Source organism: Vulpes lagopus, chromosome 7 (genome assembly GCF_018345385.1).
Source record: "Vulpes lagopus strain Blue_001 chromosome 7, ASM1834538v1, whole genome shotgun sequence".
Lineage (NCBI taxonomy): Eukaryota > Metazoa > Chordata > Mammalia > Carnivora > Canidae > Vulpes > Vulpes lagopus.
In genome coordinates this window covers 129679893-129750904 of record NC_054830.1, presented here as the reverse complement: position 1 = coordinate 129750904, position 71012 = coordinate 129679893, and the positions used below count along the sequence as shown (strand labels likewise).

General features: G+C 48.8%; 1 protein-coding gene across 4 annotated transcripts; it reads left to right on the top strand.

Annotated features, from left to right (window-relative positions):
• The first annotated feature begins 29242 nt into the window (after positions 1 to 29242).
• On the top strand, positions 29243 to 68974 carry TBC1D9B (TBC1 domain family member 9B). Of its 4 annotated transcripts, none has more exons than XM_041762177.1 (22): positions 29243 to 29453; positions 33029 to 33139; positions 36829 to 36947; positions 41268 to 41496; positions 42439 to 42697; positions 43823 to 44030; positions 46777 to 46989; positions 53623 to 53784; positions 54098 to 54248; positions 54730 to 54944; positions 56541 to 56658; positions 57522 to 57807; positions 58975 to 59104; positions 59242 to 59340; positions 60032 to 60100; positions 61247 to 61487; positions 61795 to 61860; positions 63409 to 63480; positions 63696 to 63746; positions 65375 to 65434; positions 65852 to 65958; positions 66719 to 68974. In XM_041762177.1, exons 1-22 carry the CDS (start codon positions 29336 to 29338, stop codon positions 67403 to 67405), a joined length of 3771 nt encoding a protein of 1256 aa, XP_041618111.1. In that variant the 5' UTR covers positions 29243 to 29335; the 3' UTR covers positions 67406 to 68974. The 4 variants fall into 4 exon arrangements, with proteins under 4 accessions (XP_041618111.1, XP_041618110.1, XP_041618114.1 ...); XM_041762176.1 differs by having other exon boundaries at positions 65372 to 65434; XM_041762180.1 differs by lacking the exon at positions 63696 to 63746.
• The last annotated feature ends 2038 nt before the right edge of the window (positions 68975 to 71012 follow it).

The following is a 71012-nucleotide window of genomic DNA, read 5'->3' as shown; positions in this document are numbered from 1 at the left end:
ATAATGTGAAAAGACAGAGATAAAATATATCTGAGTTGTACCCATAAATTTATGGTCTAATTGAGGGAAGAAAGACATAAAAGAGCACATATAATCAAGTACTTATATTTTTCAGAGAATTACAAAGTCCCTATTTTTTTTTCATTGCATTCATCAATTTCAGGATTCTGAAGTCTAGAAAAACTTTAAGCCATATGAAGGGGAGCTCTAAGCCACTGATAAGTTAATCACATTTCTGTTTCTCGTAGTGTCATCCTAATTTGTTATAGTTCAAACATCATACCATGCACAACCAGAGAATATGGAAAAAGCATTTTTTTGTTGTTCTATCTTAAGGCATTGAAGAGCTATCAATGTGATGAGGACCTGAGAAGCCAAGAGTCCAGAGGAAAGGGAAGTGAAGTGATATGAACCCCATGTTCAACACTGCCTTTCTTTTAGAGGCATTTGCCAATTCACAGACAGTGGCTAAGAAGTGGCCAGAATATGGGGGCTTGAATGACTGATGAGGAGAGCTCAGGCAGCCTTCCTGAACTTGTGAGACACACCCTGGAGTCCAGAGCTCACCCAGAACAATGAGCCCTCATATGCTGGGATCCTCAAAGGGCTATACCCTGGAACTAGATAGAGGCTGAACCAGAATTTGACTAACCCTCTCAGAGTGAAGCCTAACTCTGAATCTGCGTTAATTTCTAACTGGATTGAAGGATATGTCCATAGCCTAAAAGTAACATGTGGAAATCCTCCAGAGGGAGATACCACCAGCAGCAGCTTCAGATGATCTCTATAGTTTTCATATGTACTGTCTAAAAAACCGTCAAAAATACCAGGCGTACAAGAAGACCAAACAACTTAAAAAGAGGGGGGGAAAATAGATCCACAGAAAAACAAATATCAGAATTATGAAGCATAGAGTTTAAAATAACTTTAAGTATGTTCAAGAAACTGATAACAAGATGGATAATTTCAGAAATAAATGGAAACAGCAAAAAAAGTAAATGGAATGTGAGGACTGAAACCCATAGAAGGTTTAACTTAAATATCACTGAAGAAAGGATTTGTGAACTGGAATACAGGTCAGGAGAAAGTATTCAACCTGAAGCACAAAAGGACAAAGGGAAGGAAAATAACAAAAAAAAATGGTCACAAGAGAATTTAGATCATAATGAACAAGATCTAACATACATGTAATTCAGGTTGGGTAGTAGAAGGAAAGAAGATCAGTTAAAGCAGAAGCAGTATTTGAAGAGAAAATGTTTTTAATTTTCCCAAACTGACAAAAGACATCAAATCACAGAGTCAAGAAAAATACACCAAGATACATCATAGTAGAACTTTAAAAGAGGGGAAGGGAGCAAAGAGAAACTTTAAAGCAATTAGAGAAAAAAGATACACCACATCTTTTTAATTGAGAAGAAATTCACATAACATAAAATTAACCACTTTAAAGTGCTAAATGGTTTTATCAAAATGTTCACAGTATTGTATGACCACCACCTCTATCCAGTTCTAAGTTTTTATCACCCCAGAAAGCAAACTCCTCCGCATGAAGTAAGTTGCTTCTCATTCCACCCTCCCCTCCAGCCCTTGGAAGATCTCTGTGTTCTGTCTGTGGATATCCCTATTCTAGATATTTCATATAAATGGAATCATATAAGTTATGTGATCTTTTGGCCTGTGTTCTCTCACTTAGCATAATGCTTGCAGGGATGATCCATATTGTAACATGTATCAATACTTCATCCCTTTTTATGGCTAATAGTCCAGTGTGTGTGTGTGTGTGTGTGTGTGTGTGTGTGTATACACCACAATTTGTTCATCCATTCATTCATTGATGGACATTTGAGCTGCTTCCACCTTTTGGCTATTGTGAATAACACTGCTATGAATTGCTGTACAAGAATCTTTGCATCTCTCTTTTCATTTCTTTTAGGTATATAACTAGGTATGGAATTGCTGGGTCCTATGGTAACTTTGTGTTTAAAACTTTTGGAGGAACCTCCCAAATGCTACTCACAGTGACTTAACCATCTTACATTCCTGCCAGCAGTGTACAAGGGTCCCAGTTTCTCTATATGCTCACCAACACTTACTATTTTCCTTTTTTAAAAAAAATTATAGCCATTTTTAGTGAATGTGAAATGATACCTCATGTGGTTTTAATTTGTATTTCCCTAGTGACTAATGATTTCAAGCAGCTTTTCATGTACTTACTGACCACTTATATGCCTTCTTTAGAGAAATATCCAAGTTTTTTGTCTATTTTTTAATTAGCAACTTGTTTGGTTTTTTTTATTGAGTTGTAAGAACTCTTTATATATTCCAGATACTAGGCACTTATCAGATATATGATTTGCAAATATTTTCTACCATTTTCTATGTTATCTATTCACTTTCTTGATAGTATCCTTCAAAGGACAAGTTTTTAATTTTGATGGAGTCCAGTTTGTGTTTTCTTTGGTAGTTTGTGCTTTAGGTGTCATATCTAAGAAACTGTTACCTAATTCAAGGTCACAAAAACTTCTAAGAGTTTTGTAGTTCTAGTTCCTATACTTAGGTCTTTGATCCATTTTTAGTTAATATTTGTGTATTAGTGTGAGATATGGGTCCAACTTCATCCTTTTGCATGTAGATGTCCCACTTGTCCCAGTACAATTTGTTGAAGAGATTGAATTGAATGGTCTTGGCACCCTTGTTGAAAATCAGTTAAACATAATATATAAATTTATTTGTACGCTCTCGATTATATTTCATTGATCTATCCATCTTTATGCTAATACCACCCTATATTTATTATCATACTTTTGTAGTAGCTTTGTGATCAGGAAATATGAGTCACCAGCTTTGTTTTTCCTTCTTCAATATGAGATGTGTTACTTTTAAATAATAATAGAAGACTGACAGTTGATATCTTGAACAAAACAATGAAAACCAGAAAATAGTAAAGTGTTGGGTAAGTGGGGAACCTGCCAACTTAAATAGCCTAGGAAAAAATTCATCCAAAATAAATATGTATAAAATAATTCACAGGGATGAAAAATACAACAAAGGAATATAGTCAATAATATTGTAATAACTGTGTTAACGAATGGTAACTACACTTATTTTGGTGAGCATAGCATAATGTATAGAATTGCTGATTGTATACATGTTGAATCACGTGTTATACACCTGAAACTAGGATAACATTGTATGTCAGCTATACTTCAATAAAAAGTAAAATAAACGAAAAGCCTCATTCCAGAAATAACAAATAAGACATTTTCCAATGAACAGAAATACTGAGAGGGAAATCTTCAAGCAGAAGGACAGTTATCCCAGACAGGAACATGGAGATGCAGGAAGACTAAAGAGCCACAAAAAGGGAAGATATGCAGGTTAACCGAAATGGCAGTTGATGTATAAAACTTTAATAGTAATGTCCTATGGAGATTACCTGACATCAATTGCACAAAAGGAGGAAGAGGATAAAAGTGCTTTTGAGATATTTGCATTGCCCAAGAATAAGTAAAAATACTGATTTGTATTAGAATTTAATAAATCAAAGATGCAGCTCCAGGGTCACTCAATTTGTTGAGCATCTGACTCTTGATTTCTGCTGAGGTCATGATCTTAGGGTCATAAAACCTGAGCCCCATGTGGGGATCCACAATCAGCAGGAAGTCTGCTTGAGATTCTCTCTCTCTCTCTCCCTCTCCCTCCGTCCCTCCCCCACCCCTCTCTCTTTCAAAATAAAATCTTTTGGGGACAGCTGGTGGCTCAGCGGTTAAGCACCTGCCTTCAGCCCAGGGTGTGATCCTGGAGTCCCAGGATCAAGTCCTACATTGGGCTCCCTGCATGGAGCCTGCTTCTCTCCCTGCCTGTGTCTCTGCCTCTTTCTGTATATGTGTCTAATGAAAAAATAAATAAAATCTTTTTAAAAAATCTTTAAAAAAATAAAATAGGGGCACCTGGGTGGCTCAGTTGGTTAAGCATCTGCCTTCAGCTCAGGTCATGATCCCAGGGTCCTGGGATTGAGCCCCACATAGGGCTCCCTGCTCATCAGGGAGTCTGCTTCTCCGTCTCCCTCTGCCCCTCCCCCTAGCTCATGCTCTCTCCGTCTCTCAAATAAATAAGTAAATCTTTTAAAAAATAATTAATTAAATAGATCAAAGATACATGATGTGATCAAGGTAACAACTAAAAAGTGGTAAAATAGTCTCTAGGCTAGCATAGCCATTAAAAGAACAGAAAAAAATAAACTTATAGAAGAAAAAATAGACTAATAAAGTGATTCAAAAGAAGAAATGTTTTTTTTAAAAAGAGGAAAGGAACATAGGAAAGGACAGACAAATAGAAACATTAAATATCATAAATTTAAGTCCCTGTATATCAGTAATGAATATAAAATTATTAAATATTCAAATATAAAGATAGATGATTTAAAATTTATAAATACACATATACATCTATGTATATGTGACACTTCTTTAATATAAGGAGACAGAGGGCACCTGGGTGGCTCAGTTGGTTAAGTGTCTTTCTTTGGCTCAGGTTATGATCCAGAGTCCAGGGAGCAAACCCTGCATTGGGCTCCTTGTTCACTGGGGAGTCTGCTTTTCCCTCTGCCCCTCACCCTGTTCATCTCTCTCTCACACTTGCTCTCTCTCCCTCTCAAATAAATAAATCTTTAAATATATGTATGATATATATATCATATATATATACCACATAAACACTAACCAAAAGAAAATCATTGTTGTATAAATATCAGGCAAAATATGCTTTAAGACAAAGAGGGACATTTCATTTGATGAAAAAGTTAATCCATCATGAAGAAAACAATTCTAAATTCTGTGTACCTAATATATTCTCAAAACATATGAAGCAAAAATTAACAGATCTAAAAGGACAAATAATTCCAACATCGTAGTGGGAAATTTAAACACACCTCTTTTTACAAGTGCACAAATACTCATCAAGGATCTAGATTTGGACAACATGATTAACAAAGATGTGATTGACACATAAATATAGCATTCATTGACTACAGGTTATATATTATTTTCAAGTACGTACAAATCACTTACTAAAATAGACCATATGTTGGGTGATAAAGCAAATTTCAACAAATATATAAGGATTAAAGTTATACAGAGTATGTTTTCTTACCAGTGGAATTAAGTTAGAAATCAATAGTGAAAAGGTTATTAAAATGATCTCTAAATGTTTGGAGTCAATAATATACTTATTTTTTATTTTTAAGATTTATTTTTTTAAGTAATCTCTGCACCAAAACCCTGAGATCAAGAGTCACATTCTCCACTGACTGAGCCAGCCAGGCACTCCTGAGATAATATATTTTAAAAAGCTTATAAGACAGGGGCAACTGGATGGTTCATTTGGTAGAGCATCCAATCTTGATCTCAACGTCGTGAATTCAAGCCCCACATTGGGCATAGAATCTACTTTAAGAAAAAAAGAAAGAAAAAACTTATTTTAAGGGGGAACAAAGCTCATAAGACAGAGAAGAAATTGCAGTGGAAATTATTAAAACTTGTGTGATGCAGGTAATGCCATTTAGAGGAAAGTCTGTGACCTCAAATATATATATTAGAACAGAAAAAAAGGCTAGAAGTCAATCTTCTAAGCATTCCTCCCAAATAAAGACCAAACTAAATCAAATGAAGGAAATAATAAAAGATCATAAATGAATTCAGTGGAAACAAACATACAATAGAAAAAACATCCAAAAAAAGAAAAAGAAAAGAAAAGAAATCCAACCAAGCACAAAGTGGTTTCTTGAAAAAGACTATTACTGGGCAGCCCGGGTGGCTCAGCGGTTTAGTGCCTGCCTTTGACCCAGGGCCTGATCCTGGACACCTGGGATTGAGTCCCACATCAGGCTCCCTGCATAGAGCCTGCTTCTCCCTCTGCCTGTGTCTCCGCCTCTCTCTCTCTCTCTCTCTCTGTGTGTGTGTGTGTGTGTCTCTCATAAATAAATAAAATTAAAAAAAAAAAACAATTTAAAAAAAAGAAAAAAGAAAAAGACTATTACTAAAGGTAACAAATTTCTGCTATCAAGGAAAAAGACCCAAATGACCAATATTAGGGATGAAAAGGGGGCATCACTATAGCACCTACACACATTAAAAGAAATAATAATAAAGTTTATAAAAATAGAAAGTAGAATGATCATTACCAGGGGCTGGTGAAAGGGGGGAGAAGGAAGTTGCTCAGTAGGTATAGAGTTTCAGATTTGCAAGATTAAAAAGACCTGGAAATGTATTTCACAACAGCGTGAATATACTTAAAAATGGTAAAGATGGGGAGGGATGCCTTGGTGGCTCAGGGGTTGAGTGTCTGCCTTTGGCTCAGGAGGTGATCCCGGGATCTGGGATCAAGTCCCACATCGGGCTTCTTGCATGGAACCTGCTTCTCCCTCTGCCTGTGTCTCTGCCTGTGTGTGTGTGTGTGTGTGTGTGTGTGTGTGTGTGTGTGTGTCTCATGAATAAATAAATATTTTTAAAAATTGGTTAAGATGGCAACTTTCATGTTCTGTGTTTTTTACAACTATAAAAATTATAAAAGGATATTATGACAACTTTGTTAGTAAATTCTGATATTTAAATGAAATAGACAAATCCCTTGAAAAATGCAAAGTACCAAAATTGGCACAAGAAGAAATAGGAACTAGGAATTTTACATCTAGGCAATAAATTAAATCAAAAGCTTAAAATCTTCTCTCGGGGCTCAGTGGAGCGTCTGCTTGAAGATTTGCTCCCTCTACATCTCCTACTTGCGCTCACTCTCGTTCTCTCTAACATTAATAAGTAAATATTTTTTTAAAATAAAAATATAGGGATCCCTGGGTGGCGCAGCGGTTTGGCGCCTGCCTTTGACCCAGGGCGTGATCCTGGAGACCCGGGATCGAATCCCACATCAGGCTCCCGGTGCATGGAGCCTGCTTCTCCCTCTGCCTATGTCTCTGCCTCTCTCTCTCTCTCTCTGCGTGACTATCATAAATAAATAAAAATTAAAAAAAATAAAATAAAATAAAATAAAATAAAATAAAAATATAGGGCAGCCCAGGTGGCTCGGCGGTTTAGCGCCACCTTTGGCCCAGAGCATGATCCTGGAGACCTGGGATTGACTTGTCGGGCTCCCTGCACGGAGCCTGCTTCTCCTACTGCCTGTGTCTCTGCCTCTCTATCTGTGTCTCTAATGAATAAATAAATAAAATCTTTTTTAAAAAAATAAAATAAAATAATAAAATAAAATAAAATCTTCCCTCAGAAAAAAGCCCTAGGCTTAGATGATTTCATAACATTTAAGGAAGAAATGACACCAATCTTATACAAATTTATTCAGAGAACAGAAAAAGAGGAAAACTTCCCAATTCTTTGAATGAGACTAGCATTATAACAAAGGTATTACAAAAAAATGAAAATTATAGGTTAATTTCTTTTATGATCACGGGTGTATATACAGTAAATATTAGCTCAATGAATCTGACAATATATAAATAGGAAAAAATTACAATCCAGTTGGATTTATTAAAAACTGTGAGGTTGAAAATCAGTGTGATTCAACACATTAACAGAATAAAAGTGGAAAATCATGTTTAATGGGTACAGAAAAAGCACTTGTTAAAATTCAACATCCATTCCTGATTTTAAAAAACATTCAGGGCTGGCTCAGTCAGAACAGCATGTGACTCTTGATCTCAGGGTTGTGAGTTCAAGCCTCACATTGGGTGTGGAGATTACTTAAAGTCACAAATCTAAGGAAGGGAGGGGGGAGGGGGAGAAGAACATTCAGCAAACTAGAAAAAGAAGAACACTTCCTTAACCTAATAATGGGTGTTTTCAAATATCATACTTAATAATGAAATATTAAAAATTTTCCCTAAGGTTAGAAATCAGGATACCTGTTGTGACTCTTTCAAGATTGTATTGGCAGTCTTAGCCATTATGATAAGGCAAGAAAAAGAAATAAAAGATCTGAGCAGCCCAGCTGGCTCAGCGGTTTAGCACCACCTTCAGCTCAGGACCTGATCCTGGAGACCTGAGATCGAGTCCCACGTCAGGCTCCCTGCATGGAGTCTCTCTCTCTCTCTCATAAATAAATAAAATCTTTTAAAAGAAATAAAATATCTAAGGATTGGAGGGACGCCTGGATGGCTCAGTAGTTGGGTGTCTTCCCTTGGCTTAGGGCATGATCCCTCAGTCCCAGGATCAAGTCCCACATCGGGCTCCCTGCATGGAGCCTGCTTCCCTCTGCCTCTATCTCTGCCTCTCTCTCTGTCTCTGTCTCTCATGAATAAATAAATAAAATCTAAAAAAAAAAAAAAGTAAGGATTGGAAAGGAAGAAATAAAACTGTCACTAACAAAGACAACACAGTGGTATATATAGATAATCCAAAAGATTCTAAAAATAAGCTCTTAAAATCAATAAGTAATTTAGCAGGGTTAATTTTATCAACAATAAGAAATTAAAATGAAATTTTCAAAAAGATAGCATGTACCAAAGCATCAAGTAAACATCAAATATTGATGAGTAAGTCTAAAAGAAAATATGCAAGGCTTCTACACAGAAAGATATTAAGCACTATAGAGAGAAATTAAAAATGACTTAAATAAATGAATATACCAGGTTCATAGTTTGTAAGACCTCATATTGTAAAAGTGTTACTTCTCCCCAAATTGATCTATAGATTTACTGCAATTTCAGTCAAATCCCAGGAGTGGGGTGTGTGTGTGTGTGTAGCTTGACAAGTTGATGTATAAAATTTATGTGGAAATGAAAGAACCAACAGTAACAAGACAATCTTAAAAAATAATAAAGTGGGAGAATTTATAGAACTGTATTGACTTTTATAAAGGTACCATAGTTAAGATTGAGTTATTGACCGCAAGGATGGACATGTAACTTAGTAGAACAGAATATAGTCCCAGACAACCATGCATTTATGGATGTTTAATTCATGTCAAAGGTAGCATTGTATAGTAGTGGAGGTAAGAATGGTCTTTTCAATAAATGCTGCTGGATCAGCTGAATAGCTATAAAGAAAAATCTTGATTCCTACTTAACACAACATTCAAAATTAATTTGAAATGGAGCATACATCTCAATGTGAAAGGTAAAACAATGAAGCTTCTAAAAGATAAAATAAAATCTCTTCAAAACCTTAGGATAGGCAGGTTTTCTTAAACAGGACTCAAAAAGCCATAAAATAAAAGGTAGATAAATTGGTCCGCACTAAAATTAAGACATTCTGTGGGGCACCTGGGTGGCTCAGGGGTGAGCATCTGCCTTCGGCTCAGGTCATGATCCCAGGGTCCTGGGATTGAGTCCTGTATCAGGTTCCCTGCATGGAGCCTGCTTCTCCCTCTGCCTGTGTCTCTGCCTCTCTCTGTGTCTCTCACAAATAAATTCATAAAATAATTTTTTTTATTTATTTATGATAGTCACACAGAGAGAGAGAGAGAGAGAGAGAGGCAGAGACACAGGCAGAGGGAGAAGCAGGCTCCATGCACCGGGAGCCTGACTTGGGATTCAATCCCGGGTCTCCAGGATCGCGCCCTGGGCCAAAGGCAGGCGCTAAACCGCTGCGCCACCCAGGGATCCCCATAAAATAATTTTTTAAAAAAAGAAATTCTGGGAACTAATTCTGTGAGAACTAGTTCTGACACTCCATCTACCTTGCTAGCACTACTCACCCTACCAAGTTTCCACCTGGGGACCTGCACCTTCCTCCTCTCTTGCCCCAGCAGGGGCCACTCCAAAGCAGATCTCACCCTGCCACACCTGGCAGGCAGCATCTGTTTGGACCATGGTCCTCCCAAGGTGACCACCACCACACCACATCTAGCAAGAACTAGTGCCCCCCACCAAAGCAACTCCTGTTCCAAGAAGGGAAAAAGCCAGCTCTACCCACCACTTTCACAGCAGTTGTGGCTGGGCCTGTCAGCCAACTGCACTGGGAGCTAACCACACCCACTAGCACAGCCACAGCACCTACCATTGGTCTTTCAGCCAGCTACCCTGGGAGCCAGTCCTGTCCAGCAGTGTGCCCTCAGTAGTTGCAGACTACTGGACTGAGGGCCAGCCCTGCCCACCAGTGCACTTGCAGCAACTGCAGCAAGCTCACCCATCAGCCCACCCACACAAGCTACCCTGTTGTGCACACAGCTAGCACAGAATATACCGCTGGAGTGCCTGGTTTTGTTGACCAGGGGAGATTGTACTACTGGGCACAACAGGATGCCTTCAACATGAGACTACTTCCAAGACCAGGAGACTTTGGCTGGCCTACCTAATACATAGAAATAAACAATTAAAAAAAATGAGATAGGGAATATGCTCCCCCAAAAAAGACAAAATCTCAGAAAAAGAACTAAATGAAATAGAGCTAAGCAATCTACCTGAAAAAAGTTCGCAGAAATGGTCATAAAGGAATATACCAAATTTGAGAGATGAGTTGATGAACTCAATGAGAACTTCAAAGATATAGCATACTAAGGTCCACATTACAAGGATCCCAGAAGGAGAGGGTAGTGGCAAAAAACTTATTTAAAGAAATAATAGCTGGAAACCTTCTTAACTTAGGGAAGGAAACAGACATCCAGGTCCAGAAATCAGAGAACCCCCAATAAACTGAAGCAATGGAGGTCCATGCCAAGACATACAATAATTGAAATCTCAAAGATTAAGGATAGAGGATTTTTTATTTTTTTATAAATTTATTTTTTATTGGTGTTCAAATTGCCAACATATAGAATAACACCCAGTGCTCATCCCGTCAAGTGCCCCCCTCAGTGCCCGTCACCCAGTCACCCCCACCCCCACCCACCTCCCCTTCCACCACACCTAGTTTGTTTCCCAGAGTTAGGAGTCTTTCATGTTCTGTCTGGATAGAGGATTTTTTTTAATTTTTTTAAAAATTTATTTATGATAGTCAGAGAGAAAGAGGCAGAGACATAGGCAGAGGGAGAAGCAGGCTCCATGCACCGGGAGCCCGACATGGGATTCGATCCCGGGTCTCCAGGATCGCACCCTGGGCCAAAGGCAGGTGCTAAACCGCTGCGCCACCCAGGGATCCCATGGATAGAGGATTTTTTAAATGGCAAGAGAAAAACAAAAGTTATGTACACAGGAAACCCCATACAACTATCAGCTGATTTTTCAGCAGATAAATCTTTGCAGGCCAGAAGGAATGGCATGATATATTCAAAGTTCTGAAAGAAAAAAACCTACAACTAAGAGTACCCTACTCAGCAAAGTTATCATTAAGACTTGGAGGAGAGGGGATCCCTGGGTGGCGCAGCGGTTTGGCGCCTGCCTTTGGCCCAGGGCGCGATCCTGGAGACCCGGGATCGAATCCCACATCGGGCTCCTGGTGCATAGAGCCTGCTTCTCCCTCTGCCTATGTCTCTGCCTCTCTCTCTCTCTCTGTGACTATCATAAAAAAAAAAAAAAAAAAAAAAAAAAAAGACTTGGAGGAGATATGAAAACTTTCCCAAAGAAACAAAAGTGAAAGTTTATTACTACAATGCTGGCCTTACAAGAAATGTTACATGTTAAAAATGTAAATGGACAGGGTACCTGGTTGGCTCAGTGGGTTAAACATCTGCCTTTGGCTCAGTTCATGATCCTGGGGGCCTGGGATCAAGCCCCATGTCAGGCTTCCTGCTTAGTGGGGAGTCTGAAAAAAAAAAAAAAGTGGGGAGTCTGCTTCTGCCTCTGCCCCTTCCCTCCACTCATGCTGTCTTTCTCTGGTGCGCTCTCTCTCTCTCTCTCTCTCTCTCAAATAAATAAATACTTAAAACATAATAATGAATGCAAATGGACTAAATAACCCACTCAAAAGATGTAGGGTGACTAAATGGATAAAAAAACAAGACTCTCTATATGCTGCCTATAAGAGACTCACTTTAGATCTAAAAAGACATATAATTATACCAATGGATAGATCATCCAAACAGAAAATCAATAAGGAAAAAGTGGCTTTGAATGATACATTACAAGAAAAAACCACTGGAAGAAATACAAACATGTGAAGCCTAAACATACTAAGAAGCTATAGTAAGCAAGACAGTATGGTCTTGGCATTAAAATAGATCAATGGAACAGAATAGAGCCCAGAAGTAAGTCCATGTTTATATGATTAATTAATCTATGACAAGGGAAGCAAGAATATACAATGGGGAAAAAATAGTTCTTCAATAAATAGGGTTGGGAAAACTAGACAGCTCCCTGCAAAAGAATGAAACTGGGCCAATTTCTTAAACCACACACAAAAATAAACCCAAAATGGATTAAAGACCTAAATCTAAGACATGACACCATAAAACTAAAAAATCCTAGTAATCTCTTAGATCTTAGCCTTATTAGCAACATTTTTCTAGATATGTCTTCTCAGGCAAGGGAAACAAAAGCAAAAGTAAACAATTGGGACTTCATCAAACTGAAAAGCTTTTGCCCAGTGAAGGAAACCATCAACAAAACAAAAAGGCAACCTCTTGAATGGGAAAAGATAGTTGCAAATCATATATCTGATAAGAGGTTAACATTCAAAATATATAAACAGCTCATACAACTTAATATCAAGAAAATAATCCAATTTAAAATGAGCAGAGGAAGTGAATAAACATTTTCCCAAAGAAGACATACAGATGGCTAAAAGACATGAAAAAATGCTCAACATCACTCATCATCAGGGAAATACAAATCAAACCCCAATGAGATATCACCTCCTACTAGTCGGAATGGCTGAAATCAACAACACAAGAAATAACAGGTTTTGGTGAGGGTGTAAAGAAAGGGGAAACTTAAAAAAAAAAGATTTTATTTATGTATTTGAGAAAGAGAGAGCATGAGTGGGGAGAGGGGCAGAGCAAGAGGGTGAAGCAGATTCCCCACTGAGCAGGGAGCCCAACATGGGGCTTAATCCCAGGATCCCAAGATCATGACCTGAGCTGAAGCAGATGCTTAATTGAGCCACCCAGGTGCCCCAAATGGGGAACCTTCTTATACTGTTGGTGGGATACAAGCTGGTACAGCCACCATGGAAAACAGTTTGGAATTTCCTCAAAAACTTAAAACTAGAGCTACCATAAGACGCAGCAATTCCATTCCTGGTTACTTATCTGAGAAAAACAAAAGCCCTAACTCTAAAAGAACATGTACCCCTATGTTCATCACAGCATTATTTACAATAGCCAAGATATGGAAACAACCTAAGTGTCCACTGATGGATGAATGGATAAAGAAGATGTGGTGTGCATATGTGTGTGTGTGCTCACACGTGTGCACGTGTGTTATTCAGACATAAACAAGGAAGAAAATCCTGCTGTTTGCAACAATGTGGATGGATCTTGAGGGCATTATAGTAAGTGAAATAAGTCAGAAAAAGACAAATACCATATGATCTCACTTACATGTGGAATTTAAAAACAAAAACCAACACCAAGTTCACAGATACAGAGAACAGATTGGTGATTGCCTGAGGTGGGGTGCTTAGGGGTGGGTGATATGAGTAGAAGGGGTCAAAACATACAAACTTCTTTTAAAGATTTTATTTATGTATTCATGAGAGACACACAGAGAGAGGCAGAGACATAAACAGAGGGAGAAGCAGGCTCCCTGCGGGGAACCCATGCAGACTCAATCCCAGGCGGGAAGAATCACAACCTGAGCCGAAGCCAGACGCTCAACCACTGAGCCACCCAGGTGTCCCAAATAAATAAAATCTTGAAAGAAGAAAGGAAAGAGAAAGAAAGAAAGAAAGAAAGAAAGAAAGAAAGAAAGAAAGAAAGAAAGAAAGAAAGAAAGAAAGAAAGAAAGAAAGAAAGAGAAAGAAAGAAAGAAAGAAAGAAAGAAAGAAAGAAAGAAAGGAAAGAAAGAAAAGAAAGAAAGGAAGAAAGGAAGAAAGAAAGAAAAAGTTGCTAAGAGAGTAGATACTAAAAGTTCTCATCACAAGAAAAAGAATTTTGGGGATCCCTGGGTGACTCAGTGGTTTAGCCCCTGCCTTTGGCCCAGGGCGTGATCCTGGAGATGCAGGATCGAGTCCCACATCAGGCTCCCTGCATGGAGCCTCTCTCTCTCTCTCTCTCTCTCTCTCTCTCTCTCTAATAAAATATTTTAAAAGAAATAAAAGATCTAAGGATTGGAGGGACACCTGGGTGGCTCAGTGGTTGGGTGTCTGCCCTTGGTTTAGGGCATGATCCCTTGGTCCCAGGATCGAGTCCCACATCGGGCTCCCTGCATGGAGACTGCTTCTTTCTCTGCCTCTCTCTCCCTCTCTCTCTCTCTCTCTCTCTCTCTTTCTCTCTCATGAATAAACAAATAAAATCTTCTTAAATAAAAAGAATTTTGTAACTACGTGTGATGATGGATGTTAACTGGGCTTACTGTGATCATTTCATGATATACAAAAATATCGAACCATTATGTTGTACACCTAAAACTAATATAACATTATATGTTATACCACAACTTTTTTTTCACAACTTTTAAATAAATAAATAAACAGACTTTTCAGGATGAACAGGGTGTACAAATAGCCTAAAAACATATGAAAAAGTGCTCATTGTTTTTTGGCATCAGATGAATGAAAATTAAAACCACTATGAAATACCGTTATATACCCACCAGAAGTGCTAAAATGAAAAATACAGAAAATATCAAGTATCAGCACAGATATAAGCAACTGGAATTCTCATCTACTGGTGGAGGTAAAAATTGGGCCATCCACTTTGAAAAACTGCCAGTATGAGCAGCAACTGGACATATACAGACCCCAAGATCCAACAAATCCAAGACAACTGCATGTGCATGTGTACAAAAGATACACAAAAGACTGTTTTTTTAAAGATTTTTATTTATTTATTTATTCATGAGAGACACAGAGAGAGAGACAGAGATACAGGCAGAGAAAGAAGCAGGCTCCATGCAGGAAACCCGATGTGGGACTCGATCCCAGGACTCTAGGATCATGCCCTGGGCCGAAGGCAGATGCTCAACCGCTGAGCCACCTGGGCTTCCCCACAAGACTGTTTCTAATAGCAATATTCATAGGAGCTCCAAAATGGAAACAATTCAAATGTGCAATCAGGAGAAGATCAGATATATAAATGGTGAGGTAGTCATACAATGGAATGTCATGGCACAGTGAAAACAAACCAGTCCCTGATCTATTTCATGACATGGATAAATGTCACAACATAATATTGTCTGAAAGAATCAAGATACAAAAGAATAGTGTTTCCATTAAAGGGACACAACTGAATCATGATGTGGGAAGTCTGGATTGTGGTTTCCTTTGGGAGAGAAGAGAGGGTCTGGTGATAGGGATTGATAGAGGGACTTATAGGGTGCTAGGGGTTGTATTTCTTGATCCAATGATGATTTCAGGGGTAGGTCCTGTCTGTGAAGAGTCATTGACCTATATACTTAGGATTTATGCACATACCTGTTTACAGGTTAAACCTCAATTAAGAGCTTATGTAATAATATTATGTGGCTAATAATATTATGTGGCTAATAATGAAAACAATCATCATCATCATTTGATCAGTAAATAGGGTGTGTTTTCAGGTGTCAAAAAATGTGCTCCGCTTCCTTGACAAAGCCAGCATCATGTCTTTCTCTGAAATTCAGCTGCTGTGGATTCTTCTCTTAATGCTATATTTTTTTCAGGTACACTAGTTAACAGGTGGGTAGACTACTGATGACATTTCTGAGCCATGTTTTATTGGCAAGGGTTTGGTCTGAGCTGATCATTTCCTCTTTTGTTGGCTTCAGTTCTATCCACAGGGCAGAACACCTCATTTCTTCCTCTTTTGTTTGGTTTTTAAATCTTTAGCCCTTGAGCCCTGTTGAAGTATGCAAATTCCTGTGGTGGCTGAGACACAGCTGTCAGTTCAAACATCCCATGTTTCACCTGACACCTCTCTCAGAGGGCTGCTTTGTACAGATAGCAAGCATCTTTGACTTTGTCCTCTTTTTTAATGCAAAAGGTTTTTAATATAGGAAAGTCAAACAAGAAAATGGAAGTGGCCCTACCATGCATACCAGTGCATGAAATGTTTTCATTTAATACTTGTCTGTCCTCTTTGCAACAGCCTTTCTCTCCCCCTGCCCCATCATACCACTCAAAAAATAAGAACAAAGTTGCAGAATCCAATATACCTGACGGGGACCTCTAAAGCTGTGAGTAATCCAGAGAGTGTAGTATTAGTGTGAAGACAGATGGATTGCTGGAACAGAATCGTGCCCAGAAAAAGACCAGGTATGCACAATTAACAGATTTTCAACCAAGTTGCCACATCAATGCAGTGGGAAAGGTAATCTATTAAACAACTATGCTGAGAAAATCAGATATCCATACGAAAAAAAAAAAGAGCTTTAACCTTTATTTCCCACCATATGCAAAAATTTACTTGAAGTCATCATCTAAATGTAAGCACTAACTATAAAGCTTCTGGCTAAATACATAGGAAAAAACCTTAATGACCTTGGGTTGGGCAAAGATTTCTTTATTCTGACACAAAAAGCACAAACCTATATAAAGGAAAATCAATAAATTGGATTCTATCAAAATGTTTTTAAACTTTTGCTCTTCAAAGGACCTTGTTGTGAAAATAAAAAGGCAAGTCATCGGGATCCCTGGGTGGCGCAGCTGTTTGGTGCCTGCCTTTGGCCCAGGGCCTGATCCTGGAGACCCGGGATCGAGCCCCACGTCGGGCTCCCGGTGCATGGAGCCTGCTTCTCCCTCTGCCTATGTCTCTGCCTCTCTCTGTGTGTGTGACTATCATAAGTAAATTAATTAATTAATTTTTAAAAAAGGCAAGTCATCTGGGTGAAAATATTTGCAAACCATGTCTGACAGAGGAGTTGTTTCTAGAATATATATTAAATATATATACATATATATATATATATATTTAAATTCTTACAGCTCAATGATATGAAGACAACCCAATTTTTTAAATGAGCAAGAGATTTTACCAAAACACTTCATAAAAGAAGATAGACAGTTGGCTAATAGGCACTTGAGAGGATGCCCAAGTTCAGGGAAATATAAATTTGAAGTACAATGAGATATTCCTATGCTGGTACTTGAACATCCAAAGTGTCAAAGATTGGCCATCTAAGTACTGGTGAGGATGTGGAGGAACCAGGTCTCCCATATGCTGACTGGGGAACATTTGATGGGTCAAATATTCTAGAAAAGTAAACATATTCACACAGGCACTCAGGTCCTAGGTATCTACCCAAAAAAAAAAAGGAAGCACATGTCCTCACTCAGATTTGTACACAGATTTTCATAGCAGTTCTATTTACAAGAGCAATAGATAATTATATGAGTCTACTTATATAAAATTCTAGAAAGATGCAGCCTCACCTGTGTTTACCTGAGGGTAGAAGTAGTGCAAGAAAAAGAAAAGAACTCCCAGAGAAACCAGGAAACTTTCTGGGGGGCAATGGAGATGTTCACCATCTTGAATCTGGTCATGGTTTGAAATACATGCATCTTGAAATACATGTGTTTTGTTGTATGTCAGTTATATGTCAGGAAATCTGTGCAAACAAAGCAGTTGTTCAGAAAAGGAAATGTAAGCACGGCTTTGCTTAGGAGAGCAGAAATAGTCAAATAATGTCAATGCTGAAATTTTTATCAAAATATAATTAGAGTGGGGAATGGAAAGTAGGGGTAGATGTGGCACAGAAGAGTAGGGGAAAGTCTTCATCTTCCGTAGTATTAACTCAGCAGATAAAGTCTAACACTAAAAAAAAAAAAAAAAAAAAAAAATTAGGAAGGACCAGCTCAGGCATAGAGGTATGGAGGTAGGTACCACAAGAATCAGGTTAAAGTGGCTGTCTTGGGGGAGGGCCACTGGAGGTTACTGGTCTCAGTTACACGTGTGGAATTAACTATCTAAACCATGTGAGGGGCACCTGGATATCTCAGTCTGTTAAATAACTGACTCTTGGTTTCAGCTTAGGTTATGATCTCGAGGTCCTGGGATCGAGCCCCACATCAGGCTCCTTGATCAGTACAGAGTCTGCAGGAGATTATCTCCATCTCTCTCTACCCCTGCTTGCATGCACTTTCTTTCTCTCAAATAAAGAGATAAAATATTTTTTAAAAATTAAAAAAAAAATTTTTTTAAAAACCATGTGAAGGTATAACTCTAAGTAAAAACATTTTAATGCATTATCAGAGCCTCAAAGCCACAACCCCCAATCTGCCCAACGTGCACGCACACGGTCCGCCCACAGCAGGTATTCAGGAGGGAGGTGGGCAAGGAGGCTCCACAGATTGTGCAGCCCTTAGCAAAAACCTTCACATTTATAAGTGCAGTCTTTTCAAGGGCACCAGGCAGCTTTTCCTTTGAAAAGCTCCAGTGGTTAGTCTCTTGGGAACACAAACATTGAGATTTACAAGTTTATACTATGCTTAAATTGAGGGGTGCCTCCATTCTTTCCATTTGTCTCGTGATAAGAGCCTAAAATGGAGATATTTGAGAAAATGTGATGCCTTGAAGATAACCCGTGTTCTTTCCTCCAAGCTGTGTGGGAAGTGGAGGCCTGAGGACCTATTAATTCTGTTTTTTTTTTTTCCTTTCCCCTTTTCCAGGTGGTCACTTCTTTCATCGAAACTCCTTGTCTCCTCGGAGCCTGGTGTATGAAAGTGAATTCTCCACAATCGAACCTTCTTTGGACATGTATGATGAGAACAAAACCTGATTTTTTTCTAAATGGGCTCTGGGGGGTCACCTCTTTTGTGATTTGATTTACAATCACCTTTCTTATTTTGTATTCTTCTGTCAGCGTCCATTTTGGAAGAATGGCAGGGCTTTCCAAGCACGAGTTGGGGCTCAGGGTTAAATTGCAAGGTTCCCCCAAGGTGAGGCTCTGAGGACAGTGTTATTGCCCAGGCAGCCTCGTAGTACTGCAAACCCTCCCAACACTGACACAAGAACATGGGGCCCCAACGAGCCTGGCTGTTCCCAGAGCCGAGCAGGGGCCCCAGGGGTTACTGTTGTGTTGCAAACGTGTCTCTGAATATTTACATGCTATTCTGTATCAGGGTGATGTTGGGGTTTTTAAAATACCTTTGTGCTCCCCACTCACAATGCATACTAAAGCTTACAGGTGCCGCTTCTTACTAATGTGAGGCACAAGCTGCTGCAACACGGCCAGCTCTGTGTTTTTCTGTCTCTTATTCTACTTTCTGTTAAAGAGGATCTTTCTAAAGGTTCCAGAGAGAAAGGTTTGCCTTTTGTCCCTCCTCTGAGACTGACCACCCAGAGCACCGCAGTGGGGCCACAGGCTACACAGGACGGGTGGTCCTCCCCATTGCCACTTCCAGCCTCCCTCCTAGAGCATGATACAGGGGGTGCCGAGTGCTCATGTGACCACAGAAACACTGAAGGCCCCAATCCTGAGGCCTGTAGACTCGTCTGCATGGCATCTGCTGAGGGGTGTGGAGAAGCAGTCCCCAGGAGGCCAGCCTGCTGGTCTTCTCTGGGTCCAGCAATCTCGGGATGATGGCCAGTGGGTGTCAAAATCAGAATGATTCTGAGTACTTTCTTGAGAAGATCAAACCACAGCGTGACTGTTAGAGACCAGATGAGCACCCCTCTGCAGGCTTCCTGATCCAACCCAGTCCCCTCCTACCAGCCTCAGCTTTGGCACAAGGAAGGCATGGGAGCTTCCAGAAAAACACATGGTAGCCTGCATGGTGGGCATCAGGGACACACACACTCTTCCCACACACCTGGGATGACATCACGTTAATATCACGAGAAAACGTGTACCTGAAGAGTGTAATCCCGACACAGAACCACGATGCGCAAATTCATAAACAAATGGGCTCACCCTTCTTGCTCAAGGACACACCATAGTTCAGCCTGTTCCTCCTGGCCATAGAAGCTATGCAGAAATGTAGATGCATTCAGGTCCTCAGATCCTAGTTATGAGGATGGAAATGCCGGCCTCCATATTCTAGAGTCAGATCTGGCAGCAAACATGTGGACCTGTGGCCCCCGCCCCCCACCCTGTGGTTTTTATTGACTCTGTAAAACAGAAGTTGGAGGCTAACACTTACCATATTCCCGTGTGGCTGGCTTCTTGTCTTTAAGTGTCCATTCTCCTTATGTGTTGCTAAGATGCCTCAAACACACTTGTGCCCCTGAGCAAAACTCCTCAGAGAACCATGGTGGTGACAGCCACCAGGAATGTCGCCTCAGAGTGACCAGCAGCGTTGAATCTATGATCACAGAGGCTGGAGCAGTGCAGAACTTGTAAAGTCTTAGCAGCTTTTTCTCTTTACCTTTAACCAAGGGCTTCTGTTTGGTTCCCCCCCCCCCTTTTTATTGTCGTTATACTATAAAAATATTTTTGATAAATAGTTTCAAGAGAGCAGTGTCCAGAAAGACAGATTTGCCCTGCTTGCTTTGTGATGAGGGGAAAGCATCTCAAGGAGATTAGAACTCCGTGTGCCAGATGTTCCAGACACACACCCAAGCTTTGTTTGGTTTGGCTCATCCAACAGAGAAGACGGCTCAGCTCTGACCACGTTGTCCGTACCATGAGCTTGTTTTCCCACACCAGGGCTGAGATCTCGCTTAGAACATTTTCTCCTAAAAAAAAAAAAAAAAAAAAAGAACATTTTCTCCTGATTTGTACACTCTCGGAAGAGCATATGCATTACATTTCATTCAAGGCAGTCCTTTACTGAAGAGAAATGAAATTGCATGAGAAGAAATTATAGATTCAGGCCCTTAAAAATCCACCTATTAAATAAGATCTGGATTTCTGGGTAATCTAGGGCACACCTTCACTGTCAAATAACCAAGGAGGCATTTCTTATAAGGAAATTCACTCAGAATTAACGCCCCAGGTCCCAAACTCAACACCTTTTTCCCTAAAAATTGAGGCCACTTTCCTGCTCAGCTGCTTTGTCAGAAGGGACAGTAACTTCTGTGTGGAGGTCATATTCTCCGGGAGTAGCAATATTTGCCCCAAATAACCACCTCTTTGCTGGCAGTGGTGCTGGAGACTGCTCTGGGGAGCTTCACCAAGGGCCCTGGATAGTGGGGAAGCTGAGTGAGATCAAAGTTCTCATTCAGTACCCCTGCCTCTGAGAGAAGTTCAGGGTTTGGGAGCAGTTCATTGGTCTGGTTGGGATTATGGAGAGACACTTCTTCTCCACCATATGAGCATCTCAGTTGTTGCAAGTCTTAACAGTCAGGAAGTATAGATAAGTTCTGATATGGGAGGGGGGGTTGGGGGTCAGGTTACTATTTGAAGGACAGAAGGGGCAGAGAAACAAGCTGCTTATACCATAAACCCTCCATCCCTCTTGTGGACTGCCCGAGCTGGGCCTGGCTCTAGCCTCTTCCTCCTGCCATGGCCTCCACTCTGTTCTCAGCCAAGCTGGGTACAGATCTCTCAGCATGCACCACAGAATACCTGTGGATGAGGTCTGGAGCCAAAATAACCATCACCCAATCCACTTGAAAGTGGGTTAAATTGGGTTAAAATGGGTTAAAGTTTGGTTATTTTTAACTTCCTACATGAAGAACTGCCCATCACCCTCCTTTGCTGATCTGTCAGGAAGAGGGAAGAAGCTCCTGGCCAGTAAAACAATAGGAAGGCCAGGCACGGAGTAACCTGGTGGTGGTGGTGGTGGTAGTGGTGGTGGTGGTAGGTGCACTAGGCAGCTTGTCTGTTTAGAGCTGCCTGCCCCTGCCCCCCACCACAGGGCAAGACAAGCTCTAGACACCTCAGCAAGTCTCATGAGCTGAGCCTTGCTTTTGAAGGAAGGCTCCATCTTCCTGGCCCCTCCTGAGGCCTGGATCAGAGGAACTTCCAAGAGGCACTGCCCTGAGCACCCATTTGTACCCACAGCTGAGCCTGCACTGCCGGCCACCCTGATGCACCCAGCAACCCAGCTTCTAAAACCTGCAGCTGCAGAGGGTTTAAACAAAATAAGATTACTGATTTTGACTGGCCTAATTTTTCCTATGGGCCTTAGGAACTCTTCTTGTATTTTTGTGACCCCTCACACCCAGAGCTTTCCATAAGCGAAATGGGCTTTCATTGAGGGAAAACCAAAATGCTGTCTCACTGTTAACCTTTATTACTTAGGCTCTGGTTTGGCTACAGGAAAATAAGGTGGTGTTACTGTCAGGTCACCTTGTCAAGCCGTGGCTATTCATAAATGCCACGCCACAAAAAACACCGATTTCCAGGAAGTTGAATTTAGAAGGAAAAAGGTAGGATTGTGAGGCTAAAGAACCTTCATTAAGTTCTTGCTATGTGCTAGACACGTTTGCTCCAGGTTAAGGCGACCCCCACAATCTTAAAACTTGGGCTGTGATAGAAAGCTGGCACATTAACAGCCAACTGCATTGGAAGACCTGCGGCCATACGGGTGAGTGATGAAGGTGGAGGCTTGGGGGGCAGGGTGTGAGAGGACGGGCACAGTGCAGCCTGGAGAGCGCCCCTCCCTCAGAAAGGAAAGGCAGTGAGGGGAGCATGAGACTGGCAAGGGTCTCACTGCCCAGGGTTTAGGGGAAGAGTAGGAGCAAGAACGAGCAGGGGCAGGGGTGGCTGTGGACCAGAGAGGCTGCCCAGGGCAGAGGGAGGACTTCAGTTAGGCCTAACCCTGACACGGGGGTCCCACTGGAAGCAGAAAAGGAGGGTGCCACGAGATGAAGCGAAGCCCAGGCTGGCGGTCTTAGTGACCCAGGGTGGGGGCGGTGTTGGTGGAACCCAGAGACAGCCCCTGTGGGGAGGCAGAGAGAGGCCTGGAAGTCCAGCTCTGGGTCTCAGGCAGAGGTTTGGTGGGGACAGGGTGGTCAGCGGAGGGGCCCTCCCTCTGCATCAGAATCCCTGGGAAGCTGTGTTTTAAATGAGCTTGTCACCCAGACCTACCAAAGTAGGCCCCATGTAATCCCAGTCCCTCCGATGCCCCAAACCTTCTGTTTCCCGCTGCCTCCCTCCCTATACCCCTATACACACCTACACACACACACACAGTTGTGTACACAAGGCACATGCGCTCTTATGGGCACACACGCTCACAGGAGCTAGAACCCCAAGAGTGGGTATCCACCTGGGCCTGGTATTCCCTTAACTTCAGATGATGGTAGAAGCCAGAATGGGGCCCAGATTGCTCATTGCCAGGAGAACCAGGCTTAGGGAAAAGCCCTGGGGACACCAACACTTAGGGTCTGAGCAGAGGGAGCTCCTAACAGCAACCGTTTAGAAAAACCACTGAGTGTCACTTCCCTCTTGAAGAAAAAGACATTGACCTGGCTGCGGTGCTAGAGGCACAGGGGCCAGCCCTCACTTGCATCCAGACAGAGTTTGGGATGATTCAACTGAGCATTCACTCCCAACCCTGCACCCAAGTCAGGGATCATCATCCCAGGAGACCCTTGTGACACCCGCAGCTTAAAAGAAGTGTCTTCCCTGCTAAGGGCAATTGTGCCTTTTCTGTGGTCACATCAGTAAATCATTCCAGAGCCCACTGAGAAGAGGACAAAACGAGTCCGTATGTTCACATAACATCCAAGGAGATTTCAGCAGGACTGGGAAACATGTGTATAATACATCATCATGACATCAGAGAACATACGAAGGAAGGATACAGAGGGAAGTCGCCAGCGTTGGCTGCATGGGTTTGTGCTTTCCTTACTGTCAGGAAAACAGCAGGAAGCGCCAGACGTGGCAAAGGGGGAAAGGTTTCTCCCCCGGGGGGTTCCTCTGGGATGCAGGTCAAGTCAGGAGGTTTGCCATCTTTCTTAGGGGTGCCCTGCAAGAGCCCAACAAACTGAGGCTTAAAGAAGAGAGGCTGGCGGGTCCCTTGCAGGAAGGAAATGACAGTAGCCACCTGTGTTCCCCACTGGCCCCCAGTGACTGTGGGAGGTCGGAGCTCCAGGGGCCACATGCCTATCTCCAGGACTTGGCTCCTAAGCTCTAACAAGGCTCTGTGGGGGCCCCAAGTCCAAGGCCGAGGACTTGTCTGGGCTTTTACCTCTTGCAGGTCACTCTAGTTGAAGCCATTTGTTGTTTTCTTCACTCTGACGTGAGACTTTAAGACAAAAAAGAAAACAAAACTTTTTAAACTTTGGATTATATGCAAACTTGAGTATTAAACTTTCAGAAGGATTCAGTGCTGCTGGAATCACCCAGACCTCCATACTGGGCCTTCCTACTTCCTCCCTTTGAATCTTCTACATGGATGTACCACAAAAGACAGAGGTTCCAGGGCGGCATGGACCTGGCTTGGCATCACAAAATAAATGACTTTCTCTGGAACAGCAGGCCTAGGGAGTGTGGCTGGGGGCCCAGACACAGCTGCCAGAGCTCTAGTGCACCAGCCCAGGGTGGTAGTCAAAATCAGGGTAAGCACCATTTACAAACCACACACATCCTCCTTAGGTGGAAAAGCTGAGCACTGGAGGATGTCATTAGCACCCTTTCCTCTGCTGCAGTGGATCTTTAATCCTCTGGGACACAGCCTCAAGGGTTCCTTCCCAGCGGAATGCTGGCCTGAAATGGTTCATCTCCCACCAGTATGCTGTCATCTACTTGGGTGGGCATGGGTGCTGGGAAGATCCCTGTAGGTTGCTCATCTGCAAGCCTGGCTGGCCTTCAGCAGCAGCCTACCCCTCCTCGGATGATCGCCTTCTCTGTCCAGCTCTCTGTAGAGCCACTGGCAACTGTCAAAAGCTACAGATGATGGTTCTGAGCTCTATTTTTACAAATGTAACTCAACACAAAGTGAATCCTAATTTGTTTTCAGAATTATCATTCATCCACAACTAAGCCCCAGTGTATTTACACTGTGTGCTATTAAAGGACTATTATAGTGATGGGTAGATATTGAGCAGAGATGTCTGTAAAAACAAAAGGTGGGGTTGGGGTAGGTAGACTCTAATACCGAGGCCATTTCTTTCCCTTCACTCAAGTAAGCTGTTCCTAAGCAGGTTAACTGCCTACGGACTGCCAGCATGCTCTGTGGACTAAGTCACCAGCTGTGGCCAGTGCCAGCATCCCAGCACCTATAATGGGTGCCCCACCTGAAATGACACATGCCATCCTCTGTCCTTCATCCCCCTGGCTTGCTGGCCTAGGTGGAAGAGGGGCTTCCTTGGCAGGTGCTTGGGGCCAGAATCGAAAGCTGAGTCTCAAAGTGAGAATAAGAAGCAAGGTTGGCTCCCAAGTGGCCATGGCTCTGTCTAAGAAACTTGACCAGTGTGATCACAGAAACAGGAAAAGACTCCAAGCTAGGAAATGCTATTTGGGGTACAGGGAATGGCCTCACCTGCTAGAACAGTCCTGTTACTGCACAAGAAAAGGAGTTGGTCCAGACTGTAGGCTACATATGTCACAGTTGCTTTTTACCCTCAGTAGCTTTTATACTCATAGAAAATATTAAAGTTACCCCTTTCATATTTGGATCATTCACAGAGCTCCTCTTATCCTGAGTTCCTGATAACTATGCACAACATCTCAGAGGATGGCATACAAAACTATTTTTCTAACTAGCACAGGTAATCTGGGGAGGGGGAGGCTTGGGATATACTTAAATGTGGCAAACGACTTCCCTTCCACCTCGAGGAATGAAAGGGAGACTATGCACTTGAATTTTAATTCACCAATGGATAGCTTCTGCCAGAAATAACACACATCAAATAGCCAAAAAGTAAAATCAATCATTTGCTTAATTTGGGGGCTCACTGTAGGGGGATTTACCTTGTCTAGAACATAGATACCTGCAAGTAGAATGTGAGCTGATTTCTTGGCAATCAGATCTTATAAGCCCTTTGAAATCTCCTGGGCAGCACAGTGCCTAGGTCTGTATGGTTAATGTAAGTATAAATAAGTAGTGAAATGGTATGGTATATACCTACATGCCGATAGTGTATACCTGTATGTGTGGGATTTGCTAATATAACCATTTCAATAAAAACCTATTTAAAAAGCTGCTTTGGCCACATGGTAATCTGTATCAGTGAGGACTCTCTTGGTTGCAAGTGACAGACACCCCCACCAAAACTAGCTTGAGCAAAAGGCTCATGGTGGCTCACAAAAGCTAAAATGCCAGGGGTTATGCTCATGTCCCTTGTGGCATGGTTTGGCCCTCAAACACTGACACCAGTTCACATTTGCTAGCTGTGCTTCCTCTGGGGAAATGCCAGGCTTGGGCTCAGAGTGGTGGTAGCAGCCCCATCTGCATGACAGCTGGTCTACTTCCCGAGAAGGTAGCACAGACCAGAATGGCATCTCTTTGAGCCTGACTAGCTTGGTTGGAGATCCATGGCCACCACTGAAACAGCCACTGTGGTCTCAAGGATGGCATGTGCCAATGGCCAAGGCCAGCGCGGGTTCCTCTTCTGCAGCCACAGAGTGCATATGGCTTCACCAGAAAGGCAGGAGTTGAGAGTTCTAAGATGTGATTCTCCTCAATAAAGTCATGATGCTGCACAGAAAGAAGCAGATGTTAGGACAAATGTCCAACACGTGTAGAAAAGAGTTGGTACCCAAAAAAGTATGGACATCAGTACCACCTCTGCCGCTTACTAGTACGAATTCGGTAAGGAATTTCTTCTGTCTGGATTTCAGTTTTATTGCCTCCATCACAGGGGTCATAAAATACCTCATAGGGTTAACATGGGGAAACTAGATTTTAAATAATGTAAGAATTAGGCTTGATATCATTTAGCCAATAACAGTCTAATGTTTAGAATATACAAATAATCTTACAATTCAAAAATAAAAAGACAACCCAGTTTTTAAAAGGGCAAAGGATATGAATAGGCATTTCTCCAATAAAGATACTCGAATGACCATCAAGTATAAATCATTAGGGAAATGCAGATCCAAACTACATGAGATACTACTTCATACCCACTAAGGTGGCTACAATAAAAAAGACAGACAATAACAAATGTTGAGGAGATACGGAGAAACTCTAACTCTCACACATCACTATGGAATGTGAAATGGTGCAGCGGTTTTTAAGAACAGTTTGGTAGTTCCTCAAGAAGTTAAACATGGGGGCACCTGGGTGGCTCAGTGGGTTAAGCATCTGACTCTTGATCTCAGCTCATGTCTTGATCTCAGGGTTGTGAGTTCAAGCCCCACACTGGGCTAGGCATGAAGCTTACTTAAAAAAAAGGGGGGGCGGGCAGCCCCGGTGGCCCAGCGGTTTAGCCCCACCGTCAGCAAAGGGTGTGATCCTGGAGACCCTGGGGTCAAGTCCCACGCCAGTCTCCCTGCATGGACCTGCTTCTCCTTCTGCCTGTGTCTCTGTCTCTCTATGTCTGTCATGAATAAATAAATAAATAAATAAATAAATAAATAAATAAATAAATAAATAAAATCTTTTTAAAAATCAAAAATAAATAAAGAAAAAGTTCTAGGACGCCTGGGTGCCTCAGTGGTTGAGCATCTGCCTTTGACTCAGGGCATGATCCCAGAGCCCTGGGATTGTGTCCCGCATCAGGCTCCCCACAGAGAGCCTACTTCTCCCTCTGCCTGTGTCTCTGCCTCTCTCTGTGCCTCTCATGAGTAAATAAATAAAATAATTTTTAAAAATAAAGCATAGTTATCAAAAGGTGATCTCCACTTCAGCAGCATCAACATCACCTAGGAACTTGCTAGAGATGCAAACACTATGAGGTGGAGCCCAGCAACCTGTGTTTTAACAAGCCTCACAGGTGATTCTTTTTTTTTTTTTTTCAAGATTTTATTTATTCATGAGAGACACAAAGAGAGAGGGAGGCAGAGACACAGGCAGAGGGAGAAGCAGGCTCCATGCAGGGAGCCTGACGTGGGATTCAATCCCAGGTCTCCAGGATCACACCCCAGGCCAAAGGCAGTGCTAAACCGCTGCGCCACCCCGGCTGCCCCTTGCGGGTGATTCTGATGCATGCTCAAGCTTGAGAACCACTGGCAGGAAGAAACAAAATAACTCTTTGTGGCCTCTCAGGGTGTTAACAATTATTCCAAATTCCTGCGGCAGATTACTCCCCAGAGAGCACAGTATCAGTTTAAGCTTCCAAGGTCTTCAAGAATGATGGCCTCTGCATTTTGATTCAATCTCAGCAACATTTTAGAAGACTTTTGATCACCCTGGCTGCCAACCACGGAAGTGCCTACTTGACCTACATCCATCATATTGGATTCTTGAATGCCAGTGACAGAAACCCAATTGGCGACCAGCTTAAGCCTCCCAGGATGATCCCATAGTTCCCCCTTCCCTTTGCTTTCCAGTAGGATCCTGCTGCTGGCCTGAGCCACCAGCAGGATCCTGCAACCCAAGTGACACTGGACATTCTGGATTGCCCGAGACGGAGTTCACAGCACTCCCTTTCACTCAAAACAGTGTTTGAACTGTAAGAGGTCGACCCCTACAGGCCAGCACTGGGAGAGCAGGGATGCACATCCCCTGCCCATCGCGCTGCTGCCCGTGGCTAGGAGGAAAACCTCAATGTCCCAGGCCCAGCCCTGTCCGTGAACCCTGGTCCAGCAGCCCTGTCCGTGAACCCTAGACCACCAGCCCTGTCCGTGAACCCTAGACCTGCAGCCCCGTCCTTGAACCCTACACCGGCAGCCCTGTCCCCATCTGTCAGGTGGGTAGACTGCACGGATTTCTGAGGATCCTGCCAGGGCTTTCTGACAACCTGTCCTCGGCTCCGGGCTCCCGGAGGTTCTCCTGGCCTCGGCCCGAGTGTCCGAATTCTGGCAACGACGACAGTCGTCTCTAACCCTTTCCAGCCGCCGTCTGCTCTGTTAACACGCCCCGGGGCGCGTCGCACCAGCGGCCGAGAGCGTATTTGCCTGCGCTATTTCTTCGCACCGATCCCTGCCAAAATCCTGTCCAGGTTTTCGCAAAACGCCAGGGGCCGACTCTCTGCACCACCGGTTCCTCCAGCCTGGGCGCTTGGCCTTCCTGGCCAGCGGCTCGCGTCCCGGGGCTGGCCCTTGGCCCCCACAGGAGTCAGCAGCGCCGGGCCCGAGCGGAAGGCCGAGACCCGAGGCCGAGGGCGGGGCGGGGCGGGGCGGGGCGGCGGGGCGGGCGGGGCCCGGGAGCTGCGCGCGCCCGGCGCTCCCGGAGCCCGCGTGTGCTGGTCCGCGCGCCCGCCAGGGGGCGCCCGCCCGCCGCCCCGCCCCGCCGCCCCGCCGCTCCGCCCCGCCCCGCCGCTCCGCCCCGCCCCGCCGCTCCGCCCCGCCCCCTCCGCTCCGCTCCGGCGCGGCGGCGGCGGTGGCGGCGACGGTGGCGCTTCCGCCTGGCCGGCCTCGGCCCGGTGCGAGCGGCCCAGGATGTGGCTGGGCCCCGAGGAGGTGCTGGTGGCCAACGCGCTGTGGGTGACGGAGCGGGCCAACCCCTTCTTCGTGCTGCAGCGGCGCCGCGGCCACGGCAAGGGCGGCGGCCTCACGGGTGAGCGCGAGCGGCGGGGCCTGGGGACGCGGCGGCCTGCGCGGGGGCGGGGCGGGGCGCGGCGGCGGGCGGCGGGGCCGGGGCCGGCGGGCAGAGGCGCTGCCTTCGGGGGCTGGTGGGACGGGCCGGCCTGGGCGCCTGTGCCCGACGCGGTGCCCGCGAGCTCCCCGGGGCGCGCAGCCCCCAGCACGGGAGTCACAGCTGAAAATCGGCGACGCCTCCTGGTCCTTGGCCTCTGCCTCAGTTTCTCCAGGTGCCGCCGAGGAGCCAAACGACACAAGCACACGTTTTCTTTTGCGTCTTCCCTCCCCCCACCCGTGCCCCCGAATTACTCTTAGCCATTCCGATGCCCCCCGCGCCCCAGGACGCCCCTGGCCTCGGCCCCCGCCCTCCGGTTCCTCCTCGCGCACCTTTCCTGCCTCTTGGTGCCCCGGAGCCGGAGACGGAGGCTGCACTAATCACCTGTAAGGCTGTTGGGAGAGCCAGCCGGGTGCCTCGTCGTCCGTCCCGCAGCACTCCCGGAGTTGTGTGGCATGTGGCATCCTGGACGAGCCGGCCGGGCCTACCCTCTGCAGGTGTCTCCCGAGGTCCCTCGTGCTCTAAGCCTGTGGGGTCACTGCCCGACCAGCTCGGGCAGGCTCGGGGCTGGACCAGTGTCTGTGCTTCTCACAAGTTATCAACAGAAATTTCCTTGAAACATCCTGATTGTAAACATGTGCGGGAAAAACAGCCCTGCCAGGTGCAGGCAGAAGTTCCCTCCTCTGCCACCCTCTCCTGCGCCACACCTCCTAATGTGGAAGACACTGTGCCTTTCCTAAGAAAATTGTGTTCCCTTCAGTGCCTGGGGTGCCACCCACAGCCTCAGGAATCACAGGAGTCGGTCCTGGACCCTGGTCCTGGGCTAGCGGTTCAGTGGAGGTCAGATAACAGCCCCTCTGGGTATTCTGAGCCATGGTCAGCCTCAGAAACTAGCTGCAAGCGCATGTAGGAAGGCAAGGCACAGTGCCCAGTACCTTCTGTTGCGCCAGCATATACCAGTGTATCCAATTTGGCCGGTGCACTTCCACTCTTGTTCTGTGCTCTGTGCTTCTAAAGATCAGCTCAGAGGGCGGGTGGGACCCTCTGTGCTCCGCTCTGCCTTCCTGTGCACAGAAGGCCCTTTCCACCTCACCCATCTCCCTCCCTCCCAGAACCACTCCTTCAGCTCCCTGTTCCAGGCAGGTTCTGTGAGCCCCACCGTGGCCCCTGGCATGGCCTTCCCTGTGCCATCATAGACACCATGGCCTCCTGAACCCTGCCTCCCCAAGGGAGGGACAGTTAGTGATGTGGTTTTGTTCAAGCTGGCTTTTAAAAACACCTGCCAGCCTGTATCCTTCATTGAAGAGTCTGAGTATGATGAGATGGTCTGCCCATGAAAAAGCTTTCAGGCCTCGAAACATGGATATGCCAACAGAATAAGCATTAAAATAAGGTTTCCGAGACCAGAAGAGAAGCCTCAACAGGGACTATGAAAAAGTTTATTCCAAACACTGATAAAGCTTGAATATGCCACTTTTTTTTTTTTAATATTCATGAGAGACACAGGCAGGTGGCACTAAACTGCTGAGCCACCCAGGCTGCCCTTGAATATGCCACTTTAACTGCAATTTAGAGCAACATTTTAGAACATTTTAATAAAACAAGAGATCACAGACTCATAACTTGGATGTATGTGATGAGTACTTTCTTTTATAATCAGTAATTTTATTTGTTAAAGGATTGAGGAGGAGAGATGCCTGGGTGGCTCAGTGGTTGAGTATCTGCCTTCAGCTCAGGTCATGATCCCCTGGCCCTGGGATTGAGTCCTGCATCAGGCTCCTTGCAGGAAGCCTGCTTCTCTCTCTGCCTACGTCTCTGCCACTCTGTGTAAATAAATAAAATCTTGAATAAATAAAATCTTTTTTAAAAGATTGAGGGGGGAAAAATGATTAAAAATGGAATATGAGGGGCAGCCCCGGTGGTGCAGCGGTTTGGCGCTGCCTGCGGCCTGGTGTGTGATCCTGGAGACCTGGGATCAAGTCCCGCATCGGGCTCCCTGCATGGAGCCTGCTTCTCCCTCTGCCTGTATCTCTGCCTCTCTCTCTCTGTGTCTATGAATAAATAAATAAAATCTTTAAAAAGAAAAAGGAATATGAGGGCAGCCCCGGTGGCACAGCGGTTTAGCGCCGCCTGCAGCCCGGGGTTTGATCCTGGGGACCCTGGATCGAGTCCCATGTCAGGCTCCCTGCATGGAGCCTGCTTCTCCCTCTTCCTGTGCCTCTGCCTCTGTGTGTCTCTGTGAATAAATAAAAATCTTTTAAAAAGATGGAACATAAAACAAAAGTGTTAAAGTCAAGTTAATCAGTAGAAATTATTCTGGCATCAGCAGGAAAGTGGTAACAAACTATTTCCAGATCACACCAAAAGCAGCAATTCATTAAAAAAGAAAACATAAATTCCAATTAGGAACAGTGAACAGATATTTAGGTAGTTTGATAATTCAGTTAACAAAGGGGAGAATCAAACAGTGGTAGAAGGTGGACATTTCCTCTGATTTGTCGGGGAAGTAGTGTCATTGACAAAGGCTGTATGTGATGACAAGTAAAATTTGGAATGCCCCAAAATGCTTCAGTTCAAGATGGAAAAAATTGGATCAGTGTTTTCCCAAATTGAACGGTTCTAAAAATTGCCATGTCGTCTTCAGTCATGATTTCTGTAGCCACAAGGAGCTTCTTTAAACTTCCCAGAATAAGAATGTGTGATTACTTGGCAGAGGAAAGACTACATTATCTCCCTGTTGTTGATAATGGAAAGTAATATTACAAAAACCATCGTTGTCCTTTTTTTAAAAAAATATTTTATTTATTTATGAGAGACACAGAGAGAGAGAGGCAGAGACACAGGCAGAAGGAGAAGCAGGCTCCATGCAGGTAGCCCGATGTGAGACTCGATCCCAGGTCTCCAGGATCACGCCCCAGGCGAAGGTGGTGCTAAACCACTGACCCACCCCGGGACCCACCCCCCCCACCCCCGCTTTTTTTTAAGCCAGCAGAATACATGGCCGGAAATATCAGGGGAAAATATATCTTAAGAGATGTGTCTGGCAGTTAATAAAACACACTGTACTGTTATTCTGGATTTGTGATATTTGTAGTATTGTCTTTGTTTTTAATTTGTGATGGTTGTACTTTTTCATTCTAAACACATACTTGTCTTCAAATCTAATTTTGTATTTTTCCTAAAGAGGGCCTCCCAGAATTGTTTAAGCTTTTGCTTAAACAAAATTGTTTAAGAGAGCCCATAACACCTGCATCAGCCCCTGCCTGCAAGCATTTGTGAGTCTGGAGAATACATGGAAGGTTCTAGGAAGAAGTGGGAGGAGATTTTTTTGATAGGGATCAGATACAGCTGAAGACCTTTGAGGAAAAAGAAGTCATTTGGTGGATGAGGGGGATGCCAGATGTGTCTCCATCCGAGCTGTGCAGGGAAGGCAATGCCACCATTCTGGCTGCCTCTAGGGGTTAGCCCTCACCCTCGTCTCTCTGCCCTGCTCCCAGGTCTTCTTGTGGGTACCCTGGACGTGGTGTTGGACTCCAGTGCCCGCGTGGCCCCTTACCGAATCCTGCACCAGACCCAGGACTCGCAGGTCTACTGGACGGTGGCATGTGGTAGGTGCTGGCCGGTCCTGCCCTAGAGGAGCAGGGCCCCCAGGAGGGAGGGGACACAACCTGCATTCCCGGGCTGGATGTTTCCAATGGAGAACCCGGTGCTACCTTTCGTTCAGACCACACAACCCAGGGCTGCATCTAGCTTAGGATGGCAGCCCAGATGTTCACGGGTGCCCAGTACTGCATTGGGATCATCTGTGGACGTGTGTGGAAATGCCCACGTGCAGAACAATGAAAATTTTTAGATTCCCAGCCAAAGTGGGACAAGGTGTCCCCTTGCCTCCTTTTGTCAGCTGGCAAACTGTAAACAAGGGTCCTTTATGCGGTCTAAGTGCCATATTTTGGGCATTTTTGTCTCTTTTGTTGGTGACTTTGCTATTGAAAATGGCCCTACAAAGAAAAAAGAAGGAAGGAGGGAGGGAGGGAGGGAGGGAGGGAGGGAGGGAGGGAGGGAGGAAGGAAGGAAGGAAGGAGGAAGGAGGAGGGAGGGAGGGAGGGAGGGGCCCTACATATGGTTGCGGACATGCTGGCGGTGCTTCCAAGCACAAAAACGGTGATGTGTCTCATGGGGAGAGAGTGTGTGTTTAAAGGAGCTTTGTTCGGGCCTTAGTTACTTGTGCTGCTGCTGGCCATGAGTATGATGTTTGGGAATTAATGTATAGGAAATACGGTGCTTTTAAACAGAAAGCTGCATAAAACAGTCATGTATTGATCGGTTGATGAATACATTGTGACCACAGGTTTACAGGAGCTTAGCCCTCCCTGTAGCTCCCCTGGGATCAGTCTTGGCGAATTCCATGTTCCAGGACACTTGCTAGAACCTGACTGCCGCCAGTAATGGCAATGGGCTGTAGCTGTCCTCCCAGGAGGAGACATGCCCACCCCTCCCAAGAGTCTGGGAGGAGGTCCCTTTCAGTGGATACCAGCCTAGCTGAGGTCACTTCGATACATCAGTGGTCACAGCCAGCACTCAGCACTTCCTGCAGGCCAGGCAAACCTCCCAAGAACTCCAGAAGGTGGAACTTTGGGTTCTTTTGTTTTGGGCGGTCTTTTTCTATGTTGAATTTAAGGAAGCAGTGGCCAGAGTGGGTTAGGGGGCCTGAGAAAGGTAATGAGAGCATTCACAACTGAGACCCTGGCTTGAGAAGTCCTCTTCCCCCCTGGTGCCTTGACAGAGGTACCCCTGTATGAATCTGTAGACCAAGTCCTCAAAGTCCTGGTTTTCCCAACGCCGAGTGGGGCGTGGTAGGACCCCAGCCCTCCTGGTTCCAGAGCATGCAGGAGAGAGGGGCTTCCATGGAGTAGAGCTCAGGGAGGTTGGTGTGTGCCTGGGCTACAGAGAGACACAGTACTCTGAAATGGGCCCTCGAGACTTTCCTCTGTCTCAGCGATGTTCTTTCTCAGGGAGCAGATGGGGAAGAGGCAGGCAGAAGCAGCGAGGGAGGAGGGTAGCCACACTTCTGGTAGCGTGGGAACCCCTTTGGTGGCAGCAGGGCCTGGTGCTGGGGAGGAGCCTGGGGCTGCTGGGGAGCCTTAGTCCTTAGCTTTGGGCCACATGTGCTGAGCTGCTCCAGCTTCTGCCAGACCTCCCAACCCAGCCTGACCTCTGCTGGGCCCCATCCACCTCCCCTCAGCTCTATAAAACCAGACGAAGTCATGCCGAGACCTGCCCAGTGAATCCTGCCTCCTAAGCCTGCCACTGAAGGACTTTTGGGGTCAGCCCATCTCCATTCCTGTCCTCCTCTTAGCTCACACCTGGCCCTCGGCCAGACCAGACACTTGCAGGGCCTGAATTCCCAACCACACCTGTCCTGGACTCTGTGCATGATATCGCCCCACATCCACCTAACGTCCTCCTCTGTCGAGAACCTGCTCGGGTGTCTGCTCCTATGGAAAACCAGATTCCCCAGACCCAGGCATCTACCTTTTATTCTTGCTCCTCTAGACTTGCCATGTCTTTACCAGCAGTTTGCAATGAAGGTTCACTGGCTGTCCCACTAGGCCGGCGGCTCCCAAAGAGGGTGAGGATAGGGTCTGCAGCCAGGCAGCCTGGGTTAGGATCATGGTTTGGTTAGTTCCCAGCTGTGTGACACTGGGCGACTTATTTAACCTCTCTGTGCCTCAGCTTCCTCCTATGAAATGAAAAGAATTGTACTGTCTCCAAGGTTCTCTGAGAAGTAAATAAGATACTCCACGAAAAGGTCTGAAAACAGAAATAGCACTTGGTAATAATTAGCTGTTACATTTTTTATTCCCTGAACCTAATATAAAGGTGGCATAGTTTGTGTTTACTTAGCGCTAAATGTAGACTGACATCTAGCTAATCATTCTTTTAAATGCATGTATGTAAATATTGACAGTCACAGTGCACATAGACCCACACAGGCAGTGTGGACAAGATTTCTTCTGTTTGAGGTTGCCAGGAGTACTTGTCAGAGGGGATGACACCCTTGAGTTGCATTACTTGCAGGTTTAACTTCCAAATTCAAATGTGGGTTCTTGGCAAAAAAGAGAGAGAAATCCCTTCTCCTACTAGCTAAGTGGTGGCCTCTGTACACCAGGGAAAGGAAGCCACATGAGAAGCCCAAAGAAAAGTGGGGAAAGAAAGACTTGTGTCTTTGCCTGGGCTCCCCTATGCCCAGTGTGCAGACATTCTCATGGGTCACAGCCTCCCAAGAGGCTGGGCCTTGTGGATACTCGCAGTCCACCCCAGATCAGCTGGAAGCAGGCAGGGCCTTCCCCCTTCTTCTCTGTTCATTCGTTCAGAAAATAGCTCTTGAGAGCAAACCCCCTGCCAGGCACAAGCAAAACCCCAGAGAGGCGGGGGAAGCCAAGCCAGGCAGACGTCCCTCACCCCTTTGCTTCTCCTTCGGGGCCCGTTTCCCAGCTCCTTGAGGGGTGGGCAGAGAAAACAGCCACCCTGCACTTTGGGAATGGTGGTGCACTGCCTTCTCAAAGTTTTTCCGCTGCCTCTGGACCCCCTTCCCCGCCCCCCTGAGAAGCATAGGGACCACTTCCAGAGGAGGGGCAGACACCAGGGGTCCAGCCAAAAGCTGAAGGGGTCAGGCAGAGGTTCCCCCAGGAGGCAGGAGCAGGGCTGGGATGTGAGCAGAGATGGGGAACAGCGGCCTGCAGGCAAAGACCTGGGTGGGTGCATCTGGCTGCACAGAGAGCCAGAGCCTCTGGCGGGCCCAGCAGGAGACCAGCCAGCCTGGGGCCTGGAGCTCTCCAGGACGCTCCAGCTGACGTCTGTGGACACCTGAATCCCCCGGAGGACTGCAGTCACTTATACCAAGTCTGACTGTGTTTGGTTTGTCTTCTCTTTATCCCGAAGGAAAACTGTTGTAACTCAGCAAACCCGCAGATCTCTAGACTATTTCTGGAAGGGCATGTGTGTAACTGGTGGTCATTCTTTCCTGGCATTAGGGAATGTGGAGGCTCTGTCTTCTGCATGACTCTCTGCGATTCTCCCTGAATTATTTTTCGTGCTCACTGGGACCATCCATGACTGTTGTTATAGATACATATATACATAAAGTTGGAGAAAGAAAAGAGGGAGCAGCCTAAAGATTGTAGTCCCTAGAGTATATACAGTACATCAGGTTACGTGTGTTAGCCTCTGAATTTATGTTTAAGGCCTGCTGACTGCACTGACTTTCCTCCTCTTTACTCCACCAAACCTCCCCCAGGTTCTTCCCGCAAAGAGATCACGAAGCACTGGGAATGGCTGGAGAATAACTTACTCCAGACGCTGTCCATCTTTGACAACGAGGAAGATATCACCACCTTTGTCAAGGGCAAGATACATGTAAGGTTCCCCTTCTGCTTCCAGTGCCCACTCCCCGCTCAGGGATGGCGGTGTTCCCCTGTGTCATCTAGTTTACTCTTCAGACAGTGTGGTCTAGGCTCATCTCCCTTAACAGAGGTCAAAAGCATGTATGTGCTCCCATCCTCCTGGTCTCAAGAGGGGCATCTTGGGCAGCCCTGATGGCGCAGTGGTTAAGCGCCGCCTGCAGCCAAGGGCGTGATCCTGGAGACCCTGGATCGAGTCCCACATCTGGCTCTCTGCGTGGAGCCTGCTTCTCCCTCTGCCTGTGTCTCTGCCCCTCTCTCTCTCTCTCTCTCTCTCTCTCTGCATCTCTATGAATAAATAAATAAATAAATCTTTAAAAAAAAAAGAGGGGCATCTTAACTCACTGCTGAGCGGGTCTCCACTTCTGGCTACCCCTAGGGGAGATCTGACCAGCCTCAGCCAGGACTTCCTGCTCCCTGCAAAGAGCCTTAGAGCAGCAAATACACAGGCACACCACTCTGCTGGCCACTTCTCGGCTGACATAACAGGAAAAGGCTAGAAGTGATAGACTAGTTGGAGGAATGTTTTATTTAAAAACGTTTGCGGAAAAATAATAAAAATAATAAAAATAAAAACGTTTGCAGGCAGCCCCGGTGGTGCAGTGGTTTAGCACCGCCTGCAGCCTGGGGTGTGATCCTGGAGACCCGGGATCGAGTCCCACATCAGGCTTCCTGCATGGAGCCTGCTTCTCCCTCTGCCTGTGTCTCTGCCTGCCTCTCTCTCTCTCTCTCTCTCTCTCTCTCTGTGTGTGTGTCTCTATGAATAAATAAACAAAATCTTAAAAAAAAAAAAAAAAGTTTGCACCCTCTGACGAAATACTTCCTTCCCCTGGCATTCATTGTACAGTGTAGGCACATGTGCCGAGCAACATGTAGGCCTCAGGATGTTCCCTGCAGTGCTGTCAGCAAAAAGGCTGAAGAGAGCACCTTCAGTCTGAGAGCAGGAGGAGAAGCAGCCACGGTTTGATCCGCAGAGTGAGAAGGGTGCTACTTCCCAGCATGGCCTTTATCAACACTTCCTAGGTACTCTGCCAAGGCCTTCACGTTCAGGGCACTTGTGAAGTCATACGCAGTGTATCTAATGGTGTGTTTTATAGCTCTGAAAACTGTAGCCATGTGTCAAAACTGACCTCATAGTGATGCTTCGCCTTCTCTTTGGGGGGATAATTCACACCGCAATGAGCATATACCTAGCACATACGCATGTGTGTCTTCTTTCTGTTTGCTGATTTTACCTTAGATTAGATTTCTTGGATGGCTCTTTTTGGGTCAGAGTTTAGCAGTGCAGGATTGCTTTGGGCAGGCCCCTGTGACTTCATTATGCCAGAACTTTCTAGACCTAGGCAGGCGGCACCAAGAGATCCTCAGCTCCTCTCCAGATGTTTTGACGGTCTGAGCAGGACCTGGATTGCCTTTCTAGCTCCACAAGAAAAGGCAAGGAGAGCAGAGGCAAGTCTCTACTCTCCCAGTGTGCAAGCTGGGCAATGATAGTAATAATAATAATGAAGCAACATTATTGAATGCTTCCTACATGCCAGACCAAACAAACTAATAAAATAGAACAAAAATTTCTCCATTGATGCTTGGGTTAAAGAAGAAATGTGCATTAGAAAAATACTTAGAACTGAATGGTCATCAGAATGCCACTACATATCTGCATTCGGGGGCTGCAGCCAAAGCCATATGCAGAAGGAAATTTGAAGCCTCAAATCTGATGATATGAGGAGAAAAAGAAAGGGTGGAAATTAATGAGCTAAGTGTCTAATTCAGCAAGTTAGCATGTCTAACCCCAGAAATCAGGAAATCAAATGGAAATGATAAAAAGAGGAAGTTAACTCCAGAGAAAACAAGAGGACAATGCAGAAAGGCAACAGGGCCAGGAAACAATCTAAGATATAAACAAAGCTGTGGCAAAGTGGCTCTAGGACCGAAGTAGGAAGCCTCACATGAGCAGGGTTGGGAAAGAACTATGGGAAGCACCTATAAAAAAGCAGAGTTGAAGGAAGGAAGGAAGGAAGGAAGGAAGGAAGGAAGGCAGGCCATAAACAGCTTTGAACCAATCAGAGTTTAGACAATCATCAAAATAGGATGTCTTTACTTCCATCACCACTGCAACAAGTTTCCATAAACTTAGTGGCCTTGCACAGGTTCATTTCCTGGGAGTTCTGGAAGTCCCCAGCCCACAGTGGGTCTCACGGGCTGAACACCTTGGTGTGGGCAGGCTGTGCTCCTTCTGGAGACTTGGCGGGGAGGACCTGTTTCCTCGCCGTTTCCAGCTTTTAGGGGCCACTTGTCTTCCTCACTCCTGGGCCCCTTCCTTCATCTTTCATCTTTAGTGCTAGCAGCATGGTATCTTCACATCACGCCATCAGTCTCCCCATTCCTGTCCTCTCATTCCCTTTGTGGTTCTGACCCTCTTGTCTCCTCTTTACGAGGACCCTTGTGATTATATATTGGGCTCAGCCGAATAATCCGGGACCCACTCCCGGGTCAGAATCCGTACTCTATCCATCTGCAGAGTGCCTTTTGTCATGTGAGGTAACATATTCCCAGGTTCTGGGGTTTGGGATTTGGACATCTTTGGGGGTGGGGGGCTCTTATTTGGCCTACCACAAAATATAATTCAAACCGGAACTCAGGAAGAGATAAGAAACCTGAATATGCCTCAAACTATTAAATGGGATTTGTCATTTAAAATCTGCCCGGTAATTTTTATGGTCCTGTTCTGTGGGCCAACAAACCAAATCTCAACCCTGTGAGCCAGGCCAGCCCCTTCCCATTGCTAGGGACCATTCCTCCTGTAGCACTGTCATAAAGGGCAGGGCATTGGGAAGGGGGACCCCAAGAGAATGCAGAGGGAGATGCAGAGCAGATGTCAGCCCCTCTACTCCTGGCTTGGGGCTCCCCAGGGTTCAGCTGCAGGGAGCAAGGAAAGGAGGCTTCTGGCTGAGACCCAGGAAGGGGACTGGTAGGGCACGGCATGGGTGATGGCCTCCCAGTGGGTGGAGCTGAGGGCAGCAGAAGACAAAGATGTGGCCTTAGTATTGAGGCAGGCACTTTGCCAGAGCCTTTTTCCCAGATGGGAGAGCTGCTTCCTACAGGAACATTTGGGAGGCACAAGGGGCAGCTTGAGAGAAAGATGTTGACGTCTCAGCTACAGCATCAGAGCACACCCTACCTCTGGTCCTTATCCAGGCTCCTGGCTGTCCTCCTTGCCCCTGGATGGAGCTCCCCTCAATGGGAGCAGTAGGCCAGGCCCCAAATGCTAGTCTTGAAGTACCTTAGTTTATTGAATCATCCTCCTGGATAAATGCATGTTTAGAGCCAAGGGTGCTAAGAACCTCTTTTACCCGAAAAGCTGGGGCAGCTCTGTGGCCCAGGGTGATGTCTCTGGGCATCCTGAGCCTAGTGAAAACGCTGGAGAACACAGCATGGACATGCCCTAGGCTGGGAGGGGCTGCAGCTGGTGTGAGAGCCTTGAGCTAGGAGGGGCTACAACTGGTGGGTGTACCTGAGCTGGGAGGGGCCTGCACTGGGAGGGGCTGTAGCTGGTGGGTGCACCCTGAGCTAGGAGGGACTGCAGCTGGTGGGAGTGCTCTGAGCTGGGAGGGGCCTGCAACTGGGAAGGGCTGCAGCTGGGAGGGGCTGCAGCTGATGGGAGGGCCCTGAACTGGGAAGGGCTACAGCTGGGAGGGGCTACAGTTGGTGGGGGCTGAGCTGGGAAGGGCTGCAGCTGGGAGGGGCCGCAGCTGGTGGGAGGGTAGGCTCAAGAAGCTGGAGCCCCCTGGTATATTGAGGTGAGGTGGATTCAAATTTAAACGTCTTTGTCATGAGAAAAGCACTGCACAAAACATTGCCACAGGTGGAAGCCGTTTGGGTAAAGAAAAAGGGAAAGAGAAAACCAGGTGTTTCCTTAAAGGTCCATCAGTGTCTCCTTGCCTGGGGGAAACCAGCAGTGGCTACAGTGTGCAAGAGGGAGATTCTTACTGAATACACTTTCTACTCTGATTTTTGTTTACCACGTTTATTTTATTTTCCAGAAATTTTGCATGGAAGTAAATGTTTATTTTGAAAGTCACTACTTCCAGCCAGCCATGCTTGAAGTATTGTTTGTTCAGGGAGTTGAGGGAACCTGCCTGGCATCTGTCCAACCGTGTGCCTCAGCTTCCCAGCTGGTCCTCCCGTGCTTCCGGCCCCAGGGCCAGCACCCAGGAGTCCTGGGTTGAACACCCAGGAGTCCAGGCCTGCCAGGAATCAGTCCCCTATCCTCCTACAGGGCATCATCGCAGAAGAGAACAAGAACCTGCAGCCCCAGGGAGATGAGGACCCAGGGAAATTCAAGGAAGCCGAGCTGAAGATGAGGAAGCAATTCGGGATGCCTGACGGGGAGAAGCTGGTCAACTACTATTCCTGCAGCTATTGGAAGGGCCGCGTGCCCCGGCAGGGCTGGCTCTACCTGACCGTCAACCACCTGTGCTTCTACTCTTTCCTGCTGGGGAAGGAAGGTGAGTGGCCCCTAGGGCCCCCAGCTGGTCTTGTCATCCTGTACCCACCCCTCAGGACACTCACCACCTCTCCATACCACCAGAGTTCTTGAGTGGCTTCTTTCCTTGTGGCCCCCAGATATTCTGCCCCCACACACCCATTGGAAGGTCTCCCTGAAACCCAGGGCACCTCAGCAGTTGGAGGAAAGGTGGCCCAGACTTGAGCCAGGCTCATACCTGGCTCTCAGGGGGCCCTGGCCCACCTGTATCCACCAACATGATTCTTCACAGAGTGATAGCTCAGAGTGATAGCTTCTTTCCTTTAAATCGAATATTCTGGGGGACACATGCCATCTCTGAGTGGCTCTAGGCCATGTGGTGCCCTGGAGCTGCAGATCCCTCCCTGTGGGAAGCCCTGGCCTCTGGTCACAAGGCAGAAGCCCCAGTGGCAGCCAGCACCCTCTGCTGCTGCACCACCCCCAGAAAGAGCTCCCAGGGCTTTGGCGCTTCTGAGCGTAGCAAGCCCCTGTCCTGCTTAGCAGGCATCTGCCACGCCCTTCCCCCAGCCCTGCCCCCACCCTGGCACCTCCTCACCAGGCAGGAGCTGTGTGCTCTCTTCCCACATCCATGTAGTCCCACTTGGGGGCCCCTCGGGGCCAGGGTCTCAGCTAGCTCATCTCCCCACGTTTATTCTTGTCTCCCCTCAGCCATTTGTGGAGTTAATATTCACCCAAGATATTCTCAAGGCAGGGTGCTGGGTTGGCCTGGGGTGCAGTGGAGACCCCCACAGCCCAGGCCCTCCTCATGGGACACATGTCCCAGCACAGCCAGGCTCAGGCATGAGGGACGTACAGTCAGTGACACCTGCAGGGAGCGGCTCTCCCAGTGGATTTTGGGTGCATGTGCTGTCCAGCCCTCTGGCCCATTTGACCCACTGCTGAGTATGTCCCTGCTGGCATCCAGTGAGCCTGGTGGTGCAGTGGGTGGATGTCACGAGGCTGGAGAAGAATGCCACACTGCTCTTCCCTGAGAGCATCCGTGTGGACACCCGGGACCAGGAGCTCTTCTTCTCCATGTTCCTCAACATCGGCGAGACCTTCAAGCTCATGGAGCAGCTGGCCAACCTGGCCATGCGGCAGCTGCTGGACAGTGAGGGCTTCCTGGAGGACAAGGCGCTGCCCCGGCCTGCTCGGCCACACAGGAACATCTCGGCTCTGAAGCGGTGCGCAGCCCCCTGGGGTGGGAGGGACCTGCCTTCCTTGCCCTTCATGGGTTCCCCACAGGAAGAAAGCCTGGGAAAGGGCTGGTTGCAGATAGTTATAGGAGGGGAGCAAGAGATCTGCAGGGGTACCATCCAAAAATACCTCCTGCTGCCTGTAGAGAATCCTTTCTCAGAGCCCGGTGAGGCAGAATGCTCCTGTGCTGGGGACTGGTGCTCAGTAATGGTGGCCAGCATTTGTTTGTGTTCCTCGGAGCAATTCCATGTTCCTTGATGGTAGCTTTGAAGGAAACCCAGAAGGCCGGCTGGGAGCTCAGAGGTTCCTGGATTCATACCTGTATCCTGAGACCTCATCCCCACCAGGCTGTTCCCTGGGTTGCACCCAGGGACTGTGGCCTGGGCACAGATGCTAGGGTGCACCTTCAGGACCAGAGCACCGTTCAAGGGTTTCATGCTCCCTATGTGAGTGACAGGGTCCTTTTGGAACCTTCCAGAAAGGAAACGGGCCAAAGTCAAGACTTGACACTGTCCGTCAGGGTGTGCCCGCCAGGCCCTGCTCAGGCTGACCGCAGCAGCCCCATGGGGTCAGAGATCTTTACACAGAAAGAACCAGTAAGGGGACAAGGAGCAGGGTGTCAGGGGGCCGCCTCACATAGTCATCAGGCGAGTGTGCCTTTGTATTCATCAACAGCAGCACCGTGTATTTTAGTTCAGGAGACCCTCATCTGGTGTCTAGCCAGGGCTGGGTCTTTCCTGGAGAAAGCAGCAGTCTCCGGGCAGAGGTGCGCAAGGCAGGTGTGGGAGATGTCTTGGCACTGGGGCACTATCTGCCCTCAGCACCAAGTTAGCGATGCGTCAAACCCTGTCAAGCCTCCGGGTGTCCTCAGGGCTCAAGGGCATGCTGTTTGGTGACTGCTCCTCTGCTGGTCATACAGATATCTCTCAGGATACCTGGCCATCTGCTGTGTGTGTGTTTATTGAACACTCAGATCCCTGGGCATGCCTTACTTATGGGAGGACCCCCAAAGAGTCCAATTCCACATGGAAACCAAGGCTCTGTGGCCCCTTGCAGGCACGCTGGCCTTAACTCTTGTCCCCGTTCCTCCCACCCATACCTTGGTTTCCCAGAGACCTGGATGCCCGAGCGAAGAATGAGTGCTACCGGGCCACATTCCGCCTGCCCAGGGACGAGCGCCTGGACGGCCACACAGGCTGTACCCTGTGGACCCCGTTCAACAAGCTGCACATCCCTGGCCAGATGTTCATCTCCAGCAACTATATCTGCTTCGCCAGCAAAGAGGAGGACGCCTGCCACCTCATCATACCCCTGCGGGAGGTAAGTCCTGAGGCCCCACACCAGCTCTGCCTGACTCATCTGTGGGGGCACGTGGTGGGAGTCGCCAGCCCCAGCAGCCCCACAGCATTTGATGGTGGGCACATGGAGGGCACAGTGTGAGTCAGCAGCTTCTCTGACCACCTGCCTTGTGCCAGGCCCCTCCAAGCATGGGACCAGCTGGATGCTTCCTCAGGGGTCACCTCACCTGATGGGAGGACAGGGTGGGGTTGGACATGCCAGGACAGCTTACACTGGGATATGAGGTCATGTCATGAAATTTGTCTGCCTCTCCAGTCAGATCCCAGAGGCCTCCTGTAGGGGAGTGTCCCTGAGTCCTGGCTTCCTGGCCCTTCAGGTGGACTTTAGCAAAGTTCTGTGCTTCAACTTGGCTTGGAGGACTTTGACCCCTGACCAGCCCCACTATGTCACTCTCAGAGGCCACTTCACTGTTCTTTTCCTGACCCTTGCCTTGGCTGTGATTCAGGCTCCAGCAGGGCCTCTGGAAGTCCACTCTCACCTGTCAGGGATGGGGACAGCCCTTACCTGTCACAGGTGGGGGGGGGGTTAGCTCTCACCCATCATAGGTGGGGGTCAGCTCTCACCTGTCAGGGATGGGGACAGCTCTCACCTGTCAAAGGTATTTTTTTCTCAGGTTTTTTAGGCTTCCACAGTGAGCCTGATGGAAGCAAGGCCATTTGTCCTATCCTGCAGTGAAGGGTGTGGCCAGTGTGAGAGATGGAAAGCACTAACCAACACCCCACCCCACCCCCGCCACTGCCCCCACCACCAGGGTCAGAGCAGGCCCCCGGGCCTACTTTTCCTAGTGGCATAGCAGGGCAGACTGGCTGTTTGACTCTGTGAAGCAAAGTGAGGTTCTTAAGTTAGAACCTAAATCACAGTATCTTGATTTATATTAACAACCTAGAGTAGCGAGACCTCCCTGCATTCACAAAATCATCCAATTGTAGCTACAGCTGTGAGGGGGCTTCTGTGTGCTGCCTCGTTTCCCCAAGGGAAGTCAGAGGCAAAGGACTCAAAAGAGCCACAGCTCCAGAAGCTCCAGGCTGAGGGCTCAGGTAACCCCTGTTCATGCTGGATTCTGAGTTTGTCCTGGGCCCGAGGCCTGGGGGAGGGTGCAGAGGTCTCCGTAGGCCTCAGCTCTTTCTCCTGACGATCCTGACGTTTCTGATGGCAGACAGCTCTGGCTGAGGTGGGGAGCAGGACTGTCTCGGGCTCCAGGCATGGGACTGACTCGGCAGCTGGTCAGGACAGAGGTGCTGACCTGGCACCAACTATCCTTAGTGTGCCTGCCAGGGGCCTTCATAGGGCATCCCCCACAGAGCAAGCTGCATGCCCACCTCCAGCGGGCTCTTGACTTTACTTCCCCAAACGCGCTCTTCTTATTGCCACCTCAGGAAGCAGCATTCCTTCTGTCTGTCTGCTCTGCTGAAAAGCAGGAGCTGGCCTTGATCCTGACCTGGCCTTGTTCCCACGTTCCAACTGTAGCACGGCTCTTTCTCTCCACGGCGCTACCACACTGCAAAAAGTGCCACCTACACCTAAGCCCTATAGGCCCCTCCCCCCACGGCAGCCAGTGGACCTCAGAATGCCCATCAGTGTAGTCAGTGCCCCACCAGGACTCCTCCACCATTGGGGATGAGAAGAAGCTCCAACTGCCTGCTGTGACCTATGGGACCTTCAGGGAACCGCTCTCCCCTTCTTAGATCTTAACTCATGTACATGCAGGTGTGTACACACAAGTATGCACACACATGCTCATGTGCATCTGCACACATACACATATACACTAATCCACATATACATATACACACACCACACACTCTCACATGTCTGTGCACACACCACACACACGCTAACATGCATCTGCAAACACATGTACACTCATCCACATACACATACCACACACATGCTCGCGTGCATCTATGCACATAGAGACATGCATACACATGCATACACATACCAGCCATGTGTGAGCTTGCATACACACACACACACACACACACACCCCATAACACATATATACTTGCCCCAGCTTCTCTACCCTTTCCTCGTGTGTCAGGCCAATCCCATCCCCTCCTCAGGGTGCTTGCTGGGAACCCTGCCCTGACCCCTGCCTCAGCTCTGGCCTGACCATACCAGGTCTCAGCTCCAGTAGCTGGCCTCCCTGGAAGTGCCATCAGAATAAACAGCCTGGTGGCCTCCTAGCTCCCGCTGTGGTCACTGCTGACTGTCCCTCCTGCTCAGGGCCGCAGGCTCTGTAAGAGATGTCCCTTGAGAGCCCATTCTGCACCAACCACACCGATGCCACTGTCCACACACCTCGGGTCAAAGCCGGGCCCAGCAGGCACCTTGTTGGCAAGTGCTGTGGGAGCCAGTGCTTAGGACAGCGTGCGGCAGGGCTGATCACCATGCTTTAGATGGTAGAGTAACTGATCATCTCAAGGCAGCCAAATGCAGCAGCTGGAGGAGTACTGGCATTCTTCATCCTCATGGTGGTCGTGCTCACTGCCCCGTCAGCAGGGCGAAACGAGGCTCACACGGGCACATAACATGCTCAGAGCTCCACAGCAACACACAGTAGGTCAACACAGGAGCACAGCAGGGCCCAGCACCTTCCCCCCGGCCAGGGGAGAGCCATGTGAGTTCACTGGGCCCTCCCAGGCACAGAACCAGTCAGCTTTCCATCACCAGATGCTGACGCCCAGTGCTTCATTTATCTTCCCAGGTGACCATTGTTGAGAAAGCTGACAGCTCCAGTGTCCTGCCCAGCCCTCTGTCCATCAGCACCAAGAGCAAAATGACTTTCCTGTTCGCCAACCTGAAGGACCGTGATTTCTTAGTGCAGAGGATCTCTGACTTCCTCCAGAAAATGCCATCCAAGCAGCCAGGTGGCCACGGAGGGGGAAGGAAAGCCAGCACTGCGGACCTGGCCCCAGAGGTGAGAGAGCAGTGGGGTGGTGGCAGCAGTCAGGGCCAGGAGAAAAGCCCAGGCAACTCTCAGCCTTGACGCAGGAGCCTGACCTCAGGGTGCCTGCTGTGGGCCTCAGGTGGGAGGTCCCCCCCAGGGTGCAGGACGAGAGCCTCACATAGCCTGACTTGGGTGTCCCAGCCACACATGTGCTGCCTGAGCTCACAGGCCCTTCTGCACCCCACCACACCTGCCCAGTATGACACACCTGCCTCGAGCCCCATTCCACATAAGAAACTTTCTCTAGCTGGACCAGACAGCCTCATCTGGTCTGTCCAGCTTGGGTTTACTTACTGGTATTTCTCTGGTCGATCTTTAATCTTCCAGGGATTTTTACAGGGAAAAACTTCCTCTTTTTTTAAAGTTTTGTTTTTGGGGTTTTTTTGTGTGTGTATGGAGGAGGGGAAGATTTCCTTTTTAGTGACTTAACTTCAGTATCATCATTACACCAACAAAATTGACAGTAATTCCTTAATATCAAATATAGTTGACCTTTGAACAATGCAAGGGTTAGGGTGCTGACACTGCACATAGTCAAAAATCCTTGTAGAACTTTTGACTCCTCCAAAACTTAACTACTAATAGCCTCCTGTGGGCTGGAAGCCTTATTGATAAGCAAACAGTTGATTAATGTATATATGTTACATGTACCATATACCACATTCTTACAATAACATAAGAGAAAATGTCATTAAGAATATCATGAGAAAAGGGAAATATATTTACTGTATTTATCCTAAAGAGTCATGTGTAGTGAGCCTGCACACTCAGAACCTGTGTTGCTCAATGGTCAACTGTACTTGGATTCACATCTCCCCAAATGCAGACATACGTTTTACCATTTGCATGTTGACACTGAAGTACACATTGATATCTCCTAAATTCCTTTTTATCTGTAAATGTCTGCTCCATCTCTCTTCTTGCAGTATTTTGCTGAAGGAACTGGGTCATTTGTGCTGTAGAGTATCTCACAGGCTGGTAGCCTTATAGCATCCCTCTGGAAGCTTTTACTCTGTTCCTCTGTCCCCTGTCTCCTGTAAGCTGGTCGGTGAAGAGGGAGACCCAGGTCAGAGTCAGGTTCAGTTGTTTGTATGTTTAGGGGACAGGTCTACCTGGAGGCAGGATTGAGGAGCTAGGTTAACACCAGGAGCCATATCAACACCCAGTCATCTTGTCGTGTGTTGTTACTGGTCCCTGTGTAGATCCGGTAATTCATCAGGGATTGCAAGGCGGTGGCACTCTACTGCTGTCATTCCTTCTGTTTGTGAGACAGGATACATCCCTAGAAAGAAACCCCCGCTTCATCGTCTTTGTGAGCTGGGATACATCCCTAGAAAGAAACCCCCCTGGGCAGCCCGGGTGGCTCAGCGGTTTAGCACCACCTTCAGCCCAGGGCCTGATCCTGGAGACCCGGGATCGAGTCCCACGTCGGGCTCCCTGTATGGAGCCTGCTTCTACCTCTGCCTGTGTCTCTGCTTCTCTCTCTCTCTGTGTCTCTCATGAATAAATAAATTAAATCTTAAAAACAAAACAAAACAAAAAAAACCGTCCATTGTCTACTCAGCTACCTGAGGAACAGTTCACATAGGAAAGGCAGAGGAAATCTTTTATCCCTGCTTCTATTCACCGTTGTTAAAACAATGAGCTGGATTTCTCCAGATGTGATCGAGTCATTTGTTATGTTTATTTCGTAGTATAATTATGAATTTACAGATTTTGGCAGCTTGATATGTTTCAGTCCATGGCAGTCATTACCTTCATCCATCCTGTCTAGAGGGAGCCTATTGAGGTAGGCACTTGAGTCCTTTTGACACAACCCTGGCCATATTTGATCACTTCCTGGTATGACAAGAATCTGAGTTTGTGAAAACACTCCATGATTAGAAGAGTCCATATAAAAATCCAGTATCTGGCTTCTCTGGAAAAAGCAGCAGCCCTGGCATTACAGGGCCCACATTCTCATTGGGTGACCTTGGAGCCTGGTGGTGGCACATGCCCTCCAGCTCCCCAGAGCCCTGCCTGGTCTGGCCCACAGAGGCCTTTCTATTTTCCACCCCCACAATTGATGCTCAGTAAGTTATTAAGTAGGTAAGGGATGGATGGGAAGGAACCAGACAGGATCTATTCATTGGAGACATTTAAAAAGGTTTCTTAGAGGAAGTTGGGCTTGATCTGGATTTCAGGAGAAAGTGAGGTTGGATTGCATGAAAAGGAATATAAGCAAGAATTCTGAGCTGCCCTTATGAGGGCACCAACACCACAAATGACAGGGCCTGCCAGGCCAGAGTAAGCACAGACCCCGGGCCCCTTCTAAATGTTCACTGTTCACCCAACATGGTTTTTGAGTTTTGTTTTTTTTTTTTTTAAAGATTTTTTAAATTAATTAACTTATTTATTTAGAAGGAGCCAAAGTCTGAGCAGGGTGTGGAGCAGACCCCCGAGAGAGACTGCCCACTGAACAAAGGCCTCAGCAAGTGATGTTGAGGTACAACCAGTGACTTGGGGAGATTTCTCAGGCTCCACTTATGTTGTGTTGAGGCAACACAACATAACCACAGGAATCCATGAATAGGTGAAGGAAGATCAGATGATCTAGGGCGGCCCACTCCCCTGAGGATCTAAAACACCCACTACAACCCCAAAGGAAAGAGCCCTCCCTCCCTGAGGAAAATAAGACCTAGGACTGAACAGGGCAGGAACCCCGACGGGGCCTGGGGTGGGTGTGGTAAACAAGACAGAAGCTTCAGACGCTAGAGGAGACAAATCAGTAAGTCCTGAGGGGAGGGAACTATACAGAGAGATACAGCAGAAGACAGAACCCACAAATGTTCAGTGCAGAAAGCTCCCCTGACCCACATCTCCCCAACACGTACATCATCCTCCTAAAGTACAGAAGAATTCACATCGTTCAAACATGAGCAACGCAAGATTATGATCACACCCTATACAAAGGTATCATTGGGGAAAAACGCAAACCAAGTGACCTTCCACACATCAGAACAGTATCCCCCAAAGCAGATGAGAACTGTACCCTAATATTTCAAAATGATCTAAAAACATTAGAGAAATTATAGGAACTACTAAAGAATTATATAAATAAAATTTTTTAGAAAAAACAAACTGGCGCCTGGGTGGCTCAGTCAGTTGAGCATCTGCCTTCAGCTCAGGTCATGATCTCAAGGTCCTGGGATCGAGCCCCACATTGGGCTCCCTGCTCAGTGGGGAGTCTGCCTTTCCTTCTTCTGCCTCTTACCCTGGTTTGTGCTCTCTCTCACTCACTCACTCTTTCTCTCAAATTAATAAATAAATAATCTTAAAAACAAAACTCAGAAACAAAGTGACCAGGCAACAGAAAAGAGAGTTGATAGGACTCAGTAAAGGTTTAGAAAAAACAATACACAAAAGTTTCAGACTCTCTGAGGTACTCTGTTAAGCATCTGCCTTCGGCTCAGGTCATGATCTCAGGGTTCTGGAATCAAGTCCCACATCAGGCTCCTTGCATGGAGCCTGCTTCGCCCTCTGCCTAAGTCTCTGCCTCTCTCTGTGTCATAAATAAATGAATGAATGAATGAATGAATGAATAAATAAATAATATCTTTTTAAAAAGCCACACAAAACAAAAAGAGAAGACATAAAAAGCAGAATAAGCTCACCAATTGCCTCCTTAACCGAGAGTGAAAGTGTATCTCTGTATGTTGGCAGGAAAAACAGGCAGAGGGAGAGAAGGCTTACTCCCTAATTTCAGTATTGCCCAGGGGAGGGAATCCACAGTACTAGATATTAGGTTCGAGACTATATCTAGAACATAGAACTAGATATTAGAACACTTCCCGACAGACTGAGGAAAAAACTTGAGGAGAAAAGGATACATTGAGAATTTTGTATAAAGGTCAACCGAGAAGAACAGGGCTCACTTTTCAGTTGAAGTTGAGCACATATTCTCTAAAGCACATGGGTCCAGGGTGGATGTGTAGCTCAGGGAGCAAGACGTGTGAGCGCTGCCCAGTGGCAACAAGAGGTAGGCTTATAGGAATGGCGTGGCTTGATCCTGATCCAGTCAGTGGAGTGGGCAGTGGCCCAAGGAAGGTCCTGGAGGTGGAAGGGTGAGATTGGGGACCAGAATGGAGGGATTGGGCCTGTCCTGAGAGGCCACAAATACAGGGAACCTGGCCAATTGTTGTGGCTGTGATGGGCCTCAGCTTGTTTCCCTGGCTCGCTCAAACAGGAGGCCAGAGGTCCTCTTCAGCAGGAAGTGAGGTGGGCAGGTGGTTTGGGAGGTTTGACATGAAAGAATGGGAGGTTCCTGCAAGAACCGAAGGAACTGGCCCTGGGAAGTGCAGGACCCCTAGGCAAGGTGGCCCATGAGCTCACTGTCTCAGATGCATGTTACCCAGGCCACATCCTAGAGTCCATATCCATCTCCAGCACTGACAGTTTGATTCTCTGAGGTGCTGTCTGGCCTCACAAGCCATTTGTGCTCACAAGTCCATTTGTGTCCTGGTCCCTTTTGGGGATCCTCAGGCAGGAAGCAGAATCTGTATATCGGTCTGGGCTGGGGTTGTACCCGTGGATTGAGCAGTTTGTCATGAAAATTTATCATAGTGGACCCAAAATCCACTTCTGAAACACCCCCCAGGGGCAGAGGGATGATGGATGGTGGATGGGACCTAGCAGAGCTCTCTTCCTTTTTTTCTTTCTTTTTCCCCATTTTATTAAAAACCGCATCTCTGGGGTGAGATTGACATATGCAGTGTGCCATATATATTCAAAGAATACAGTTTGGAGGGTGTAACATGTATTCCCTGTGAAACTATCACCACAGCCAAGAAAAGCGTTCTCTTACCAGGAACGCAGAGAAGGTGAGGTCCTGCAGGAAGCCATCCAGTGCCCCTGCCCCTGCCTCTTGGAGGATGGGACCAGGGCCTAGGGCAGGGAGGGCACAGGATCAGAGATGACAGGACCCAGACTGGAGCAACAGGCATAGCATAGCTTACTGGCCCATAGGCCAAGAAGTCCACGCAGTCGGCCTCCCATCATCCCCACCAGACTGGGCTTCTTGCCGAAGGGGCGCTGTCCCAAGGGGTGTGTGGTACCGGGGTGCTGGTGGAAGCCTCTGCATCCTCCTTGGCTCATTCCAGCATTCCCTGCAGAGTCACCCCTGCATTTCCTTGGTGGCAACTGGGTGACATAGTACATCCAACCCCTCCCTAACCCCAGGGGTAGGAAAAGCTAATCAGACCAGGGCTGTCATTCTGGTTCTCAGTGGAGCTCCTAGAGTGTGAGGCCAAGAGCAGAGAGAAATGTGCCCCCACAGAAAAATAGGGAGTGCTGGCAGAAGGGGAAGTGGATTCTGGGGAGCCAGTGACTGGCGTCCACCTGAGAGCAGTGCTGTTCCTGCCGGTGGGTACTCGAGGAGGGAGCTGAGGGGGGAACAGACAGAATGGGGGCCCTGCCAACTTTGGGCCAGAGGACAGGGTAAGGTCACCTGGAAGTCAGGTCACAGAGACAGGCGAAAAGCAGGGGGCAAATGTCAGGTGTCACCCACACTGTGTCTGAATGTCCACAGCCACCCTGCCAGTGCTCCCCTGAAGAGATGGGTTTGCTAGGGGGAGGGGTTTCAGAAAACCAGGGGAAGAGCCCTGAAAGCCAGGGCTGCCCTGCAGACCCTCGTCTCCGATTCCTCCCTTCCCTTCTGCCAGCCCCATATTGTCCCCCTACCCCGGCAGGTTCCCAGAACCATTCTGGGACCCATTTCTCTTGGCTTTTGGCCATCCGTGTGGTGGGAAAGCAGGTGCCTAGACTGCTACCCTGGGGCAGGGGAGGTAGCCCATGGCAGGGCTGGTCTATAGGCGGGGACCCCTCCTCACACACTCACTTCTGGCTGGAGGCCACACCACACTGTCAAGGAGCATCCAGCGTTGAACTGACATGAGTGTCCAGAGCCAAGAGGTCATGAGGCCACGACAGGGTGCACCACATACCAGACATGTGGACCAGAGGAAGACAGAAACTTGGGGAGCTTTCGGGGGCAACAGCCAGCCGTCTGGGAGCTCCTTCCTTGAAGGGCCCTTGAGGGCACAGTGGTCAGGTTGCCTGGGGGAGAGAGGACAGGAGAGGGCTCCTTCCCAGGCCCGGCAGTCATCAGGGCTCCCGCAGGACACAGATTACCTCAGTTAGGATTCTGTCCATCTGGAAAGGCCAGGGCAGGCCATCAGGCCAGGCCAGGCCAGGCCAGGCCAGGCTATCAGGCTCCAGTGTTGCCTGCCTCTGCTCCACTCTGGGGCTCTGCACTTGGGCTCTGCGGGGCCTGCTGCTCTTTCCTGAGAGTCCCTACCTGAGCCACAGCCTCCTGTGACTGGGGAGCTGTTGGCACCACCAGGCGGACCCAGGGTCTCCTGGCCCTGACATCACTGAGGGAGGACCTGGCAGCATGGGCCTCTGGTCCCATCCCCAAGAGACCAGCCAGTCTGAGCGGGTTGGTGAAGGGAAGAACGTGTTAAGTGGCCAGCCGGCCAGAGAGGAAGTAGGGGGACTGGGCCAGACCAGATACCTCCATGCCGGTTCGCTCACTGGGTACATTCCCTTCTGTGTCGTATTTTTCAGCCCTCCCCGGCACCTCCAGAGACGTCAGATCAGCTTGCCAGCCCCACCACACCCCTCGGCAGCCGCCAAAGCTCCAGCATACAGGAGGCACCAACCGCCTCCCAGGGTCTGCTTAAACTCTTCCAGGGGAACTCACCCATGGAGGACCTGGGGGCCAGGGGGGTAAGCCCAGAGCACGGACCCCATCAGCACACCTAGGCCTGGGAGGAGGCCAGGGCCAGCTGTGGCTCCCTGCCCACACACCACCTCAGGTCTTCAGGCCTGCAAAGGGCAGTGTCCAAGGACAGGGGCATCCTGCATGATCTGCTCGGCAGGACCAGTCACCCCAGGCTCCTGGCCTCTGCTCGGGTGCTCGTTTCTCTGATGCCCTGGGGGTGGTGCCCTGCTCCGCCCAGCCTCAGCCCCTGTAAACATGCAGTGTAGATGGAGGTGGGCCCCGGCACACATTCCCAGACCCTGCTTGCTTCTCTCCCAGGCCAAGGAGAAGATGAAAGAAGAGTCGTGGAACATTCACTTCTTTGAGTATGGACGTGGTGTGTGCATGTACCGCACAGCCAAAACACGGGAGCTGGTGCTGAAAGGCATCCCCGAGAGCCTCCGCGGGGAGCTGTGGCTTCTCTTCTCTGGTGAGTTGCCCGGGCTTTGGCCCAGCACCCCAGGGCCTCTGTGTGAGAACTCCACTGACCCCAGGCTGGCCTGGAGCTGCCAGCCCTTTACAAGGCCAGAATGGGGCCTTCAGCTGTGAGGGGCCCATGCTAGGGTGGGCCACTGTCCTGGGGTGCAGACCTCAAGGGCGGGGCTCTGTCACCCAGATGGTACCTTCCCAGTTGCAATGGGTAGAAAGAAGGGGACCCCAAGGTATCCTTTCCTCGGGACAGGCTCTGACAACATGCATGCCCTTGGCCATGTGGACAGTTTCACAAGGAAGCCCTTCAAACTTTGGTGGGCGACCCCTTCCAGGAGCAGTCACCAAGGAACCTTTGCCTCACACCTCCTCCTAGACCTGAGGGTCCCACTTCTCTGACATCTCCAGCCTGCCCCTTCACTGTCCCCAAAGTCCCAAAAGGAGGGGAGGAGGAAAGACAGCTGCCAGCTGTGTCTCCACAGGGGCCTGGAATGAGATGGTGACCCACCCCGGCTACTACGCCAACCTGGTAGAGAAGTCCACAGGGAAGTACAGCCTGGCCACGGAGGAGATAGAGCGAGATCTCCACCGCTCTATGCCCGAGCACCCCGCCTTCCAGAATGAGCTCGGGATTGCTGCCCTCCGGCGGGTGCTGACTGCCTATGCCTTCCGAAACCCCACCATCGGCTACTGTCAGGTAAAGAGGATTAGCCGAGCCTGGAGACCGCATCTGCCACTAGCAGCTCATTCAACAGAGGCCTGAGTGATGGTGCCCCATTCCCCCCGGCAAAGCCTGACCACAGAGAGGTGTAACGAGAAATGATATCCACCACTCACTTTGCCCTTGGCCTGTACTGCCTCCTGAACTGGGGCCTGGAGCCTTTGATTGCCTAGTGCGTCTGGTAAAATAACCATAGCACGCTAGGGTATGGCATGACATGAATGGTCGTGCAGCCATCCCCACGGTCCACCTCCAGAACTCTCTTCATCTCACAAAACGGAAATTCTGTCCCCATTAAACAACTCCCCTGCTACTCCCAGTTCTACTTTCCATCTCTCTCAACTTACCTGCTCTGAGAACCTCAAGTCCCCCAGTATTTGTCTCTGTGACTGGCTTATTCATTAGTCCAAGGGCCTCAGGGCTCATTCCCATCATAGCACATGTCAGGATTTCTCTCCTTAAGGCTAAAGCATATTCCATTCTGTGTACAAACCATACCTTGTGCACCTGTTCGCCTTCAGCGGGGCGCCTGCACGGCTTCTGCCTTCTGGCTCTTGTGAATAGCGCTGCCATGAGCACGCTAGCATCTGTTCCTGTCTCTACTTGCATTTCTTTTTCGAGTCCGTACCCAGGACTGAAATTGCTGGATCATATAGCAATTCAACCTTTAATTTTTTTTTTTTTGAAATTGCCATATTGCTTTCCACAGGCACAGCACCATTGTACATTCCCACAAGCAATGCATGCGCAGGGGTTCCACTTCCTCCATATCCTCACCACCTTGTTTTCTTGTCTTTGGATGATAGCTAACCTAATGGCGAGAGGGGCCTCTTTATCATGCTTTCAATTTGCATTTCCAGTAGCATTAGGTTTTACATCCAGTGACATTCCCCACCCCCACCCCCGGCCCAGACAGATGGCTTTCTACTTGCCTGAGACTGCATCTGGATTTCAGAGCAGCAGGCCACCCCCTTCAAGGCCACCCTCTGTACAGCCACTGTTCTGCATGACGAGTTATCAGTGCAGGGAAAGTTAGTGTGCTGGCTTTAGAGAAGTCTTAAGAGCATTTCCACCTTCAAAGCCTTTTTTTGTTTATTCATGAGAGACACAGAGAGAGAGGCAGAGACACAGGCAGAGGGAGAAGCAGGCTCGCTGCCGGGAGCCCGAAGTGGGACTCAATCCCAGGACCCCAGGATCACTCCCTAAGCAGAAGGCAGACACTCAACCACTGAGCCACCCAGGTGCCCCAAAGCTCTTTTACTTATGAGCCTTGCTATTGGCTGTCACGCAGGACTCACTTACACATCCGCCTGGTCCTGCATCTCAGCCCCCACACCAGAAACCACTCTGAAGAAGAGCCCCATGCTCATCTCCTCCTCAGCTTTCCAAGTGCCCCACTGGCTGGATCTGAGGGATCTGATGATGGGTTTTGTCAAACTGATTTCCTACAAATGGCCTTTTGGCAAATTGTCTGGAATTGGGTGGGATATTTTGTCGTTGTTGGACTTGCTTGTGGAGTGAGCCCTTGGGGGTAGGTTAGGGAGCCTCCCCTTGCTGTCTCTGTGCCCACAGGCCATGAACATTGTCACCTCCGTGCTTCTGCTCTATGGCAATGAGGAGGAGGCATTCTGGCTGCTGGTGGCCCTCTGTGAACGCATGCTGCCTGACTATTACAATACCAGGGTGGTAGGTGAGTGCCTGAGGCCCCACGGCTCCCCCTGGGGGTGGCGGGCCTCCCTGTGTTGGGCTCTACACACAGCACACACTCTGAGCTCTCCGGGGCCTTACGGATGTGAAGCAGGCCAAAGACAGTCATGGTTCCCATTCCACAGGTTGATAAGGAAGCCGAAAAATCACCACACAGCTAGAACATGGAGAACCAAACACAGATCCCCCCAGCGACCTTGCTCAGACTTTACGCAGCCTGTTAGGGGGTGCTGGCAGTGACAGAAGATGCTACACATTCAGTGGCCTTTAGAAGCCAGCCTGGGGCCTACATTCTCATCTATCTGACTCTGGAGATTTCCAGCCTCACAGCCCAAGCAGCTCATACATCCCTGTGTCCCTACTACCCAGCCTTATCTACTGTGAAGCACAGCCAGTAGAGTCGGTGTTAAGTGGAAATGCACTGGCCAATGTATTTAATGACCTATAATTAAGTCGGCTATTCAAAGATGCCCTACCCCTACCATTTGGTTTTGGGCATCTCCCCTCTTAGGCTCCTTTCATAATCACATCTGTTCACAAGCTTCAGGCCAGGACAAACAACAGCCACCAAGGTTCCTGTTTACTTTCGACACTTCTAGAAGGGAGAAATTTGGATTTCCCCAAAAGCAAATCCAAGCACAGTGAAATCAGCTCTTCTTTTCACCTAGTAGTTTTGGAAGCTGTAGCGTTTTTGTTTCTTATTTTCTCCACCACACACCCCCCTACCCCAGCCTTCCATGTAAGCGGAGCTGGCAAGGGATCATCAGGTGGGCTTCCTTGCACTGCACCCAGGACCTGAGCCAGCAGCATGTGCTGACCCTTCACACTCCTTTGTCCTCTCCCTAGGGGCCCTCGTGGACCAAGGCATCTTTGAGGAGCTCACGAGAGACTTCCTACCCCAGCTCTCCGAGAAAATGCAGGACCTGGGAGTGATCTCCAGCATCTCTCTCTCCTGGTTCCTGACCCTCTTCCTCAGCGTCATGCCTTTTGAGAGCTCTGTGGTCATTGTTGACTGCTTCTTCTATGAGGGCATCAAGGTGATCCTGCAGGTGGCTCTGGCCATCCTGGATGCCAACACAGAGCAGCTGCTGGGCTGCAGCGACGAGGGTGAGGCCATGACCGTCTTGGGCAGGTGAGCGAGCCAGATTACTGACCAGCACCACCCACGGGTGGCAGAGCTCAGCCCCTCACCAGCCCTGGGCACTCCTCCCAGCAAGCACAGTCCAGGGAGACAGGAGAGAACCTCCTTTCTGCGGGGAGACAAAATGGCCCCAGGTAGTGATAGCTCTGGGAGCAGACTAAATGGGTGATGGGCCAGAGCATGCTGGACTAGAGCACCCAGGGGGCAAAAGGTGGCTGGAGCAGCACAGCCTCCAGCCTCTAGCAAGTGCTGAGTATCTACTCTTCTCTCAGAGCAGTTCCGACTGTGCCGTCCCCAGCTCAGCAACATCACTCCCCCTCACCATCACCTAGGTAAAGGGGCCTGTGCTGGGCTTGCTCTGACAGCTGGATGAGCTGATACCTCCCTGTCATCCTGGCTGCCACCTCCGCCCTCAGTCTCCACATCCCATCCTCGCAGACTCTGGGATGCAGCCTCCTCCCACCACCCCCATTGCCTTGGTGTAGGTCCACAGTACCCTTCCACCCTGGGCCCCTTGCTGCTTCATCACAGCTTTCCCTGTTCCTGCCAGCAGCATCCCATAGAGCTTATTCTGATCAGAATCTGACCCTGTGACTCCCCATGGCACTAGTGGTTCTCTGGGCAAAGGAGCCAAGTCCCCCAGCCTGGCCTTCAAGCCCCTTACATACAAGACCCCCACCCTGCCCTGGCGTCACACAGGCCCAGGCTCTGAGCCCTGTACAGTCCTGCTGGCCATGTGTGGGTATTACCCCAGCCTGGAAGACTCCTAGCCAGGACTGCCATAGGTACTGCCACCTGTCCTCTGAGCCTGCCCAGGACCATGTTATCCCTCCAACTGGGACAGACCTTTCTCTCCTGATATGGTAGGGTCAGGGAACCCCCAGAGGACACCCTGGCTTCCTAGAATTCATGCTCAGGCCTCATGAGGGGCAAGGCCTCTCTGCTACCTCCAGGGGGATCCCTGATTTGCCAGGGCACTGTCTGGGGCACACCTCTGTCCTCTGCCCCTGCAGAGTCCAGGCCTCATCTCCTGCCCTCCTGGAGGATGCTCTGTCGTCGGCACACTCATTTATTGACTGGGGGTCTAGGCAGATTAGGTCCCTCCACATCATTATTAGGACATCCCTATTGATAGTGGGGTTGCTTTAATCCTTCCAGATATCTGGATAATGTGGTCAACAAACAGAGTGTTTCTCCTCCTATCCCACATCTCCATGCCCTGCTGACTAGTGGAGATGACCCTCCAGCAGAAGTGGACATTTTCGACCTCCTGAAGGTGTCGTATGAGGTCAGCACCCTGTGGGGCTGTCTGGCCAGCCTGCCCCATCTGGGTGTGTGGGTGTGGGTGGCTTTGGCTGGGGTGGGAGGGGGCAGTTCTCTGCTCCGTGGTTCTGCCTTCCTCACTGAATTACCTCTGGCCTGTAGAAATTCAGCAGCCTGAGGGCCGAAGACATCGAACAGATGCGGTTTAAACAGAGGCTGAAAGTGATCCAGTCCTTGGAGGACACAGCCAAGAGGAGCGTGGTATGGATGGGGCTGGCCTCCGGTGGCCGCAGGTTGGCTGGCGGTGGGGTTGGGGTTTGGGAGGGGGAGGGTGACCTGGGTGGCCTGAAGAGCGCCCCCTAGTGCTGCCTTGTGCAGCACTGGAGTCTGGGAGTGAAGGTGTGATTTTGAGTAAGTGGGCGAGGCCCATTCACTGTTTTCTGCTCTTGGGCTGGTCACTGCAAAGCTTCTCTGACACCCCAGGACCTGACGGCCACACGTCACTCTGCCTTGGGCTGAGCCCACCAGCCTGGCTTTGCCTCTGCCCCTCGGTGGCAACACTCAGCCACCCTCCACCCACCCAGCCCACTGTGCCTCTACCACAAGCCTTTGTCCTCCCCAACTCCGGAGAGAGAATTTACTGGGAAGTTCTAGGATGCCTTCCAAGGAGCAAGACAGCAGTCAGTCACTAAATGATTGCCCCTCACCCCAGGTCCCTGGCTGGGGCTCAGGGCAGGAAGGCCCCCTGAGCCCTGACCAGGAAGGAACCCAGGCAGTGTGGACTGTGTAGCAGGGTGGGTAAGCAGGGAGGTCCACACGTCCTTTCCTGAATGGACTGTCACCATGTGCTTGGTCAGCTGGTCTGTGTTAGCCTTTGTCCACATGGGGACTCTCTTAAAGACCTAGAACTCAAGAATCCATCCATACATGTGGTTTTTCTCTCTCCTTCTAGGTCCGAGCTATACCTGGGGACATCGGTTTCTCAATTGAAGAACTGGAGGACCTTTACATGGTGTTTAAGGTGATAGCCAAGAGCAAGGGCAGGCCCAGTACCCTATCCTCGTCCCCTACGTGAGTCCTCGGTGCAGCAACCTGCTGCCAGAGGAGAAGTTGATTTAAAAGCATCCTCAGATGCAGGTACCACCAACCTCACATGGTAGAATTTAATCCTTCAGGCAGCTTAGGCTGCCTTAGACATTTTCTTAAGTGGCAGAAAATCCAATCAAGTTAGATTACACAAGAGGGAATTCCTTGGCTCATGTTACTAGATAGTTTAGGAATTCACAGCTTCAGCCTTGGCTAGATCCAGGTGCTTAAACATGCTGCCAAGCTTCCTACCTCAGATGTCTTCTGGACTTCTCTTCCTACCAGAATGGCAGGACTGTCATCAGCAGTTCCAGGGTTGTCCTGTTCTCTCAGTGGAAAGAGCCTTTTCTTTCCAAGTGGTTTTTTTTTTTTTTAAAGATTTTATTTATTCATGATAGACATAGAGAGAGAGAGGCAGAAACACAGGCAGAGAGAGAAACAGGCTCCGAGGCTGAAGCCCAACGTGGGACTCGATCCCGGGACCCCAGGATCGTGCCCTGGGCCAAAGGCAGGCGCTAAACCGCTGAGCCACCCAGGGATCCTTTCCAAGTGGTTTTAACAAAAAGTCCAGGGTTAATTGTTGGACTAACTCAGATGCTATGGGAACAGGGGGGTGTTTATTGTTGAGCCAAATCTAGGCCCTGCACCCACCCCATAGCCTGAGGGTGGGACAGGAAGGGCTCTCCAAAAAATTTCAGATGTTAGAAGAAGGGGGAAACAGGTGACAAGCAGGCCGAAACAGTAAAGTCCACGCTGCCTTTTCTGTTCTTGTTGTCGGTTCCTGTCTGCCTCTGGTTTGGCACCCAGACCTGAGCCCTGTGGTCAGAACAGTGCAGTCAGGGCCTCTCACCAACAGCAGCCAGCAACCCTAGGGCTGTGTCTCAGCTCCCGTGTCTGTAAACATCAGAGGCTGATGGTACCAGTGTGGGAGGTTCTATGACATGCTGAATCTGGCCCAGTGCTCCCCACCCCGGGATTCTAGGACTCCAAGGAGGAGGAGGGACACACTAACCAGCCTGGCTGTCCTAACGCCATGGGGACTGGGAGGCCTGGCTGTCTCACTGGGCTGTGCCCCCAGCAGGCCAAGCACCTGGCAAGTCAATACTGGGGGAGTGGCCGCCCCACAGCCGTGCGTCGGGACCCCAGCCTGCCCTACCTGGAGCAGTATCGCATTGATGCAGGCCAGTTCCGGGAACTCTTTGCCAGCCTGACACCCTGGGCCTGTGGCACCCACACGCCAGTGTTGGCAGGACGCATGTTCCGGCTCCTGGACGAAAACAAGGACTCTCTGATCAACTTCAAGGAGTTTGTGACTGGGATGAGTGAGTAGCCTCCGCATGCCAGCCCAATCAGCCTTCCCACTGCAGCAGGAGCCTTAATAGGGAAAGGGCAGCTTTCCCACTGGGAACACATGGGGATCCTGTGGGGTCCTCCCCTCCACCTCCCCCTCCTCAGGTCGGGGCTGCTCAGGGTGGGTCTGCCGACACTGAGAAGGGCAGAGAGCTCAGGGGTGGGTGGGAGGCCTGGGGCTCACTCCAGGGACCTCTCCAGGAGAGAGGCTATGAGGAGGAACACACCAGAACCCATTGGAAGGGGATGGGCTCCAGTGTGGATTGCCTTCCACTACAGGTGGGATGTACCATGGGGACCTGACAGAGAAGCTCAAGGCACTCTACAAGTTGCACCTGCCCCCAGGTGAGAGCCTCGTCTCCCACTCACTGGCACGGGCCTCTCGCATTCAGAGCTAGGGCTGCAGCGCCCCAAGGCGCAGGCCTCCATGAGGTGCTGGGTGGGCCTCAGGCAGCCTAGGGGGAGGAGGCCAGAGCCCTTGGGCAGGGACATAACCTAAGAGGCATGTTTCAGAGGACTAAGCCTGGCTGAGGGTGGGGACCCAGGTGGAGCACAGGGCAGCTCCTGTTTATCCCCGGAGGTCAGCTTGGGGGAACCCCCGAGGCCCTCCAAATGGCCTGGGTAGCCCTTTTGTGCAGTCATGAGCAGGGCCCATTCTCCCCTGGCTTCTCTACACTGTACCTGTACCTCCTGGAGACACTGAGAGGCTGCAGGGTGGTGGGTGAAGGGTGACTGGCAGCTGATCTTCAGACAGGCTGGATCCCTTGGTCTGTGGGTTTCTGCCATGTGGGCCCAGCTCACCCTGCCCAGCCAGGGTAGCCACACGGAGAGTTCTCTAAGATGACGTGATCTCCTTTTCATAGGGAGAAACTGAGACTTAGGTGAGAATTCTACCCCTGGGTGCTCTGCTCAGGGGTGGAGCTGCCCTGGGTCCCTGCTGCTATTCTCGAACTGCCCCAGGTCAGCGGCTGCCTCCAAGTGGGTGGAATGGTTTTTTGACCACTGGTGCTGTGCGCGCCCCAGAGGCTGGCACTTGACTGGCCTGGAATGCAGTTTTAAAGCTCCCCGAGGTGGTTCTGTGCAGCCAGAGCCGGAATACCCAGGCCTTGATGTAGGTGTTCTTACCTGTAGCTCATTTTTCCCCGTAATTCAACAAAGAACAGTGGCCTCAGGGATGCCTCTAGGGAAGGTGGGTACCAACCACCTCCAGCTCTGCTCAGGGCAGGGCCTGGGTTGGGCAGACCCCACTGGGCTGCACTTCTACAGGTGAGGACACATGGGGCTCCTTCACCAACTCCCAGCCACATCTGTCTGCCCTGCTTCACCCAGGCCTCACACCTGCCCTGCTTCACACTCTGCACCTCCCCCAAGTGCCATCTATTCAACCCCTGTCAGCACAAACCGCCCCCCCCCACTTGCACTGGGGAGAATAAGCCCCCCACCCAGAACCACATGGATCCGAAATCTTGGGGACGACCTAATCACAAAAAATGTACCAAAGGTGTAGAATAGGCACAAGATGCATAAAGTGAGAAGAGTAAGTCCCTGTGTGTGGCTGGTCCCTGCATGTGTCCTGGGGGACCTCGTCCCTAAAGGATGCTGTGCCCCACACCATCAGGGCAGGAAGAAAGCAGGCCACTCCCTGGACCCCCAACTGCACTGACCGGGCTTCTTGATGGGGTATGTATGACATTTGTAAGCACAATGTAAAAGTCAGGGAAGGAACAATACCCAGGGTCAGTGGTCGTCATTACCCCTGTGATCCCACACCGCACCATGGGCCCTGATAGTAGTGGTGAGGCAGGCCACGCAGGGAGCCAGGACTCGGGAGGTATGCTCTGGCGAGTCCCATTGTGTTCTCCTGCCCTCACTCACCTTTCTTTCTGAGCATAGCCCTGAGCCCGGAGGAGGCCGAGTCGGCCCTGGAAGCAACCCATTACTTCACCAAGGACAGCTCCTCTGAAGGTGAGCACTGCTGTCCTGGGGGGCCGTGGCCTGGGGCCCTGCAGCTGTGCAGTCGTGCTGTGGGCTTGGGGAGTGTGCTGTGTCGGGGACGGCTACTGCCTCTCTGTGGAAGGGCCTCCGGGGGTGTTCTCACTCCTGTTTCTCTTGTCTCTGCCTCCTTCCTGGACCTTGGCCTCTCCCTCCCTCTCTCCTGCGCTCTTCCTGTGCTCTCCCAGCATCTCCTCTGGCCTCAGATCTGGACCTTTTCCTGCCCTGGGAGGCTCAAGGTCAGTCCTTGGGGGGCAGGGGCACCTGCTTCATGCTTGGCTGCATCTACCTAACAACCCCCTGCATGGTCAGGGGGTCTGGACACACTTGGTCCCAGGGATGCCTCCTGTGTGAATGAGTCCTGAGGAGGACCCAAGAGCAAGCCGCAGCTTACCAGGGAGGAGAGAAGCGGTTTCTATGCTTGTCAGCGGGGAGCAGGTAGTAAATGCAGACACATGGCACAGTGGGCATCGCACAGGAGTGTCAGTATTCCACGTCACACTCATGGGAAAAAGTCCAGACGCCATCATGACAACAGTGTCAAATGGTTCTGGTGGAGGTGGAGGTGGGTGCTTTCCCTGTAAAGTGTTCTCGTGGTCGGCATGGCTCTTCCATTACAGGAAAATACATCTGTCATGCCTTTTTGAAGACATTCTTGGGCCACGTGTAAAGCCCATTGGGGACATCCGGTGCAGGGTGATGGGGCATTCTGGGCCTGGGTCTGGTAGCGGAGCTGGTGGTATATAAAGTCCTTACAAAACTGACCAAACCCCCAGCCTGTAAGTTCTTGTGGCAGATAACACACACCAAGGACAACATACACCCAAGAGAGAAAACATATCAAGATCCGCAAGGCCGTTCTGCTGGCCATGTCAAAAGGCTGGATTGGAACTTTATAGGAAGCTTGAGGGCCTTGATTTCAGGTGCACAAACTGAAGAAGCAGATGCTTCTCTTACACTCAGAATCTGGGAAAATCAGGGACACTTGAGGCTCTTCCCAGTGGCTTCCCATTAAGGCCAGGGACTAGTGGGGGAGAGCCCTGTGCCTGGACCCCACGTAGCCCCAGATGGCGAGTCTCCCCTCTGCAGCAGAGAGCCTGAGCCCAGAGAGGTGGGCCCTTCCCCACCACTGCACAGCCCAGGGTGCTACCACCACTAGAGGTCCCCCAGTGGCCCTACCGGCTCAAGGTCTGGGAAAGCTGGGCAGCCTGCTGGGTCCCCATGTTCGTTGTCCCCAGAGGACACACGGTGCAGGCCAACTCCAGCAAGTGTGCAGCTATAAGAAACCCAGGACCTGGCACAGAATTCAAGTCCATAAAATTCTTTTTTTTTTTTTTTAATTTTTTTTAATTTTTATTTATTTATGATAGTCACAGAGAGATAGAGAGAGAGGCAGAGACACAGGCAGAGGGAGAAGCAGGCTCCATGCACCGGGAGCCCGACGTGGGATTCGATCCCGGGTCTCCAGGATCACGCCCTGGGCCAAAGGCAGGCGCCAAACCACTGCGCCACCCAGGGATCCCGATAAAATTCTTCATCAGTGCGGCAGTCAGGTGTGGGTCGAAGTGATCATCAGGACTGCCTTCAGTTTGACCCTTTCTAACAGAAACTACAGAAATTAGTCCTCAGGCTTTTTCTCCCTACCGTGCATGTGTTATTCACTTCAACACCGCGGGCCGAGGCTTGTAATCCTTTGGCAGAGAGGCAGGAGGGTTTGGTGGCACTTTGGGTCCCTGTAACCAGGTGCAAAGCATCAGCGCAGGGCTTCTACGGGAGAACAGACCCATCTGCTCACAGGCCTCCGTGGTTTGTGGTTGTAACACAAGAATGTTCTCTGTGTACTTTCCCCTTTCCGGTTGTCCAGAAGCACTGCAGCAGGAAGAGCAAGAGGGAAGCAGAAATGAGGACGTCCAAGAAAAGAGAGGAGGTACAGGCAGGCCAGTGTGGCCAGTGCTGACGCAGATCCCGGGTTGATGGCGTCTGTGCAGGCCTCCCTCCCAGGGAAATGGCAAACGGCCTCTGCTGCCAGAGGAAGCCCCTCTCAGCCCCAGACCTGACTCTCCTAGCTGTGAATACCAACCCACCCCCACCTCCCTCTAGGAGCCCAGCCTGCCCCTCTCCTGCCACCCTCTCATCAACCTCCATGTCCTTTCAAACCTACTTTAGTGTAATAACTCGGGAGACATCTGGGTGCTCTTCCCATCACCACCTCCCCAGATACTGGGGTGTTTTGTAAGCGGGCCCCAGTAACCCCATGCCAGACAGCCCCCAAACCCACTCACTGCCTGCTCCTGGCCCCAGCTCTGTCTCTGACTTGACAGATCTTTTTTCTCCCAACTCACAGAGGAGAAGGGGACCAGCCCTCCTGACTATCGGCACTACCTTCGCATGTGGGCCAAAGAGAAAGAGGTTCAGAAGGAGACCATTAAGGATCTTCCCAAAATGAACCAGGTAGGCCCATTCAGAGCCCCCCTTGAACAGACATTTCCAAGGCTGGGTTCCCCGGACCCAAAAGCTCCCCACCGTCTCTCCCAGAACCCCTGATAGGGTGGAAATTCTCCTGCCTGCCTCCAACACCTGCTAGTCAGAGTCAGGGATGATTCCAGAGGGACAGGAGTCCACTTGCTTTGGAGCCAACTCCTGGTGATGACTTGTTCACATTTAATTGCGATCCATCCACTAGAATAGCAGTAGAGACTCACATGACCCCTCTTACAAGACAGCCTCACAGCACTCCTGTTCCTCCCCAGGGCCGGGCACAGGCAGGCATCAGACCCCCCCTCACCCCCCACAGCTGACCTAGGCCGTGCTTGCTTTGTCCTCACCATCTATTCTGATCAAAGATGTACGAAACTCAAAGTGATTCCAAAACACACTGAAGAAGTCCTTCAGTAGCCACCGACCGGGTTTGGAAAGTCATGGCAGAAATCAGTGTGGCTCTGCTAGCAGAGTGGACTTAGGGGCAGGGGGGAGACTATGCTCAAAGTAAAGGCAGTTGGAAAAGAAAGCTCTTCTGAGGCTGTGTGATATCGGTTAAGTCAGCTTCCCACTCTGTGTCTCAGCGTCCCAGTCTGTGACATGGGTGTAACAAGGCACAGGTGTACAGACAGCTAACAACACTACAGAGCACGGGCAGTCTGGCTGATCTGAGGTCAGGCTGACCCATCTTCTCCCATCTCCCTGACCTTTTTTCTGTGTTTCATCTGAAAAGGAACAGTTCATTGAGCTGTGCAAGACACTTTACAATATGTTCAGCGAGGACCCCATGGAGCAGGACTTGTACCATGCCATCGCCACAGTGGCAAGCCTGCTGCTCCGCATCGGTGAGGTGGGCAAGAAGTTTTCGGCGCAGCCAGGCAGGAAGCCCAGGGATGGCGTGCCCGAGGAGGACGAGCCCGTGGCCACTGAGCCCCCACAGGACCCAGCCCCGGAGCTTCAGCCCCCAGCCGCAGGGGATCCCCAGGCCAAAGCCGGGGGAGACACCCACCTCGGGAAAGCTCCACAGGAGAGCCAGGTGGTGGGCGAAGGGGGCAGCGGTGAGGGCCGGGGCTCCCCCTCCCAGCTTCTGTCGGACGACGAAACCAAAGACGACATGTCGATGTCCTCCTACTCAGTGGTCAGCACTGGCTCCCTGCCATGCGAGGACCTGGCTGACGACACGGTGCTGGTGGGCGGGGAGGCCCGCGGTCCCCCAGCCACCGCCCGCTGTGGCGGCGCTGTAGACACAGACTGGTGCATCTCCTTTGAGCAGATCCTGGCCTCCATCCTGACGGAGTCCGTCCTGGTGAACTTCTTTGAGAAGAGGGTGGACATCGGACTCAAGATCAAGGAGCAGAAGAAGGTGGAGAGACAGTTCAGCACCTCCAGCGACCTCGAACAGTCTGGAGTTTCAGGCTGACAGGGACCTGGCCTATCTCTCTGCTTCCCCCTCCCCCTTCGTGTTCTCTTTTCTCCTTAAGGACGCACCCCTCTTGCTCTCCCCAGATGCAGTCAGTTGTGAATGGAAAAAAGGCTGAATGGCCACAGCTGGGTCCCCTCATGCCCTGCTTCATGGGACCCACCTTGGTCCCATGCAGTGTCAAGAGGCCGTCCGTCCTGGCCTGCTTGCCCAGTGCCTCCGTGCCCCATTCTGTAACCAGGCTACCCTGCTCCTTCCACTTCTAAGAAGATGGGGGGGTACCCTGCAGCTGAGTACTCCTGGGGGAGAGGAGGGCTGCAGCTGAGTACTCCAGGTGGGGGTGGGGGTCGGTGGGGAGCATTCCTGCCATTTGGCACCAGGCAGCGAGTCTCGTGCCTGTTGAGCATCAAGGTGGTGGGAACTTCAAGGTGCTTTCTGGAAGCCCCTGAGCCCAAGCCCCTGGCCAAGAGACACAGGCAGGAAGTGTCTAGTGCACCAGGGCAGGTGCCACAGAGACGTTACTCGAAATGCTCTTTCAGCTCATCAGCCTCACCATTAACCTTAAAAGCACATCCCTCAGGTCCTGATCTATTTCCTTGTATTCATTTTAGTTGGCTGAAGATCACACTGTGCTCAATGCCTTAATAAACCCCTGAAAGAACTCGATACCATACTGCGTGCAGAGCCTTAATGGGGCCTCAGCTACGGCTTGGGCTTCTGGCTTCTTCCCAGGCAGATGGGCCCCCAGGCCATGTTCCAGACGTTCTGGGCACTCAGACCCCCACAGGGGTAGGGCTTCGGGGCCCTCAGGAAGAATGAGGACACAGAAGGTGCTGATGCAGACCCGGTAGGGCCTGAACTGACCTTTGCTGATGGGGGCAGTCCCAAGCTCCACAGGTGCAAGCAGCCTGTGCCCCGTGGGTGCAGGGGTGTGGTTGGGCTTGGGCTGCAGCATGCGCTTGGGGCAAGTTGACGTGGGGCCGCAGGTAGCAGACTGAGCCATGAGCACTCTCTAGCTTTGGGACAAGAGCTGATCCTTGATGTCTGGCATTCGCCTTCCTTCCCATCCCTGCCACATGGATAAGGATAAGTCCTGGGGCTGGGCTTTTTTCCCTCTTTTTGTAAGTAGGCTCCCTACCCAGCATGGAGCCCAACATCGGGCTTGAACTTACGACCTTGAGATCAAGACCCCAGTTGAGATCAAGAGTCCTATGCTTAACAGAGCCACGCAGGCACGCCCTGTGTTTGTTTTTTCTTTTAATAGCTTATTGAGGTATAATTTATATGCCATAAAATTCACTTGTTTTGAGCTATATTTCAATGATTTTGAGTAAATTTATAGAGTTGTGCAGCTGTCCCCACCATGCAATTTTAGAGTACTTCCATCCCCTGAGAAAGACCCTCCCACCCACGTGCAGCCAATCCCCGTTCCCACCTGCAGCTCCAAGGAACCACTAATCTACTTTCTATTTATAGGTTTTATGGCTGGTGTTTTAAATGACAGTCTCTGTGATTTTTACCCTGTTCACAACTGCTGGTTCACATCTCAATAAATGTGGCGAAACAACATCAAGGAAACTGAATAACTGTTTGCTTAACAACAAAAAAAATGTCATTAACCAATGTAATTTCCTTTCTAGGATTTATACAAACTGACCACATGCTTTGCCATAAAGTAATTTCAAAGGGTTCATATCCAAAAGACTGCATTTTTGGCCATAATGAAATTAACATCTATGTAAAAACCCCATAAAGTTGGCAGTTTAAAGTCTTAAATTGAGTGTAATCAATTAGATGTAAATAAAGCGATAAATGTTTTCTATATCACATAGAAGTCTAAATGTGACAGTGTGCCGAAAAATTAAACAAGAATATGATACAGTAATCTAGCCTTTCATATGACAAAAGAATGGATAGTATGAATAAAGCTTTAAAAATATTTTTCTTCTGTAAGTAAACACAATTATATATTTTAAAACTGCTTACCAAGTGATATACCAAACCAAGTCAATTTTGTAATTCCCAAGAAAAATATATGAATTTTTGGAGATTACATATTTTTGAAGAAAGGAGGAAAACAAAAGGAAAACCATTTTTCATAATATTTAAGATTACTCAAATTTTTTTGAAGATTGTATTTATTCATGAAAGACACAGAGAGAGACAGAGACACAGGCAGAGGGAGAAGCAGGCTCCCTGTGAGGAGCCCAATGCGGGACTTGATCCCAGGATCATGACCTGAGCCAAAGGCAGACACTCAACTGCCTGGACACCCAGGCGTTCCAAGATTACTCAGTATTTTTATGTTTTTTTTCTATATCTTTTTCAAAACTGAACCCATACCAGTATGAAAAAATTTTAAGATTTTAGAGAGCATGGGATCCCTGGGTGGCGCAGCGGTTTAGCGCCTGTCTTTGGCCCAGGGCACGATCCTGGAGACCCGGGATCGAATCCCACGTCCGGCTCCCGGTGCATGGAGCCTGCTTCTCCCTCTGCCTGTGTCTCTGCCTCTCTCTCTGTGACTATCATAAATAAATAAAAATAAATCTTAAAAAAAAAAAAAAAAGATTTTAGAGAGCATGCATACAGGGGGAACGGTAGGCAGAGGGAGCAGGAGAGGAAGAATCTCAAGCAGACTCTGCGATGGATCTCAGAACCCCGGAGATCATGACCTGGGCGGAAATCAAGAGACACGCATCACCGACTGAGCCACCTAGGTGACCCATGAAATGTTTATTCTATTTTCATTAAGCATAAAACATTCTTTTTAGATGCCTCTTGCTTTCAGCCACAATAAGTCAAACACGGGGGAAATAAACAGACCACCGAAGTGAGAGCAGGGATCATATATCTAGAGCTTGCTATATAGAAAAGGAGGCAGCTGTCATCACGTGCCCTTGGCAGAGACCTCAAGAGGAGTGGGGAAAGCCTTCAGTGAAAACAAGAGAAGGCTTCGGGTGTGCTCTGATTAGAGGCTACCTGCCTCTAATCAAGGGGGTGCTGGCTAACTAGAAGGATGTCTTTTCTGTTGGTGTGTGGTGCATAACTGGGTTTCTCTGGTTGGTCCTGAGATAAAGAGTGCAGAATATAGGGAAATTGGCAGTTACTGACCAAGTCCTGTCTGCTCTAGAGGTTGTAGTTTGGCTTCGGGGATTGGAGGTTGGTTGCTATAAGGGTTATCATATGTGGTCTAGTCACAGTCCGTTTGTAAATTCAGCTTCTCAGAGGTTTTTTTTTTTTTTTTCAAGATTGTATTTGACAGCACCAGAGAAAGAGTGACAACAGCGGGGGTGGGGTGGGGTGGGGGGTGGAGAGGTGCTGGATCCCAGGACTCCAGGATCATGACCTAAGCAGAAGTCAGACACTTAGCCGTCTGAGCCACCTAGATGCCCCTCAAACATAATCCAACAGTTCTAAATCATCTATAACCTTAACCCTTCCACCTCGGAAATAAATAACGCCTGGCTTTACGTAATTAAAATTATATCCTCTTTGTAACTTCTTTGCTTCCCATCAATACACATGCCAGCATTTTCAGGCCAAACTCAGTCTCTGTAATTGACCTGCATGCTTCATGGTCCATTTTGAGTCTCAGTAAGCGACGACT

Bases quoted from the DNA above. Each gene is read 5' to 3' on its own strand.
- TBC1D9B (XM_041762176.1), top strand. From the start codon at position 29,336: ATGTGGCTGGGCCCCGAGGAGGTGCTGGTGGCCAACGCGCTGTGGGTG. The intron at 33,140-36,828 runs GTAGGTGCTGGC...AACCTCCCCCAG, and splicing joins CTACTGGACGGTGGCATGTG to GTTCTTCCCGCAAAGAGATC. The intron at 46,990-53,622 runs GTGAGAGAGCAG...CGTATTTTTCAG, and splicing joins CTGCGGACCTGGCCCCAGAG to CCCTCCCCGGCACCTCCAGA.